The sequence below is a fragment of the Marmota marmota genome, unplaced genomic scaffold (assembly GCF_001458135.2).
Source record: "Marmota marmota marmota unplaced genomic scaffold, marMar, whole genome shotgun sequence".
NCBI classification, from domain to species: Eukaryota; Metazoa; Chordata; class Mammalia; order Rodentia; family Sciuridae; genus Marmota; species Marmota marmota.
In genome coordinates this window covers 6,890,214-6,956,099 of record NW_026000093.1, presented here as the reverse complement: position 1 = coordinate 6,956,099, position 65,886 = coordinate 6,890,214, and the positions used below count along the sequence as shown (strand labels likewise).

At 40.0% G+C, this 65,886-nt stretch overlaps 1 non-coding gene across 1 annotated transcript; it reads left to right on the top strand.

Moving 5' to 3' along the window:
* The first annotated feature begins 23,615 nt into the window (after positions 1 to 23,615).
* Positions 23,616 to 23,720, top strand: LOC125610602. The gene has a single exon (XR_007340607.1). It is a non-coding gene; the product is annotated as a U6 spliceosomal RNA (small nuclear RNA).
* The last annotated feature ends 42,166 nt before the right edge of the window (positions 23,721 to 65,886 follow it).

Sequence of the window (65,886 nt, the reverse complement as noted above, 5' to 3'; positions counted from 1 at the left end):
GTGTGTGTGTGTGTGTGTGTGTGTGTATATATATATATATATATATATATATATATATATATATACACATACACACACACACACACACACACACACACATACAATGGAGCTTTATTTGGCCATAAAGAAAAATGAAATTATGTCATTTGCAGGAAAATGGATGTAACTTGAGATCATTATAAAAAGTGAAATAAGTCAAATGCATAAGGTCAAGGATTACATGTTTTCTTTCATATGTGGAAGCTAGAGTGGAAAAAGAAAAAGAAAGGGGGAGGGGCCAAGGATCTCATGAAAATCAAAGGGACATCGGTATACTAAAGGAAAGGAACCAGAGAGAGAGAGAGAAGAGGAGAGAGTGGGAAGTGCTGTGGAAGGATATTGGCCAAATTGCATCGCTATATTGTGTGCATGAACTAATACGTAACAACAAATCCCATTATTACATACAACTATAATGCACCAATAAAGAAAACTGTGGAGGAAAAAGGAAGCTAAAAAAACAAACACACATTAGCCTCGGCCTTCACAAGCTCAAGGTCATCAGTATCTTCCACCTCATCTTGCCATATGATCTTCAGGGGCAATAAGGTACATGGAACTGTCATGTCCTGGTAACAATGGCTTCTTCTGGAATATTCCTTGAAGTACGTGCTTGAAGCTTTTTGTTACACTTTTATACAACTATCAGTGCAGTAGCTTTGTTCACACCAGCATCACCACAAACTTGCTTTATGATGACTAGAACGTCACTACAAATGATGGGAATGTCTTGGCTCCACATATTGTAAACCACTGTCATATAAGTGGTCCACCATTGACTGAAGCATTGTTATGTGACACATGACTGTATACATACGTATTATATATTATTGAATTTTATTTGCATTTGTTTCATAGATGGTGAGTGGATATCTGTATATTATGCTTCTCTGTGAATTTTGTGTGTGTTTCTCATCTATTCATGCTCTGTACCACTTTTACTGTTTTTGGCATTAAAATGTTTTTATACTTCAATCAAATAAATGCATGCTTCAGAATTTATTCTTAGGATATATTGTTACCTTTAAAATAAAAATGCAGTAAAAGGTAAATTCACTGAGTTCTACTTTGTAACCAGCATATTTAGCTTAACCATGTGTCTGCCCTCGACAAGAGTAAGTTGACCAGTTGATTCAGAGGAAATAATAGAAAATATCAGAAACAATGCAGAAATATCAAAAAAAAGATAAGTGTGGTGGTACACCTCTGTAATCCCAGAGGCTTAAGAGGCTTAGGCAGGAGGATTGCAATTTGGAGGCCAGCCTCAGCAACTTAGCAAGAACCTGTCTCAAAATAAAAAATAAAAAGGACTGGGGCTATATCTCAGAGGTAAAGTGTCCCTAGGTTCAATCCCCAGCACCAAAAAAAAAAAAAAACAGTATGAATTACATTTTTCAAAATAACCTCTTTCCTATGGTTGTGTTTTTTTTTTTAAGTAAAGGGACACAATACCTTTATTTTACTTATTTATTTTTTGTGTGGTGATGAGGATCGAACCCTCTACCTCATATGTTCTAGGCAAGTGCTTTACCACCCAGCCCCTGATTCTCTTACTTTTTAAGTAAAGCTTTTTCCTTTCCTGGTTGGTTGGTTTGTTTAAGTTCTGGAGATAGAATCCAGGGACTTTCACATGCTAAACAAGCTCTACTACTGAGGTACATTCCCAGCCCTGTAAACACAGCGTTAATAAAGCTTTCGCTTCAGATTTTTAACCCACACCCACCTGTGTGACCCACTCAGGTGTGAATAATCGAGTGCAGACCTTGTTGGTGTGAGCATATGGACAATCATAGATAAGCATACAAGGCTAGTATGGTTTTATACAAATGAGATCACAGCATATGCACTTCTCTCTCTTTTATCCTTTCTAGTCAACCAGGTTACCTCTAATTCATTCTTTTATTAGTGGTGCCTAATATACTGCAGTAGAGCATGATATAATTTAATCAGTCATTACCCTATTAGTCTTTTTAACACCAAAGAGTGCAACAATAACAATCCTTATACCTGGGTTTTTCATTTTTTAACATTCATTTTTTAGTTGTATGTGGACAAAATATCTTTATATTTTATTTTTATGTGGTGCTGAGAATCGAACCCAGTGCCTCATGCATGCTGAGCAAGTGCTCTACCTCTGAGCCACAACCCAGCCCCAGTTTCTCATATGTTAATGAGCTTTCTGGATTGAATGAATCATCTATTCTTCATTTTAATGAGTATGGCACATCATTTTCCACTGATGTGTGGAGGCACCTTCATCATCACCAGTTACAGGCCTTTTTGTTCATTTGAACTTGTCAGTTTGATTTGTGTGAAATGATATTTTGTAATTAATTCTGTTTCCTCTGGCTACTCATGAATTTGAGCATACTTCCATACATTTTTGACCATTGGGATTTTCTTTTCTATGAAATATTGACATTTTTCCTTTAGGTGATTTCCATCCTATAATCCAATCAATAGGATGTTTAAAATATTTATAAATCTCTTCTTTTCAAATTATAACACAAGTATCTAAAATATTAATGTGCAAGTGAACCATTTTTTTTTTTTTTTAGCATCAGGGCACTTAACCACTGAGCTACATTCCCAGCCCTTTTTATTTTTTATTTAGAAATAGAGTCTTGGGCCTTGCTAAGTTGCTGAAGCTGGCTTTGAACTCATGATCTTCCTGCTTCAGTCTCTGGAGCTGCTGGGATTACAGGCCTGCGCCACCGCGCCTGCTGTCAACCAATTTTTATAAAATAAAAACTCTCTGACTACCATGCAGGTCAGGAAACAGCACCTTATGCCCCAACCCATCAGTTTATTGTCTGCTTCTGTCTACTTACAAACCCTTTCTTCCCCTCCAAAATACCATTATTTTGACTTTAATGGTAATGACTTCTTAGCTTTTCTTTGTAGTTTTACTACCAACATACTCAACCTAACACTGTAGTTTAGTTACAACTGTTGTGAAACTTTTATATAAATGAAAGCTTATAATGCTTATTCTTTTGTATCTGATCTCTTTCACTCAACATGTTTGTGAGATTTATTCAGCTTGTTGCATATAACCCTATTCATTTTCATTACTAGATTGTATTCTGTTTTTTAAAAATAGCACAAATGATCCATCTATTGTGGTATTGAGGAAAAGTAGGGCTGTTTCCAAATTAAGGTTATTACAAAAGCAGAGCTATAATGAAAATACACATTCGGGCTGGGGATGTGTAACACTTGCCCAGTATGTGTGAGACCCTAGATCCCATACCCAGCACCACAAAGACAGAGAGAGAGAGAGAGAGATGCACATCATCTGGAGAACATGGCACTCAATCTTTTGCATATTCGCTTCACAGTAGAATTGCTGAGTCATGCAGGAGGCTCCTCCTTAATTTGAGCAATAACTACCTGCCAAAAAGCCTTCCAAAGTGGTGCTACTAGAGCCATTCTCAAATAGTGTCCTTTATTCTTACCAAAATTTGTTCTTAATCTCTTTTTTTTCTTTCCTCTGTCTAGAAATATCTCATCATTATGATTGTAAGTAATGAACACTCTTTCTTGTCCTTTTTTTCTTTCTTTTTCTTTCAGTGCTAGGAATTAAACCCAGGTCTTGGAGCGTTCTAAGCAAGCTGAGGATCATTTACTTGAACCCTGGGGTGGGTACTAGCCTGGGTAACATAGCAAGATCCCATCTCAAAAAAAAGAAGAAAAAAAGAAAGAAAGGAAGGAAGGAAGAAAGGAAAGAAGGAAGGAGAAAAGGAAAGAAAGGAAGGAAGAAAACAAAAATATAGGCATAGATTAATCTCTAAGCAAGAGCTCTACCACTGAGCTACCCCAAACCCTTCATATTCTTATCAGACACCAGATGTCCTCTTTCATCAAATGCCTTTTTAATTTCTCGTGCCCTTCCCTATTTTATTGATTTTTTTTCTATACTAAACAGTTCTTCATCTATTAAGTGGGAATTTCACTTTAAAATTAGCTTTGGGGGTAGGGAAGGCAAGATAGTATAATTTCAAGTAGAAATTAAATACCCAAAGGCCATAGACACCAAAACATACTCCAAATGGATAAGAAATAAGGATGTAAAAAATAAAACAGTGCAAACAAATACTAGGAGAAACAATGGTGAGTTCCTGTATAAATTGGATGTAGGGACAGCCTTTAAACCATGACTCAAAATGCAAAATTGATAACAGTAAAAACTCATAAACTTGATTTCATAAGGTTTTTTTAAACTTCTGTATTATAACAATGACAAAACTCATAAGGAAAATCAAAGAACAAATGACAACTTGGGAGAAAGCATTTGCAGTTTATATTACAAATAAAAGACCGGCTACACTGGGCGTGATAATGCACACCTGTGATCCCAGCAGCTCAGGAGGCTGAGGCAGGAGGATTGTAGTTCAAAGCAACTTAGCGAGGCCCTGAGCAAAGTAGAGAGATCCTGTCTCAAAATAAGCAAACAAAACTAGCTGGGGATGTGACCCAGTGGATAAGTGCCTTTGGGTTCAGTCCCTAGTGTCAAGAAAGAAGAAAGAAAGAAAGAAAGAAAGAAAGAAAGGAAGGAAGGAAGGAAGGAAGGAAGGAAGGAAGGAAGGAAGGAAGGAAGGAAGGAAGGAAGGAAGGAAGGGAAAATCCTGCTGCTTTGTAAATCAGAGAGATTTACTACTTAACAACATACTTTGATGGGGAAAGTTAACAAAAACTTTATAGGAAAAAGATAAGTGTAGCCCTTTACAGCCAAGATGAGCAAACAGCACCTGAACATAGTGAAAAATGCACAACCTAATTCATAAGTAAAATGCACCTCAAGATACTGTGTCTAACTTATCAAACTCCTAAAAACTTGACAATGCACTTTAATCTATGTAGAAGATGGGCCTGCTGTTAAATTGTGGGTGGGAGTACAAAAGTGGTACAAACCCCATACAGGGGGATTTTTGCACTTTTTGACCAGCCATCTCAATTCTATAAAAAGATTATTGACAAGGTCTTAAAGTACCACCCTACAGATTATGCATTAATGCAAGAAGGAAAGTTTACCTTCATCACAGGGAAACTGGCAATAACACCTTTAACCAAGTGAACAAGAGTGGGACAGCTTGATGTTATGTTCCACTTGGTTTGAGGCACCTATGAAAGATTCTTGCCAGAAATGTTTAACCCTGAAGTTACTCCCAAGCAAATGATCCAATAAATAAAAGATCTAGGATATGGGATATTCTACAGGACAACTGGTCTAAATCCAATGCAATGAAAAGTCAAGGGAGAAGGAACTATTCTAGATTTCAAAATGCTTGTCATGTGTGTGTCATATTACTTAAGAATTTTAGAATCTGGTAAAGATAAAGTACATAGGAAATAGAGAAACTAAGTGTAGTCACTACTGGGCAGTCTGTGGATAGCATGACTGAGGAACAGAATTTTGAATTTTATTAAATTTTAATTAATTTATATTTAAATAGTCACATATGGCTAATGTCTATCACATAGGACAACACAGCCTTAGAGCACTAAGAAAGCTCCACTGGGCTTTGTAGTTTAACAAGACAACCAATTTCAGTGGTTAAAAAACAAAACAAAACAAAAAAAAGACAGTAAGTGAGAAAAAATTTCCTAGAAGGTTTTCAGCATTGAGGGGAATATGATCCAAGAAAAGTGTTTTGGTTTTTAAAAAATATTTCTCAAGACATGTTATTTAAGTGCCTGGAATACTAACAGCTTGCTTGGCTCCTGTCTGTAAAGTCAGTTAAGTCAGTTATATAAGGTATTATTTGGTGAACAAACTGGAGATCATTTTAGAATATGTTGTCTACACTGGACAATCCTGATTATCTGTGTGCAGCAACACATCCAAATAATCTTTGATTTGCAACTAGTAAATATTTTGCAATTTGAAGATACAGGTTTGAGGCAAGTGCAAAGATACACACTTATACTCCCAGCCCTGGGAAAACTGAAGCTGAGGATCACTTACTTGAACCCTGGGGTGGGTACTAGCCTGGGTAACATAGCAAGATCCCATCTCAAAAAAAAGAAGAAAAAAAGAAAGAAAGGAAGGAAGGAAGAAAGGAAGGAAGGAAGGAGAAAAGGAAAGAAAGGAAGGAAGAAAACAAAAATATAGGCATAGATTAATATCGTCTAACTGACATTTGGAATAGCAAATGGAAATAGGAAATGACCACTTTCTCCCACACTGAACTCTATGTAGGTACAGCAGAGCTTCCCAAATAAACAATATTTTAGCCTACTTAATTTTCTCTTCATCTGTCTCTCTCACCGAGCCTCTAAGACCTTTAAGAGCCGTACTTTATCATATTGATAATTATTAACCCTGTTCACAAAGTACCTAGTAGGGGCACAATAAAAAGTCAACCAAGAAACTGACAACGTAACTTCCTGCATACCCTCCAGGAACAGAAATTGTGCTAGATTCTGGAACTGCAGATTGATTAAAATAACCCAGTCCCACCCTCCAGGAGCTCCTATGTGCATATTTATTTTCTTAAATCTGAATTAAAGAGTCATGTGAACTCAGTGGGAATCTGCTCTGGTAGAAGAAGAAAGAGCATTCCAAAATTGAAAGAGTTGTTAAAATTAATATGTCCCTAAACAAGAAAAGACTGATAAACCATCACAGCTAACAGAAGTCTAAGGAAACATGACAACCAAATGAAACAGGGTGTTCTGCCTGATTTTGTAACAGAACAAGGACATTGGGTGGAAAAAAATAAGAAAATCTGAATACAGATTTGAGTTAATGATAATATGTCATTAGTGGTGCATTCATTGTGACAAATGTACCATACTCACACAAGATGTTAACAATGGACAAAACAAGGTGGGTGGTGTGGGGGAACTCTCTGTACTATCTTCACCCCATTTCTATAAATCTAAAACTATTCTACAGTTAAAGGCTACTAAAAAAAATTAAAATGTTCCATACTACATAGTTACCATCCCGTCTTCACCAGGAAAAATTCTGATGTGGACTCCAAGAAATGCACGGTGCTGGCTGGAGGTTATCCAGGAACAAGTCTTTATGTCACCTGTTCATGCATGTCTAGATATCACCTGTGTACCTTGACCTTCCTGTGGCCATGAAGTTTCACTCTGCATGGAAATTGTTTTGTTTTTGACATTTTCACTTTTTCAACTATTCACAAGAGGCTATTATAAATTCAATGCATGCAAATACTGAGAACTTTAAAGTTAGGAGTGATTAGGCAAGACTTCAAGTAAAGTTAGTAGAATTGGGGAAATCTTGGCACCGTCTGGGCATGCTTATACTTGAAGATGCACTTGAAGTACCCAGAGAATCTTGGGGAGATGTCCATTGTAACCCAGGGGCTCTGGGTTGGAGCCTGAAGTTCCCAGGTGACTCTGATCTTGCTGGTCTCCAGACCACAATTTGATTAGCAAGGATCAAGATAATGAGGAATTTTAAAGCTAAGGAGCACCATTTTGCTCTGCCAGTTGCAAAGGACTGGCTTTACCTGCCCTCCTCCCACTCCTGTCTGTGGGAGACCATGGCAGTTTATGGATCCACTCATTCCTGGTAAATAAAAGTTGAGTTTGTCCCATCTCTGCCCCTTTCCCATTCCTTGCCCACAGCATACGCACAATCACGAATGTCCTTTGCTCTTCTTGCCTAGTGTTCAGTCTCCTGCTGCTCTCCATCTACAAAAGTTTGATTCAACATGATTAGCAATTGTCAGCAAGATCTGTCATGGGGAGCCACCTCTGGTAAGAGATCTGGTGTTTAGAGTGCTGACTGCAGTGCAGTATGCTGAGTAATGCAATGGACTAAACAGAAGAATTTGAAGAATCTATATAAAATACCCCTTACTTACATATCAGAGAATGGCAATCTTTCTTGGATGTTCATTTCCTGTCTTTTGCCATAAAAAATTCACCAATGACCCAGGACTCATTGTGGTCCCTCCAGCCACACTTCACAGCTGCCGTCACCCAAGGTGGGAATAGCTGGGCAACCCTGACACTGTTCATGGATTACTACAGTTGAGGAATCAGCATATGTGGAATTTTCTTGCATTGCCTAGATCCTGTGTCTATAGTGAATGCTACATAATCTATCTGCTAGGTATGTTTTAACTGAATACAGATACAAATGCATTGCTTGCTAGAATATATTAAATTGAAATAGGAACAGTGAACTTTTTACTCAGTCACCAGTAGTCCAAGAGGCCCTGCGAGATGTTGGCATTGAGGCTAAGAAGTGAAGGTTGTGTGGCCCCTAGTCATCAGCCACCGTAGGAAAGGGTTGGGGGAAGAGTGTTCCATTCCAAGGAGAAGGATTAGATGCTCTCAGACTTGGGGAAGACGGTGTGACCAGTATGAAGAACACGTGGACTACAGCACTTGCAGGGCATGAAATCTCAGGTCTTCAAAGAGAGCCAGCAGCCAGGTGACCAAATAGAAAAGCCAAACCCCACCTTGTAGCCCATCTCTCCCATATTTTTACTGGCTAGTTCAGTTTACAGTTTATTTTTCTTCTTCCACTGACTTCTATTAATATCACCTAACTCTTCACTGCTCATCATATGTTATCCGCATTCCAAGATTTTTATAAATGCCTCATTTAGATTTAAAAAAAAAAAAAAACTACAAGAAAAGGATAGTGCTTGATTTTTCTTTGCAACATTATAACATTGTCTTTCATACAGTTGGTGCTCAATAAGTATTTCTTGGATAAGTAAATGAGATAATTCAGGGGGCTCAGATTTTTATCAGCAAACCAGTTTGTATCTTCTATTCTTTAAAACATCCCTGATTCCTTTCAAATGCTGGAGACCGCCTAGACATGTGGCTGGATTTCCTCTAAATCCTTTTTCTGCCTTTTGAAGTCTCGCCCATACCACTCTGTGTTTCAAATGCACAGTTACTTCCTATTCCTGCAGACAGCCAGATTAGTTCTTCCAGGAAATTCTGAAAAGATCCCTTTTCTTCCAGGTTGCGGTGCTGTCTAAATTATGTATCCCAGCTGGGGCCTAAACCATCAGGGTGGGAGTCAGAAAAGGTTCCACACTCCAGTTCCACCTGCTCCTTGTCCTGCTCGCCTTCCTCTTGCTCCTCAACTAGATGATCTCTCTCCCTAGGTTGGCCAAGCCCCCAGCTCCTGGCAGAACCATCTTCTGGTGGGCCCATGTGAAAGATTCTCAGAACCCTGTATCAGAATCCTATGGCTCACAACTGTTTTAAGTACTTGGTAATAACTAATTGAATCTTCACAGATCTTCCCAATAACCAAACTTCCTTAGGTTACTTACTGAGTTTACCTACAAGCCCTTTCAAGGTCTACTCTCTTCTAACCACTCCAGTGTTTTCCTGCCTGCTCCACTTGCTGACCTTTGTTTATTTGGTGGAATCTAAGATGCCATTAATGTTAAGACACACCTTTATTTTATGGAACATTAAGAAAGAAAAAGAGACTCCCACTCAAACGGGGACCTGCTGACTTTGACCGGTTCCTTAGTGGAGGAGCTCTGAGTGGAGAGATGGGTTGGGGAGAACTTTCCAGAACAATACCTGTGAGGGAATGAGGAGGGAGGGGGGCAGAGGGAGAAGGTGCGCTGCCATGGAATAGAAACACAGGCTTCAGCAGACCCACACAGAGCTCTGCAACGAATGGGGCCTCAGAGTTGTCCCCTAACCTGGACCTTGTACTCTCAGACCCTCTAGCCACTGACCATGGAGTCAGGCAGCTCCCTCCAACAGCAGGCGAATCCAGAAAGCAATCATCAGCCGTGAGCTGACCTCTGTCAACAACCCAGGAAGACAGATGTTGAACGGGAAACTGGGAAGCCTTCACTTCATTCGCTTTATAAGGCCATCAATTGTGAGGTGGAGTCAGATACGCGACAGGCTAGGATGTGACAACGTATACATCTTACAATTCAGTTAAATACGGCTTATTTATAGTTGGTTCCTTTTTTGTTTGCATCATTAGAATTAGTTTTGGTAACCTACAATGAAGAATTCCTATGATGCAGGGGAGGACAGGCCACAGGAAGAAATGACCTACTCTGTGTTGGTTTGGTTTTTTCCATCTTAATCACTCTAAGTACATTCATTCACATTGTTGTGCAGCCATAACCACCATCCATTTCCAGAACTTTCTCATCTTGCAAAACTGAAACTCTGTGCCCTTTAAATGCTTACCCTATTCCCTGTTTCCCCAGCCCCTGGCAACCAACATTCTATTTTCTATCTGTATGAATTTGACTACTTTAGGTTTAGTTGGAATCATATAATAACTCTCTTTTGATGCCTGTCTGGTTTCACTCAGCATAATGTCTTTAAGTCTCATCCATCTTGTAGCATGTGATCAAATTTTCTTCCTTTTTTACACTAAGTAGTGTGCCATTATATGATCATACCACATTCTGTTCATTCACCTCTGGATCTTGGGTTGCTTCCACTCATCTCTTGGCTATTGTAAATAGTCTACTATGAATATCAATATCTCTTCAAGACACTGACTTGAATTATTTTGAGTCTGTAGTCCTGTCAGGTGGCTGGACCTTTTAATAGTTCTATATTTAATGTTTTGAAGAACCAACTGTACTCCATAACTGGTGCATCATTTTATAATCCTACCAACAGTGCACAAGGGCTCCCATATCTCCACATCATAACCAACACTTATTTTCCAGAGTTTATGTGATAGGGGCCACCCAAATGGTTTTGAGGAATTTATCTAATTATGATTTTGTTTTGCATTCTCTTATGATTCCATAACCAACACATCATACAAGAAAAAGTTAGACGAGGAAAAGTTTATTTGGGTTCAGTGAGTTTCAGCTCGGTTTCAAAAGTCTCAGTCATAGTTGGTCAGCTTCATTGCTCTGAGCCTGAAAAGAGGCAGAACATCATGGCAGAAGGGTAGGGCAGAGGAAGTTACTCAGTTTGCAGCAGCCAAAAAGCAGAGGGAGAGGGAAGGGACAAGATATAGTCCACGGACCCATGCCCAGAGACCCACTTCCTCCAGTCACACCCCACTTACCTACAATTACCACCTAGTAGTCCATTCATAGCAAGAATCCCTCAAATGGATTAATCCACTGATGAAGTTAAGCTTTCATAACCTAATCATTTCACCTCTGAATATTCCAGTGCCTAACACAAGAGCTTTTGGGGGAAAACCTCATATATTCAAACCATAACATTAATGATGTTGAATATCTTTTCATGTTTCTTGGTCACTTGTATAAAGTTCATGATCATTTTATAATTGATTTCGTTTTGTTGTTGTTATGGAGTTGTAGTTCTTTATTCTGGAAATTAATTTCTTATCGGTTATGATGTGCAAATATTTTATTCCATTCTGTAAGCTGCCTTTTCACTCTGTGGATACTGTCTTTTGATAAACAAAAGTTTTAAATTTTTTCATGGAGTCTGATTTGTCTGTTTTGCTTCTGTTGCCCATGATTTTTGGTGACCATATCCAAGAAATTGCCAGATTCAATGTTAAGATTTTTTTCTACGTTTCTTCTAGGAATTTAATAGTTTCAAGTCTTATTTTTAGGTCATCACTCCAATTTGTGTAAATCGAATATAGTGTATGGTAAAGGTCTAATCTCATTCTTTGCACGTGGATATCCAGTTTTCCTAGTGACATTCCCTGAAGAAACTCTGCCTCCATTGAGTGATCTTGGCATCCTTTTTGAAAATTACTTGTTCATATTCATTCGTGAGCATTTATTCCTGGGTTTTCTTTTCTGTTCCATGTCCTATATGTCTGTTCTTTTCTCAGTGCCACACTGTTCTGATTATTGTAGCTTTAAAAATATGTTTTGAGGGGGCTGGGCATGTGACTCAAGCGGTAGCGCGCTTGCCTGGAATGCGTGCGGCCCGAGTTCGAACAAACAAAGATGTTGTGTCCGCCGAAAACTAAAAAAATAAATATTAAAATTCTCTCTCTCTCTCTTTAAAAAAAAATGTTTTGAATCAGGAAGTGTGAGTTAGTCTAATTTGTTCTTATTTTTCAAAACCATAACAATGGGTACTTAGGGTCCCTTGAGGTTCTATGTGAATTTTAGGATGATTTTTTTTCTATTTCTGCAAAAAAAGAAAGTGGATTTTGAATTGGTATAACCATTTTGGAAAGCAGTATGGGGATTCCTCAGAAAACTTGGAATGGAACCACTATTTGACCCAAAGGACTTAAAATCAGCATACTATAGTGATGCAGCCACATCAATGTTTATAGCAGCTCAATTCACAGGAGTTAAGCTATGGAACCAACCTAGATGCCCTTCAAAAGATGAATGGATAAAGAAAATGTGATATATATACTCAGCCATAAAGAGTAATGAAATTATGGCATTTGCTGGTAAATGGATGGAATTGGAGTCTATTATGCTAAGTGAAATAAGCCAGTCCCAAAAAACCCAAAGGCTGAATGTTCTGTCTGATAAGCAGATGCTAACTCACAATAAGGTGGCAGGGCCAGCAGGGATTCATAAAGGATTTGCTTAAAATTTATAGTCCTGGGTCCCCTCCCTACCTACTAAGTTCTGAGAATTGACCCTGGAATCTGCATTGTAAACAAGCCCCACAGGAATTCTTATCTCGTTAACATTTTAGAAACACTGAATTAAATAAAGCAAATAAGAGTTATACCCAAATGAATTCAACTTAGAAAATAATGATCATAATCACAGAATAATGATTTTTACCTAGTTTCTAACAAATAGGTGGATATTCATTTATACACTAAAGTATTTTATAAATTTAGCACAGTTGATTCTCCATGAGATTCCTAGATCTTTATCTTTCTTTAGCACATATACATTCCCCACTAGACTCCTATGTCTTTATTTCTGTTTAAATCTTTCAAAACTTGAAGCTTAGTTTTTAAAGAAATACAATCATAAAATTGGCCTTCAGCTGCATTACTTTCTCTTTAAAATGGAATAAAATTGTCAGTTCTATTTTATGTCATGATTCTCATACTTGGGAAATCCTTTATACTCACTGCTAAAATCATTAAGCCAATGTCCTCGATTTAATCTTTAAGGTTTACCAGCCAGCATTGAGTCACACTAATCTTCTAGGTCAGACAGGAAAAGAATTGACGTCGTTACAAAATACCACTGCGTAAGGGTCTTTAAGAAAATGGCAGCCAAGTGTACACAGTTGGGCAATGAGATGTGATGAGCAAGAGACTGGCAGTAAGAGAGCTGGAAGACCTTGGCATCTTGTACTGTGCCCCTGAGGATGCCCTGGTGTTGAGCTGTCGAGGATCCCGTGACACACTTTCTCTGACATAACACCACTCGGTGAGTTATCAAGATGTTTCCTCTCTCCAGAAAATCAACCAGCCCAGGAGGAATGATAATTTGGCAAGTGCTATGCTCAGGGGACCAATGCAATAAGGGATGTTTCATACAAAGGGTCTTCCACTGTGAGCCAGCAATGTTGGTTTGCAGCTAAAAACAGAGGTGCACAAAAATAAACCTTCAACTTCTCACCCTGAACAATGAAGATGTTTTCCAGAAAAATACACATAATCTAAACAGCCTCCAACTTAGCCAGCTCCTTTCTCCCGCTTTTACTTTTTAAAAAAGGATAAATAAAAAAGCAGGGCAGCTTGCCTAGTTGGTTTATCTCTCTAACCTGCCCAAAAAAAGAAACACAATAAAAGCAGGCCCAAAAAAAAAAAAAAAAGGTCCCACTGGTATATTTTTAGATTTCAAAAACACAAAAGTTATAATTAGCCATTAATTAGATATTCTAAACTATCAATAGCTAGTTAATGTTTAAATATACTAAACTAATAGGTTTTCAAGTTAGAAATAATGTCTGTGGACAACTTGATTTTAATGATGTGTGCCAAGAAAACCCAGCTCCAATTGCACATTCTTTCTCTCTCTATCCCTCTCCTTCTCTTCCCCGCCCGCCCCCCCCCAGCATTCCTCCTTCAATTTAAGGCTAAAGGAGAAAAAACTTGGGTGATTACCTGAGGGTAGAGAAACAAACAACCATATTAGTTTAGATTGCCCAGGGCTTGTGATCAATCTGTACAAGAAAATCCAGGAACCAAAGGTAGCCAAAAACAAAGTCGAGCACTGAAGACAAGTGAATCTCAAGGTAATTCAGATGCAAATTAACTTTCTAAAATATCATAAAGTATCCTGTACTTTCATGTCCATTGCCTACTTTATTCTGGCCCCAGAATCCTGCACACAGGATTGTGTGCCTTGCCTCTGCAATGAGTAGAACTGCCAGAGAACCTGGGCTCTGTTCTAGTGGATCATTGCACAAGGAGGACTGCACAACCCCACATCTGCAAGACTGGGGAAACCAAGGACCATCTAGGTCAGCACAGAACAGTCCTGATTCATGTTTCTATAGACTGTTCTTTGTCTCTGCCATCTTCCTACCCTTGTCCTGTCCCCAAACCAACCGTATTATCATGAATTCCCCCAGTCCCTTCCAATTTCTCACATCCTTATTTACAAGCGTGAAGTAAAAGCTACATTCTACTTGGATCATCTTCTTCTCCTTCTTCTAATTTTAGCCCATCCAGGCAAATATATTCAACATTCTAGTTACAGGGAAGTGGAGACAAGGTTTGCTTGGTCTCTGCCTCTAGCAAGTGTGTGATTGACAGCTTCAGCAATCTGCATGCCACTCATAGCCCAGGCCCCACCATCTGCCCAGTGGTGATGGGGGAGGGGGAGGGGGGGCTGCAGATCTGACCCAGGGATCTGCATGGCAAGATCCTGCCAGGCAAGTGCTCTGCCACTGAGCTACACCCTCAGCCCCACCCTGATAATTTTTAAGGCTCCTTTCAGCTACTGAGTCCCTAGGATGGAAAACAAAATAATTCCTATTTTTTCTGTTCAAACATAAATCTACCTGTCCATCCACATGCCCATGCTCATTCCTCAATAAAAAAACACATACCAGTTCTCACTCTACCTTATCCCTGCTGCAGACCTCTGGTCAGAGTTGGAGATAAGGAAACAGAGGAGAGCAAGCATTCAGCCTCATACAAAGTTTCAACAGAGTGTAAATTCTGACAACTGCTCAAAGGCTTATTTGTGTAAAAAAATAAGGGAAATTTCCTTTAGTTGTTCATCCAAATGGAAATTTATCCACTCTGCACAACTCAACTCTTCAAAGCCTCTTTCCCTCTTCTGACTCTAGAAACTTCTACTCATTCTTGGAAATACAGCTTACTTTGATTAAGGTAAGTTGACATGCATAAAACACACAGATCCTGTCTGTACAGACAGATTGGTTTTGCCAATGCTGTGTGTATGTTGTGTAACCAGCTCCCACATCTGGATAGTAAACACTTCTCATCAAGGCAGAGAGTTCCCTTCCATCAAGCCTCCCTCCCCAGGCAGCCACTATCTGATTTTGGTCACTTTTGATTAGTCTTCATCTCTTCTTGACATTACATAAATGATAATTTTTATAACTGCCTTCTTCTATCTCAACATGCCATTTATGAGCTTGATCCAGGTTTGTTTATGATTTTAGCTATTCCTTTTCATTGTTGTCTAGTATTCCATTGTATGATCAAACTACGATTTTTTTTTTATCCCTTTTCTTGTTGAGAGCCAGCTGAGTCATTTCTAGTTTGGGGTCATTATGAATGAAGTTGCTTTGAATACCCTCATTCAAGTCTTTTAATGAACACAAGTGTTTTAGTTCTTGAAAATTGCTGAGTCTTAGGCTATATGTATATCTAATTTTACAGAAAGAGCTAACGCCTACACCTCAGATAAGGTGTTAAATTTTCAAGACACACAAAAAAACTCAAAAAGCTTAACACCAAATAATAATAATAACCCTATCAATAAATGGGAACAGGAATTAGATACTTCTCAAAAGAAACATGAATAGTCAACAAATATATGAATATTCAACAACTTCTAGCAATTAGAGAAGTGCAACTCAAAACTACACTGAGATTTCACCTCACTCCAACCAGAATGGCAATTATCAAGAATAAAAGTAATGATAAAGGTTGGCAAGGATGTGGGGAAAAGGGAACACTCATACATTGCTGGTGGGACTACACATTAGTGCAACCACTCTGGAAAGCAGTACAGAGATTTCTCAAGACACTTGGAATGAAACCACTATTTGACCCAGTTATCCCACTCCTCAGTATATATCCAAAGGAATTAAAATCAGCATACTACAGTGATGCAGCCACATCAATGTTTACAGAAGCACAATTCACAATAGCTAAGCTATGAAACCAACCTGGATGCCCATCAACAAATGAATGGATAAAGAAAATGTGTTATATTTACTCAGTGACTATTACTCAGCCATAAAGAAGAATGACTTTACAACATTTGCTGCTAAATGGATGGATGTGGAGACTATCGTGCTAAATGAAATAAACCAATGCAAAACAACCAAAGGCCCACTGTTCTCTCTGATATGTGGATGTTAACCCAAAATAAGGAAGAAGGAGGGGAAGAATAGAAACTCAATGGATTAGACAATGGGGAAGGAAGGGAATTGGGGGTTGGGAATTGAAAAGCTGCAAATTGGTGCAGCCAGTATGGAAAGCAGTATGGAGATTCCTTGGAAAACTTGGAATGGAACCACCATTTGACCCAGCTATCCCTCTCTTTGGTCTATACCCAAAGGACTTAAAAACAGCATACTACAGGGACCCAGCCACATCAATGTTTATAGCAGCATAATTCACAATAGCTAAACTGTGGAACCAACCTAGGTGCTCTTGAATAGATGAATGGATAAAAAAAAATGTGGCATATATACACAATGGAATATTACTCAGCAATAAAAGAGAATAAAATCATGGCATTTGCAAGTAAATGGGTAGAGTTAGAGAAGATACTGCCAAGTGAAGTTAGCCAATCCCCCAAAAAACAAATGCCGAATGTTTTCTCTGATATAAGGAGGCTGATTCATTGTAGGTAGGGAGGGAGAGCATGGGAGGCATAGATGAACTCTAGATAGGGCAGAGGGGTGGGAAGGGAAAGGAGGGGGCAGGGGGTTAGAAATGATGGTAGAATGTGATGGACATTATTATCTAAAGGACATATATGAAGACACAAATGGTGTGAATATGCTTTGTATACAGCCAGAGATGAAAAATTTGTGCTCTATATGTGTAATATGAGTTGTAATGCATTCTGCTATCATATACAAATAAAAAATAAGAAGAAGAAAAAGAAAAGACAGTGAAATGAATCTGACATGACTTTCCTATGTACATATATGAATACACCACAGTGAATCTCAACATCATGTACATCCACAAGACTGGGTTCCTAATAAGAATAAGATATATTTCTGCTTGTATAAATATATCAAAATAGATTCTACGGTCATGTATAACTAAAAAGAACATTTTTTTAAAAAAAGATCTAACTGCTGGACAGTTTTCCATATTGGCTGCACCATTTTACACTCCCATTGGCAATGTATGAGATCCAGATGCTTCATGTCCTTGTCAACATTTGGTATTTTCAGTATTAGACACAAGGCGTACCTCATTGTAATGTTCACTTGCATTTTCCTGATGACTAGTGCTATTTTGTACCCTTTCCTGTGCTTACTGGCCATATGTATATCCTCTTTTGTGACATGCCTACTCAAGTCCTTTGCCAGTTTTTTCAGATCTTGTTATTTGCAAAACTCTTTGGATATTCTCAACCAAGTCTTTTGTCTGATGTATATCCTGCAACATTTTTCTCAGACTGTGGTTTTCCTTTCCATTTTCTTAGCAGTGTTTTTGATGATGAACTTTTTATTCTGTTCAATCAATCTATTTTTCTCCATTTACACAACACCGTACTGTTAATTATTGTAGCTTTATGTTGAATTTTTTTTGTTCTCCTTTTTCAAGACTGACTATGCTAAGTCCTTTGCCTTTTCATATATATGTTAGAAACATCAATTTCTAAAAACCAAAAAAGTCTTGTGGATTTTGATTAGCATTGCAGTGACTTTATATTTGAGGAACACTAACATCTTAATAATATTAAGTCTTCTGGTCCAAAAATATATATCTCCTCACTCATTTGTGTCTTCTTTAATTTCTCCCTGCAATGTGTTTTAATTCTCAGTTTGTATAATAGAATATAGTTTGAGTTCATTGTTCTATTTCTTTTGTTGTTGTAGCATATGGGGAAACCCATTTTGTATTGGTTTCATATTCTACAACCCAATCAATTCATTTGTTAGTTCTAATAATTGTTTTAGATTCCTTGGGATTTTCTATGCAATTATGTCAAATATTAAGTTTTAATACTCTGTATTTATAAACATCTCTATAACTCTGTCCAACAGAGCTTATTACCCATCTATGAAATTCCACAGCTGTCTTAATCTCCATAACTCCATCACAACCTTCATTATATATGTCATGCACCACCTGTTTACCTACTGTGCTCTTAGTGAAAAAAACGTGTTCTTCATTCTGTGTTCTACCTCCCAGTGTGTTGCAGGTGCACAAAACATGTGTGTGGTGATTGTATTCTGAGTTTTCTGGGATGTGGCTTATTCTGAATATTCTGTTTCTTCCCCTGTGGTCTCATTTTAAAATCAAATACAGAGCTGTATATTCTTCCCAGAGGTGGTACAGAAGTCAAGGTGATTGATTCTGCCTGGAAGGTAGAAAGTAGTATTTTGTATTTTGCAGATGCCTTGATGCTCCATAGGAACATGCCTTCTACCCAAATTATACAGTTCTTCTTTCCTTCCTTTCTCAAAGATAGCTAGACCTGGAATTAGGATGTGGCTCAGTGGTAGAGCACTTGCTTAGCATGTACAAGGCCCTGGGTTTACCCCCAGCTCCACAAAAAAAAAGGAATGAAGGAAGAGAGAAAGAAGATAACTAGAATCATGAAAGGCTCTGTGGCTATTCCACAAGAAGACCTCAGGGAGGTTATACTCTGAACTTCGACTTCATATGAAGGTTGGAACCAAAACTTTAGAACTTCCAGCTCGAAAATTCTCCAGCACTCCCTTTTTTATGCTTATAATTTGGACAGAAACGTCTTGCATATTGCTAACCAGTACTATTTATAGTATTTTCACCGCATAATTAACAAATCAACTCATTATCTAACAAATACTTTACATATCTCTACAATGAAAGAACGCTTCCTTTGCAAACATGTTCTCTCTAATGATGAGGCAAATCAGAGACACCCATACGGTTGTAAAATGTATGAGCACTAACTGATACCATCCTAGGAGAATATTCCCATTCTCCTTCCTTGCAGAAGGCCAAAAAAGAGAGCATCCTAGCTCCTAAGAAATCTGGGCTTATGTTCTCACAAAGTGTCTTTTTTTCCCCATTTCCCTGAACACAGGATTTGAACCTTCCAATAGCTATGAATTCTACCAGGATATTTGCACCCTATACATAGAAAGCTCAAAGGCCAGTTGTTATTCATTGAGCGTTTGATGGTGAGAGAAAAGAACCATATACTCCACAATGGTTGTTGGCCAAGCCTGAATAGCTATCAATCCTGATTACAAATATGTTAAGCCATGGTAGAATACCTCCATATTTGAACTCATCTTAACCACCTAGATAAATAGCCAATAGATATCAAAGTGGAGAAAGATAGTTCTAGAGACACCAGTGTGAAGGCACAGTTCTAAAACTTGTCTGTAAGAACCCAAAGTTAAAGTTCCTTAATAGACTTTTTGCAATTAACTTAAAGATTTATAACTAGAATTTTCTTCATTAAAAAAAAAGTATTGAAGTAGAAAAGAATGAATTATCCACTTTGGATGACTTTGTTTTCAGCTGTGTGTACCTGTGTCTATACTGGGTTATAAATAGAATGTATTTTCACTGTGATCACAGGCAAAGGGCTTGAATGCCTGCACCTTACAGGTCCAGTTCTTTTCATTTAAAGGTAAAACAAAGCATTCTACGTTAAAGTAGTAAAATCTACCTGAGGGTGGAAATAGGGGAAATCATTTTTCCCAGGGAGGAGATGGGGGAGGGCCAAACTTGCACTTCTAGCCTGTCCCTGGGAGAGCTGGAGTAGCTAAGCTTAACTCACAAGGAAAGCCACAATTAGTTTATCTCCTGATAACCCTAGGCACTTCCTTGGAGGATCCACTTTTTAACACCTTCAGGGAACCAGAGCTAAAGAGACTAAGGAAGTCTTTTCATTTATTTACTTACTTACTAATTTATTTTATTTATTTATTATGTTTTTTTATATTTCTTCTTTATGCCTGTATCCTTTGATTTGCCTTAGATCCAAGAAATGCAGAAAATGTATCTTATAGGTACTTCTTAGCACCTATTGTATTCTGGGGCCAGATATTCATATCTTGACTCTGCCATTTACAAACTCTATAACCGAGCAAAAATTGCTAACTTGTCTGTGCTTGGTTTCCATGACAAAATGGGGATAACTAAATTGCAAAGAATAAATGGGACTTTACTACATGTAACCGTCACCCAAGTTGAGATGCCCTTCCTGCAGTTCAGAATCCTCTCTGATCTAATGAATTTACATTCCATTTGAGAAATAGAAAATGGGCTCTTAGGAAACACATTTTAGGCAGCATGGTGGTATAGCAGGAAGAATATGGCCTTCTACAGATAGGACTCAAAGTCCTGTCTATTTATGCACTGAGTGACCTTGGCATTTTAATTGTTATTTGAATTCCTTTCCCTAAAATGAATATGTAACAGTCATGGGTTAGAGATCATACTTGTAAGAACTTCAGTTTTGTTTTTCTTCTTTCCCCTTACAACGTCACAGACAGAAGAAAAGGTAATCCCAGACCCAGGGCCCCTCACTACACATTCCAGTCACATTCTTGGTGACTACCTCAAGCTCAGGGAGTAACCCCTAGTTCTGGCCACCACTGGGAATATCCCCAAAGCAAATATTATTTGCAATAGTGAGGAAAAGTATCTTCATGCACCAAACTATAACCTAGAACCACAGGACAAATTGTCATTCCTATAAAAATTGTCCTTTTATCATCAGAATGGTGGTTTTTTTTCTTTCCTTCACCTCCCTGTCCTGCACACTTCCCTCCCAACCCGGTCCTGGGGATTAGATACAGGGCATGGGAGGCTAGCACTCTACCACGGAGCTACTTCCATAGCCCCCCATTCTGTTTGGGTCCATTCATGGATGCTTGTTTGTTTTGAGACAAGGTCTCACTAAGTGGCCCATGCCGGCCTCAAACTTTTGATCCTCCTGCCTTAGTTTCCTGAGTGGCTGGATTACAGGTATTTACCACCATGCCCCCACTGGAATGTTTTTCTTGAGAAAATGACTTAAAATGTTAAAAGATTTTAAAGCAACATAATTTTCCTTATTATGTACAACTATTCTTATCTTTAGTTACTACCTTGAAGTCTTTGTCCACGTGCACACATGGTATCTCCTAGTTTCTGTCATGGAATAAACTATTTATATTCTACTTTTTTGTAACATTTATTTATTTGCCAATAGAGTTCTCATATTATCCTATAAAACAGCTCCAGAATATACCATCTTGCAATGACATTGGATATTATTATGTTCAGGTTGATGCTTCAGCAAGCCTTTCTGTGAGCACAGTTTTACTCCAGGGTCTTACCACATACTTGGAGAATAAACACTATTGGGCTATAAACACATTGAAACTGACCTGCCCTGGGGGTCCATTCATGGATGCACTCATCTCATTTAACATGGTCAGGAAAAGCTATGCTGGGAAATTTAACAGCAGAGGCCCATGATATATCTCCCAGCATTTCTAGAAGTCAAAACCACCCTGCACTTACTGGAAAAGAAGAGCGCACATAAACACATGGGGGGAGGGAGAACAGGAAGAGAGTTAGGCCAAATAATCTGTAATATACACACTGTGTGCAGTCAGCAAATTAAGAAGGAGCTCAGGGTACTTGAGGAGCTGAGATGTAAAGCTGTCTCTCTGAATGGGTATTATGTCCTATCGAAGTCCATTGTTTCATGGAACCAGACCTAACAATGTCCCATTGTGGCAGATGCAAAGACAGAGTTGGTCAAATCCTAGTTTCTCAGGTCTCTCTCCTCATTTTCAGTCTCCGGGACTGTTCCCTGAGGAGGGTCCTCCTGTCACTGACTGGGCTGCCACCCTGCTGGTCATGTAAGTAAGGATGGTTTTACAGTCTCCTTGATCTGGTTTGGGGACACTAAAAATCTCCTGTCCTTACTTTGATTTTTGTTAAGCATGAAAACCATAGATAGCACTCATTTCTGGAGAGATGACACAGAAAAGAACATTCTCTGAATCTGAGTATCTGCAAAGCCACCTTTGGAAATATGAGGATACTCCACACAGATAGAAGAGTCTCCTAAGGGTTTTGTGCAGATCAGTGGATGGTTGGATATTTTCATGTTAAAGGGAATTTAAAGATCAACTTCAATTGCAAGAGACTGATTTGTTTTCCCTAGCTTGGAGTGGGCATTTTTAAATCCCTGGACTAAAACAACCAAAACAATAACTGAGGGCCACCAGGTGTTCTTGGTGCACATGGATATCTGGGTCATAAGGCATCTCTGTGTTGCCACCATTTGTGCAAGGATTAGACAACCAGCCAACTGGAAATGTTGGATAAAGAGGCATATGGATGATGGAAATTTGCCTAGAAATCACCTACTTCACTCAGTACTCTTTCCCTAGATGGAGCAAGTGAGTTCTCTATGGAAGGTTTCAGGTTATTTGTTGATGGTTTCTACGGAGCAGCAGGGAAATGGAAAGCCAGATGTTTCCAAGAAAGGGGAATGTTGGGGTTACCCCTAGGTTCTGTGATCTTTACCTTTTCCTTCCTCTCTGGGTCATAGGATCTTGATACGGATTGACCTTGGTCCTAATGTCCCATGAAAAGAATGCCTGCCAGACGTGACGGTACTCGGAAAAAGAGACTTGGGTCTTGGGTCCCAGACTGGCTCCTTTGAGAAGGAAGAGTTGCAGAGTCTACAATACGCGGCTTTGCCTGGTTGGGGAGCCCATGAGGTGCAACTGGAAGAATAGCATTCCTGCCCTGACTCCTGTGTTTCCTGGGGGACCTCTGGAAGGCTACTCCAACTTCTTCTTCCATCTGCAAAAGAGGCCAAAGACTGTGCTATCTCCCTGGGATATTGTTAAGGAACCAGGAGAAGTGATGTAGGTGAAAAGTGCTTTATAAAAGTAAGTCATCTGGATTTTGTGTTTACAAATACTCAGGGAAGGATGGTACTTGAGCTTGTGTCCACGGCATAGGCCTTGCAGGACCAATGGTAACAGGTGTACTTCTTCTGAACACCCCTCACCATCTTTTTACACGGACTAGCTGGGATGGGCTTTCCATATTTGTAGCCTCTGCATTTCTTTCTTTCCTCACTGGGGGTGGAAGTGTCAGGTGAGAGAGCTTAGGCCCAGCAAGGAGCCCATTAAATCTAAGCTCTGGGGTAAAAGGTGGAAATAGGGTTAGGGGAGGTGAAGTATCTATTGGGCAAAATCCCACAATAAACACTTCTCCTGTTGAGACCATTCCATCAAACCTAATTTGGGAAGAACAAGGCTAAGGTGACATCTTCTAAATTGTGTTACATCTTCTTAAAGCCAGTGCTTTCTTTGGCACTCCCTATACTAAAATTGGAACAAAACAGAGATTAGCATGGTCCCTGCCCAGGGATGACACACAGATTCATGAAGCAGTCCATATTTTTATGATATCCAAATATTTCACTGGCTTAAGTAGAACTTAAAAAGTATAGCTAGTCTACACAACTAGCTTCAAATAAATGTGTTTATTTATCCATTAAAAATATCTTAAAGCCAAGTACCTGCTTTTTATGCATTCAGCTATGTGGTTGATTTTAAAGATTCATTAGAATTAAGATTCAGTAAATCTTTAGATCTATAACCAACCTCCTGATTCATTAAAGTTTTATTCTCATTTCTAACTGATGGTAAAAGAATAGAAATATGTATGCTATTTCTGACATTCATGACCAAATGTCACATGACAAATGTCACATTCCCCATGACATTTATATATATATAAAACAGAAAAATATAATTTTTCCATGTGAACCAATCCAAGCTCTGTTTTATCATTTGTGAAATAAAGAGTGTGGATAAGATAATCTCTTCCTGTTCAAACAGGGAGTAAACCATATCCTTCAACAATAGGGCTCCTCTCCACTGCATTTGCCCCCACTTTCATCTTCCTCCCCTCCAGGGTTTTAGTTAATAGTCAACCCATCTTCCTGGGATCTCAGGGATTCCTCTGATCTACCTCACCTAACTTTCCAATATTGACCAGCAGGAAAACTCAAGGTTTCTCTGAACAGGTTTATTAGCTCAGGTCAGCAAACATGAGAGAAGTGAGTCTTAAAAGGTAAACTCTGTGCTAGGCTCTGGGAATACAAAATAAATGACTGCCTGTCTTTCAGTCCAGCAGAGGAGAGAGTCAGAGAAAGAGAATTTTAATATCATGAATTCAGAATTTTAATATCATGAAGGCAGGTGCTATGGATAGAAGCAAATGGAGGGGCACTGGAGAACCTGTAGCCTATGAATCCCTAAATGAGCCCAGAACCCTGTTGGAAGGACTTCATGTTAAAGGGAGGCTAGTTTACACTGAATGGAATATATGGCAAAGTGCTGGAACTTTTTTTGAGCTGCTTTCTAAACATTCTAATATAATACAATCAGATTCATTCTGTGGGAAGTGAGAGACCAGCGGTGCCCAGGTCTCCAGCAATCTTCACACAATAGGACTAATTAAACCCTCTCTTCAAACAATGTCTTGGCAATCACTTTATCAGATGTAATTACATTTTCTAATCTTACAGTGACTTCCTGGCAGGTACTGAGGGAATCAGGTTAAGCATCTTCTCAAAGCTTATCTGGTTAGGTTCTATCCAGTTGAAGGCTGCAAGTCTCAGCTTTATTAAGCATTGTCCTGGCTCTACAGGTGGTGTTACAACAAAGCAATTCCCTAATCAGGGACAGATGAACTATGTCCATCTCAGCAATGTCATCACTCTTTGCTGAAATTCAGACTGTGTGTGCCTGATGAGTTCATTGTGATCACTGTTTCTTGTGATTGCTGTGAGCCCTGTTCGCCTGGCAGGTGGTTTGATTATATATGATGGTCAGACCCAAAGAGTTCCCATGCTAGGAAGCTGCAGTGTGATGATGTGCTTCAACAAAAATGAAGAGCATTACAACCTATCCTGGTCTGACAATGTGTTCAAAACCCAGAGATGAATCAGTGACCCAGTGTGGCAATGTGCCTGGTCATCATCCAACACTGCCTGCTGATGAGTTAAAAGAAGATAAAAAAAAAAAAAAAAACTTGAGAGCAAGGAACATACTGGTATATACAGTATTGATCTCAAATATCTTAAAGTTACTCAATTCTCTCTCTCGGTGAATTCCTTCCTTTTTATGAAGATGTTTTAGATGTTATCCATATCTGATCATGCTGTTTTCTTAGCATCAATTAAATTACAAGGGATTTTCCCCTCTCAATAAACAACAAAGGGATATCCACCATATCTTAAGCTTTATAACTCAACACTTCTCTTTTCAAGCAAGAAATTTGAATGCTGTTTTGGTAAAATTTTGTAAACTTGCAGGTCCATTCATTTGAAATAACTGTGCAATACTCTCATTTCTAATTAATGGGTTGTTATCCTTACACCATGTAGTCATTGTTATCATCTTTACCTGCAAGTTACACCCAAACCCTACAGTTAGATATTTGTTAAGATGAGAAATAGCAAATACTCTTAAGAAAAAGTTGAATTGAATTTTTGTTATAAAGTTTTTTATAAAATGATAAAATGTCTTTTAAAAAATGATAAAGCCAGGGGCAATGAGGCATGTCTGTAATCCCAGCAACTAAGGAAGCTGAAGTAGGAGGATCACAAGTTCAAAGTCAGCCTGAACAACTTAGCAAAGCCCTATACAATTTAGTGGGACCCTGTCTCAAAATTTAAAAAAAAAAAAATTAAAATGGGCTAGTGACATGGCTCAGTGGTTAAGCACCCCTGGGTTCAATCTCTGGTACCAAAGGGGAAAAAATGCCAGAGGTTTCTGATATCCATCTAATTCCAGGCACTATAGGATAATAAAGGGTGACCTGGTATAAATTAGAACCTACTTTGATGAAAACAGGGAAGTTGTGCTCAATGCATGACTCGTGGACGACAATGCATGACTTGACCTTGGGGAAACATGGTAGGCAAGAAGCTAATCACAGCTCTGCCACTAAACCAGCTCAGTGGCCTATAGCCACTGGCTTCTGTTGTCACTCCTAGACCTAAAACACATGTCATGAGCATCGTGTTGGTCAAGCACATTGAGATACAGAAACTTGGACTTGGGCAGGGGTCCTTTATTTCTCGTGCATCTTATTTATGGGAACCATTTAGTCTAATCTCTTTTAAGAAAACAGAAGTATTAGCATGAAGATGAAGACTCTGCCAGAAAAAAAAAATATATATCCTGAGCACTTTTTTTGTAAGTTAATATTTAATAAGTGTTTACTAAGCTCCAGGTAAGTGCTTCACTAGGAGTCACTCAGTTAAATCTCCCACCAACCTCTGAGAAGTGTACTATTATCACATCTATTTCTACGATGAGGAAACTAGAGTACAAAGAGGTTAGGAATGTGCTCAGGGTCACTCACTACTAAACAATGGAGTTGGGACTTCAATGATTCCAGACTTTGTGCTCTTTAAATTACTCATGGCATCTGCAAGTCACAGCAATTTGAATTGCAACCTGTATTGTAAGTACAAGGGATTGCACATAACGGTGTACAATACAGGGTTGGGACTAGGGCTGAGCTAAACTTCTCCTTTACTTGTATGAACTTAGGTTTTTGTGTATATGTCCTTTAGAGTCCTCTAAGGTAACATCTGTAAATTCTTTATGAATCAGAAGATGAAAATGTCAAATGCTAGCAGAAAAAGAAGAGTATCATATACAATCAGAGGGGCTGGGGCTGTAGCTCAGTAACACAGCGCTTGCCTAGTATGTGTGAGGCACTGGGTTCCATCCTCAGCACCACATAAAAACAAACAAATAAAATAAAGGCATGCTGTCCATCTACAACTACATGGTAAATTTAAAAATGTATATATACAATCAGAGAATTGAAGGAAATGATAAGTGTCATACTGATGCTTTTACTGATCATCTAACTGCTCTCCTTTAGCTCCATAAATAGAAAGAAGTGAGCAAAATCCATTTTTATTCCTATCTTTGGAGAGGGATCATCGTGATGGGTACAGTTTTTGAAAATGTCTTAATACCTCCTCCATTCCCCCCTGCCTCTGCCCAATAAAGCAATCAGACCTAGCAGTATGAGGACCCACCCCCTCTGTAATATGTAGATGTAGGTAAATGTTGAAGTAAGCAAGCAAGTCATGCCAAGAACTTATAAAGGACACAGAGGTTCACTAACGGAATGGCCTTCAGGCTCCTCAGAGCGCCTCATTTCCAATCTTCCTTTGTGTTAGAGAACATGGTCTAGAATCACAGCCAGCCAGAATTATAAGACAAAGCCCATTTTCCATGGGAGAGGGCCTTACTTTCCCTTCTCCAGGTAACACCCTTCCTCTCATATTCTTACAAATGATGATTTACTGGCCCTCTAAGTGTGGAATCTCCCTCAAACCTTCCTTTGGCCTGCCCTGCCTCATAGGGAACACTGACTCTTGAGTAGCCTCCTTTTATGAGTAAGTTGTGGACAGGTAGCCAAAAGCAGTAGGCAGGAAAGGACACCCAGGCAGAGGGAGCAGCCCCGGCGAAGGCAGAACTGAGAGAACACACAAGTTTGGGCCACAGCGAGGTAGTTCACAAACCTAAGCAGAGGTTCTCCGACCTGGCTGCACATTAAAATGATCTGGGGGCCTAGAGAAATTCTCATGCTCCCATTGCACCCCAGGTTAATGAAATCAGGAACCTCTGGGATTGGGATGCCACCATCCATGATCCCAAATGCAGGCACATTTGAGAACTAGTGACCTCATGTGCAGTGAGTGAGCATAAAACAAAGAAGCTGAGAGGTAAGCATCACCATGTCTGGTAAGGGGAAGGTAGGGCTTTAAGGAATTTTCTGTTTTTTTCATCATGGGAGGAACATGCCCAGATGCTGCAGGTGGATGGATAACGAATGGGGAGAAAACACAGGTGAAGCAGGAAAGGCAATGAAAATGCAGATGTGACAACCAGGCAGAAGACCGCAGTGTGTGGCCAGACCTAATCTAGACAGCAAGGCCCCAGAGCCCACAGAACGGGTAGTGGAAGTCAAGGATGGAATATGGGAGCAGTCAGTGAGAGAGGGGAAGGCTGCATGACCATAAGGCACGAAGAGAGAAGCATGGGCAGTGACTTTCAAAAGCATCCTGGGCTCTTCCTCTTCCCCTCCCAGGTATTTCCAGAGCTAGCAATTTGTGCAGACACAGCCAAGCCCAAGAAGCACACCACACACAATCAAAAGCAAAAATGGTGCAGAAATGGCATCAAGAAATGCCCTTCAGTAAGACACAGATCTCTGAAGGGGGAAAACCCAAGTTGCTGAGGAACACGTGTTTTGCCAAGAAGTGTAAGAAGAAAAGCCTAAAGAAAAGGTGTGAGCAAATAACGCTAGGCCCTGAGTGCACATACCAAGGCCATTAACTGACTTCATAAAGGCTATTAAAGGAGGTTAAGCCCAGGATCCCAAAGGGTGTCAACTGCAAGCACAATCCACTTGTGTACATCACCCACCCCAAGCCGGAGAAGCTGGCTGGTGTCCACGGTACCAATGTTCTCAGGCTCCACCAGCCAAAAACCATAGCCAAAGCTCAAAACAAGGCCCAGGCCCAGGCTGCAGCTCCAGCCTTGCTCCAGCTCTGGCTCAGACTCCCAAAGTTGCCAAGACCCCCATCAAGGCTACACAGTAAAGACTTCTGGGTGCCAAGGTAAAGACAGAAGGACCGGTGTGCTCCCTTGGCTTTCATCGGCATGGGGCTGGTGTCTGCTGGTGCTGTTTGTACAAATAAACCTGAGGCAGGATCTGTCCAACAAAACAGAAGCAGTCCAGCAGGCTTCCCCTGAGACTTACAAGATTTTCCTAGCTGGGCAAAGTCTATGAGACTAGCAAGTGGGATCCCGCACACAGTGCTGTCAACCTGGCCTCCACAGCCACTGTTCCCCAGGCAGAAGAGGACAGATCAAAGCAATAGGTGCCACTCCCCAACATCTTAGAGCCCCGAGGGACTGCCACCAGCATTATGAAATATCTGCAGACCCCTGGTCTTCTCCAAATCAAAAACTGAAGCACAAAGCCTTAAAGATGCATTTTATTTATTTATTTATTTATTTATTTATTTATTTATAATATTTATGTATAATATTTATTTTTTAGTTTTAGGTGGATACGATATCTTTATTTTTATGTGGTGCTGAGGATCGAACCCAGGGCCTCATGCATGCTAGGTGAGCGCTGTACCACTGAGCCACAACCCCAGCCCTAAAGATGCATTTTATAACATTTTTGGCCTCATCTGGGAGATGTCATTGGATTATAAAATATTGAAGTTCCTGGGACCTTTTATATAAATATAAAGACAGGATATTTAAAATTGAACTATTCCCAAAAAATCCTGGACACATGATATCCATAATCATTTACTGCATGTATTTTTTGAGAATTTCACCAAAATATGAGGACATCAAAGCCCAGAGATAAAGTAACTTTCTCATTCTTACAGATTACCATCAGAAGTGGCACTGCAAGTAGCCATGCAATTTAATTCAATTTTACTCTATGCTCTCTCTCTCTTATCTTCAGTCACTGGTTCAACTTTAACAAAGTGAACATGAGCATCAGTTTTTTCATGAATCAAGTCTACACAAAATTGTCTTGAGTGAGGAAGGAGGAGCCAAGAAATAAAAGTTTCCCAGAAATGGTAAAATAAAAGTAAATATTCTTTGATTATGTTCATAGAAGGAAAAGTTAATTGGAATTATCAGATAAAACTATGAGGAAGAAATCCAACCCACAATTGCAAATATGAACCAAGTTCTAAGGCATTCAGTCCTTTCTTAGATTTATTTCAGTTAAGAGTATCGATAAATCCCACTGTCAAATGAAGTTTGCTGAATTGGAACTCAGGGCATCAGTTCTGGCCTGTCCTCTCCTCTCACTTTCTGTGGGAGCCTGCAGCCTTCCCTTTCCATCTGTCACATGCCACTTTAAAAAAAAATACCCTTATTCTATTTATTCATTCATATGCAGTGCTGAGGATCGAACCCAGGGCCTCACAAGTGCTAGGCAAGCACTCTACCGCTGAGCTATAGCCCCAGCCCTCATGCCACTTTTGTCTGATGAAATATTAGAACAAGTGATTGTTTCTCATCTGTCGGCTATTAGAATCACCTCAGAAGGTTGCTAAACAAACCAGTGCCTCAATCCTCATTCCCCAAACCCTCCAGAACAATTACACTGGACTCTGATGCTGAGTTCTGGGCATCGATCTTTTTTAAAAGTTCCCCCAAGTTATTCTAATGTATTTCCAGTATGAGAATTACTGGAAGAGCTAGTCGATTTCTATATTCTCTTAAAAATCATAGGGGCTGGCCGGGCATGGTGGCGCATGCCTGTAATCCCAGCGGCTCAGGAGGATCACGAGTTCAAAGCCAGCCTCAGCAACTGCAAGGGGCTAAGCAACTCGGTGAGACCCTGTCTCTAAATAAAATACAAAACAGGGCTGGGGATGTGGCTCAGTGGTCGAGTGCCCCCGAATTCAATCCCCGGGAATTCCCCCACCCAAAAAATATTGTAGGGGCTGAGCATGGTATCACACCTAACTGGGAGGCTGAGTCAGGAGGATCTCTTGAGCCCAGGAGTTCAAGGTCATCCTGGGCCACATAGCAAGTCCTTGTCTCAACAAAAAGAAAAAAAAAAAAAAAATTGAACAGGGGAAAAAAAACTCTTAGGTTTCTATAGGGTGCATCCCCCTTACACTCTCATACCAAGAAAAAATAAAAAATGTTCAGGATAGCATAAGCCTCCTTTAGTTTTTAGCTGTGAAATATACATACGCAAAAAAAAAAAAAAAGACCACATCGGAGATCAAAACCAATATTTTTAGAAAGTAAAATGCTTTCAGACCTGCAGTATGACCTTCAATGGGGGAATCATGTTTATTTTGCTCATTTTAAGGAGAAATTCTAAATTCTAAATTGCTGGTGCTTTCAGGTATGCCCAGAGGTCCTCAAGAAGAGAACTCCGATGGCCCAGAGCCCCTTGGCAGGAGTAAGTGCTCTGCTGTGAAGCTGGCCCTGAGCACTCACATGGGAAACTGGCTCAGTGCAGCCCTGCAGTCCCTGCGGCTAACCTTTACGCCAGTGGAGTGAGCAGTTTCTCTGAATACAATGGAACCTCTGCCACTTTGAAGATAAGCTCTCACAGGCTGCTTAAAACAATAATTCTGTACTTTCTTTCCTGTTTCTAGATTTATTTTAAGTATTAGTATAAAATGTCAGAGCAGCTGATAGTGGCCAGATCAGTTTGTATAAAGCTTGACTGCCTGTTTGTAGTATATTACTGCTATATTTGACACAGGAAAGCACTTAATCATGCCTGCTATCAGCACACCACACCCACCTTTGTGAGGACCCTTAGAGGCTGTGAGATTTATCACTGTGAACTTGAACTGGATGGACAGGCCCTAATGGACAATGCAGGCTGCTTCTGAGAACTTTGGGCTAAAAGTGTCCCATCTACAACCCAACTGCCAGGAGAACGTCAGGAATGCAGAGCCACCACCCAGGGTCCCCTATGCCCTTGCCTTTTATTTCAAGTTGCTGAACTCTGATGCATGGATATCCTATGACATGCGAAGAAACTCCCAAGACCCCATTTGGCCTGCAAACTGGTCTCTTCTGGGGGCCCATTAGTCACATTTTCCTCTTCACACTAACTGATAAATGATTTGCTCAGACAGAAAAGGAGAGCAGCCTTGCTGTGGAATTTTTGCAGGGAATCAACCTCTTTACCAGAGTCTCATTTCATCCACACCTAACAGTGTCCTGGGAGACTGGCCTAGCACACAGAGTCATGTCATCCATTTCACACAGTGGACATCTGAGGCCCAGAAGGGTAAGAGAGCTGACTGAAGGGAGATAGCCCACAGGGAACCCCAATCCAGAAGCCCATCCCTAAATCCTCCACTTTCAATGTGATACATCTTGGCCCTGGGATCTGGTTTGCCTTTGATGAAAAGTCAAAAAACCCAACCTGAGTTGTCTTTCTGGGTTTAGCATTCTATAATGAATATCTGACCTCTCTAAACCCCTGTTTCCAGGACTGAAATGGGAGTGACTATAGCCTCTATGCCATATTTCACCTAATAATTATTGTCACCAGCTGCGTGTGGTGGCTCATGCCTGTAGTCCTAGCGACTCCCAAGGCTGAGGCAGTAGGATCACAAGTTCAAATCCAGGCTCAGCAATTTACCCAGGCCCTAAGCAACTCAACGAGACCTTGCCTCAAAATTTAAAAAATAAATAAATAAAAATAAAAAGTGTTGGGTATATGCCTCGGTGGTTAAGTGCCCCTGGGTTCAATTTCTGGTACTTATAAATAAATAAATAGGTAGATAGATACATAGATAGATAGATGAATAAATAAATAATCATGGTCACTGCATAATCATCACACCCTGTTTTTCAGTCCAAAAATTTGTTTAAAACCTTTTTATCACATAATCGTCGCACGGTATAATTCTGTTTGTCACACTACTGAAAAGTTAAACAGGGCAGCAATGTACCCATAAGTGGCATGGGGATATGTACTTACCTTCCTGCACCGTGAACCTCAAGACCAGAGTTCTCAGCCCGTGGGCCAGTCAGTATAATTCTGAAGCCTACTTGCATGGTTTGTTCTGAGTGCTGCAATACTAAGCATAATTATGTGAATGGTGCCAAGGACCACGCATTAGATAATGAAACCAATGATAGCATCGCAGACTCTTCAGACAAAAAGATTAAATTATTGAAATCCATACCTCACAACACTGCAGGAAATTTTCTCAAGTGTGATAGTTAGATTACAATGCATAAATCAATAACAACTAACGTGTTAACTTTTTTCAGACAGGAAAAATGTTTGCTAAACTGTCATGAAGAGAAGATGTGTGTCAATTTGGATTACTCAAATTTTAATATACATTCACAAGTATTCTATGCATCCTAATCTTACACCAAACACAGTTTAGTAATCAATTTTTAAGTAATACAAGCACAATTTAAAAAAAAAAAAAACTTCATATAATGGTTGCCCCCACATTTTTTGCAAAAGAAAAATTAGCATGAAATCTGCAACAATTTTGCAATGAGATACAGTATTTCGGAGCATTGATTTAGAATGGATAAGAGGGCATCTTCATCTTGCCACTGAATATTTACATTTTAAAATATCTACTTGGAATAACTGAAACAAAACTGACTCATTATACTTCAGCTCTTCCCAATTCTCTCTAGGTTATAGTTTTGTGTGTGTATATGTTTTTTTTTTTTTAAAGAGAGAGAGAGAGAGAGAGAGAGAGAGAGAGAGAATTTTTTAATATTTATTTTTTAGTTCTTGGCGGACACAACATCTTTGTTTGTATGTGGTGCTGAGGATCGAACCCCGGGCCGCACGCATGCCAGGCGAGCGCGCTACCGCTTGAGCCACATCCCCAGCCCTGTGTATGTGTTTTTAATCTTTATTTTATTTATTTGTATGTGGTGCTGAGGATCGAAACCAGGGCCTCACACCTGGTAGGCAAGCGCTCTACCTCTGAGCCACAACCTCAGCCCAGTTATAGCTTCTTCACTTAGAAAACAGCTATAATAATTCCACAGATTTTTTCTTTTTATTATGAACATTTCCAAACATTGAGTGATATGCTATTTTAGTTTTTATAAGATTTTAATTGTATATATTGTATATTCCAGGTATTCAATTGGCTAATTTTGTATATGTCCACATTATGTAATGACTGCCACAAACTAGTTAAGTGTCCCCCAAAGGCCCTTGTGTTGAAGGCAGGCTTAGTGCCAGCCTGTGGCTATTAGGAGGTGGGGCCTGGTGGGAGGAAGTGAGGTCATTGGGGCCATTGTAAGGTACATTGGAATCCCAGCCTCTCTGTCTTTGCTTCCTAGCCACCATGAGGTGAACAGTTTTGGGGTAACCTGTACTCCCTGACATGATGTTCTGCCTCAAACAAGCCTAAAAGCAATGAATCCAGTGAGCCATGGACTGAAACCTCTGAAACCCTGAACAAAATAAACCTTTGTTCCTTTTAAGTTGATTACCTCAAGTATTTGGTCACAGTGATTGAAAGCAGACTAATACATATTCATCACCACCCCTGCTATACTTCATACCCCATTATGGTTTGGATATGAGGTGTCTCTCAAAAGCTCCTGTGTTAATGCAGGAATATTCAGAAGTGAAAGGAATGAATTATGAGAGCTGCAACCTAATCAGTAATTTGAATGGACTAACTGGGTGGTAACTGTAGGTAGGTGGGATGTGACTGGAAAAGGTAGGTCTGGGGCCTTAGCCTTCAAAGGGTTCTTCCCTACAGCCCCTTCCCCTTTCTCTCCCTGCTTCTGGCTGCCATGAGTTGAGCAGCTTTCCTCCACCACACTATTGGACCATGATGATCCACCTCACTTCCAGCCATGGACTAAACCTCTGAAGCCCAAATGAATTTTCCTCCTCTAAGTTATTCCTGTGGAGTATTTTGGTCACGTCAGTAAAGCTGACTAACAGATCTGACATACACCCCGAGATTATTCATCTTATAACTGAAAGTTTGTATCCTTTAACCAACATCTCCCCATTTTCCCCACCTCCTAGCCTTTAGAAACCACTCTTCTACTCTCAGCTTGTGTAAAACCCAGTTTTCAAACACACTGTTAAAAGTAAAAGAATAGTAGTGTGAACCATGATTTATGTGTCCTCTGGTCCCAAACAATTTCTTCTGGATTTCTTAAGCCAGATCCTCAGCATTGTGGCATTTCACCCTCACTGACAAATTAGAATATGCATTTTAACATGAACACCAGGATGATATTGTAACACCTGGCAAAATTCCTTAACATCATTTCATATCTAGTACACAGCCAATATTTCCAGTTGTCTCAAAGATATATTTTTAGCCGGGTGCAGTGGCAGGTGCCTGTAATCCCAGCAACTCAGGAAGGTGAAGCAGGAGGATTGTAAGTTCAAAGCCAACCTCAGCAACTTATCGAGACTGTCTCAAATTTTTTTTTAAAAAAATGTATTTTTACAATTGATGTGTCATATCAGTATGCAAACAAGGCCCAAATGTTGAATGTGATTATTGTCTCCTAAACAACTTGAATTCTACTTTCTTTAAAAAAATTATACCATTATTGGGGGGGGGGGAAGTATTATCATTTACCTTGTGGAATGTTTCAGATCCTGGATTATGTTGATTGCTTTGCTCTAATGGTATTTAAACTCCCCTCCCGCATTTTCCATGCCTCATGGGCTTGATTATATGAATTCAATGAATTAATATTTATAAAATACTTAACAGATATTTTTATTTGCTAAGGCTGCCACAACAAAATATCAGAGATTGAGAGGGCTAAACAAGAGAAATTTATTGTCTCACTATTCTGGAGGCTAGAAGTCTGAGGTCAAGGTCTTCTGAGGACCATGACATGGGAAGGGTCTGTGCCAGGTTTGGAGATGCCCATTTTCTCCCTGGCTTCACACCAGGTTCCTTCCACGCTTATCCATCTCCATGTTGAATTTCCTCTTTTCATCAGTGTCAAGAGCCATCGTGTGTGACCAAAAATCAGCATCACAGCCAGTGAATAGGAGAATCTGGTGTCTGGGAACTTCCAGTGGAAATTTCCTGTGGCCAAGATCACCCAGACACGTTGTGAGCCCTGTTCAGCTCTGCCTGGTCCCAAACAGCACTGGAGATGGGTGACCTGCTGTAGTCACACAGCCTCTCAGAGATGGGTGTAACCTGCCAAGATGCCCATCAACCTTCTGACTGCAAGATATCATGAAGCAAGACTCCATTCCTGAAACCTTATACCAGCCTTTGATGTACCCCCTTAAAGCAACCACTGGAGCCATTTTCCAATTGTCCAGCTCCAGCTCCTGTGTGGGCTGGATCTATCAGACATTCTGCTTCAAAACTATCTTTCTGAGTCTTTTGTTCTTCACAAATTATTTCTGACTTATTTTCTCTGATGACTTATGCCCTCCTGAGAAGGAAAAAGGCCCCCCTGGTGAGGCGCTGGCAGCCTCCCCACACATAAGGACACCAGTCACCTTGCGTTAGAACTCTCTTAACTATTTACAAACTTATTTGCTAAGGTTATATTCTGAGGTACTAGGGATGAGGAATTTGACATGTAAATTGACGAGTGGGACACATTCCAAGCCACAATGACACAATATCTACACATAGTAAATTCTCTATAAATATTATCTAAGTTATTCATTCAATCATTAACAAGTCATACCCTTACATAAAAATGCAATCAATATATGTCAAACACTGGGTAGAGTTCCTGCCACAGAGTAAAGTTTATGTAAATATTAGTATCAAGTTGTAACATGCTACAATGTTGCTTAATAATATTTTTAACACTAGTTTATATCCATGATAGAATGTTCTTTAGTATTTTCAAACAACAACTTAAATTCATAAGACTCAGCAAGAATGAGCCACAAAAGCGATGTCTTGATAGGTAGGGGAGCAGAAGTAAGTGAAATAATTGGAAGACCTTGAGGAACAGGGCAGGCCTCGGTAAGCACCAGCACCCTCAGAGACCCACGCTGGGACAGTCAAGAGCTCAGTGCAGACTCCCCATGATTGAGACCTGTGTGGGTCACAAGTACTTTGCTTCTACTAACAGAAAGTCATGGTCCTCTTCTTGAACAATTATCCCCAGGACAACTGTCTCATGCCTGCAGGAAGGATGGCCTTCCTGTCTCTGAACAATTTTATTTGATTGGACAGTATAAAACAGCTTTTCCCCAGAAACTACTTATTCTGGATAAGCTGAAAAGCCAAAGTAATATGACAAGAACTTGGAAACTCTTTGGATGTATGGGGGGAAACAATGAGGAAAGAATCAAAGACAGTATCAAACTTCTAAGTCATAGTTTTCAGAAGGAATGCTGTATCCCATTCCACAAAGAAAATAGGAAAAGGTTGGGGCTGGGGTTGTGGCTCAGAGGTAGTGCGCTCGCCTAGCATGCGTGAGGCACTGGGTTCGATCCTCAGCACCACATAAAAATAAAATAAAGATATTGTGTCCACCTACAATTAAAAAATAAATTTTAAAAAAAAGAAAACATGAAAAGGTAGAATCTATCAAAATATGAATAAGCTTCATGTCTCCCCTCATCACCAGCCTTTATCTTAATACCTCATGGTGGAGGCCCTGTTGGAAGTAGCCTGCAAGTTCAGGGGTCATATTCACTTCCACATTCATTTACAAATTATGCATTTGTGTTTTCTATGTGCAAGATGCTGAAGTGGGTATTAGTAAATTGAGCAAGGATGAAAAATATCCAAGAAGAACACAGAGTTCAGTAGGGAATATGAGACATACATATAATAAAAGGCAAGCATGTTGATGATTGGTTTTTTATATTAGCAAGAATGCCGTTAGCTGTAAACAATAGGAATTTTCAACTTTTCATTTTAAAGACTAAAATAAATTTGTTATCTCACTAAGAAGTCTAGAAATAGGGTAATTCTAGGGTTGATTAATATAATAATTTGGGGATATCATCGCAGATCCAAGTTCTTCTCATCTTTGCCCTTTTCCATCTGGATATGTTAGCCTTGGTCCTCAAGCTTGTCCCATCATAGACACAAGGTTGGTCACAGGTCCACTCTTTCCACAGGGACATAATTCTGGGTGAAAGAACAGGATCCAATGTTTCCATGTTTTTTTCTCTCATTTTTCTGAGCAGAAATCTTCCTTCATACTACCAACTCCCTTCACTTATCAAAGTATATCTCTCTTCACGGAGACGAACCCACATGAATACAGTTATCTCATACAAGACAAAGGTGCCAAAAACATACACTGGAGAAAAGACAGCCTCTTCAACAATTGGTGCTGAAAAAACTGGAAATCCATATGTAGCAAAATGAAATTAAATCCCTCTCTCTTACCCTGCACAAAAATCAACTCAAAGTGGATCAAAGACTTAGGCACTAGAACAGATACCCTGTGCCTATTAGAAGAAAAAGTAGGCCCAACTCTCCACCATGTTGCCTTAGGAACTGACTTCCTTACAAGATTTCTAAAGCACAAGAAGTAAAATCAAGAATTAATAAATGGGATGGAATCAAACTAAAAATCTTTTTCACAGCAAAAGAAATAATCAATAACATTAAGAGAGAGCCTACAGAATGGGAGAAAATCTTTACCACACGCACCTCAGACTAATCTCCAGGATATATAAAGAACTTAAAAAACTTAACACACACACACAAAAAAAAAAAAAAAAACCCACAAATAACCCAATCAATAAATGGGCAAAGTAACTGAACAGACACTTCACAGAAGAAGAAATACAATTGATCAACAAATATATGAAAATATGTTCAACATCTCTAGCAATTAGAGAAGTAAAACTCAAAACTGCACTGATTTTCCATCTCACTCCAGTCAGAATGGCAATCATCAAGAATATAAGCCCCAATAAACATTGGCGAGGATGTGAGGGAAAAGGCACACGCATACATTGCTTTTGGGACTGCAAATTGGTTCAATCACTCTGGAAAGCAGTATGAAGTTTCCTTAGAAAACTTGGAATGGAACCACCATTTGACCCAGTAATCCCACTCCTCAGTTTACACCCAAAGAACTTGAAATTAGCATACTAGGCACGCAGCCGCATCAATGTTTATAGCAGCTCAATTCACAATAGCTAAACTATGGAAACAACTTATGGACTCTTCAAGAGATGAATGGATAGAGAAACTGTGTTATATATACACAATGGAATACTACTGCGTCTTAAATTATGTCATTTGTAGGTAAATGGATGGAACTGGGGAATATTATGCTAAGTGAAATAAGCCAATCCCAAAGAACAAAAGGCCAAATGTTTTCTCTGATATGTTGATAATTCACAATAAGGAGGTGGGTATTTTGGACAAAACAGAAGGGAGTGAAGAGAGGTGAGGGAGTATGGAGGTAGGAATGATAGTAGAGTGAATCAGATATTATTACCCTATGTGCCTATATGATTACATGACCTGTGTAACTCTACATCATGTATAATGAGATGAATGAGAAGTTATACTCCATTTATGCATGAGGTGCCAAAATGCATTCTACTGTCATGTATAACTAATTAGAAGAAAATTTTTAAAGTATGTCTCTCATCAAAAATATGTCACATTACCATTCTTATAAGAGCACTGGCATTGCAAATATTAACCAGATGGTTTGGAGCAATGAAGACTCAACACTTTGGAACCCCCAATGCCAAATACTTAAAACCAAATCTGGACCCTATTATCAAAAAACAATTAAAAAGAGATGTCTTTATGTGGATAATCCATCCAACAGATGTTTAGAAAATGATGTACCTGAAATACTTCCACTGCTTTTGCAAGAAAAAGGGGGGAAAAAACTGACAATTCCTCCTAGAACTGAGGCTAGCTCTTGGGTACATTTGACTACTGTTTATCACGACACTTGCTACCTGCCAAGTACTGTGTGCCCTGCACTACACTCTTCTAAGTATGTGAGGCCCATTCACTCATATGGTTCTTAAAACAATTCTGCAAAGCAAAGACAATAACTTCTATTTACACAGATTAAAGAAACAAAAACAAACACTTACATCAAGAAAGTTAAGCAACTTACTACAGTCACTAGGAAGTGACAGAGAGCCAGTCCAGACATATCTCAGACCAAAGCCCATTCTTCTGGATGCATCTCACCAGTCTGATTCCCAAGGCAGGCTTGTGGGGAAAAGTGTTTCTAGGGCCTGTGCATGATGGGGGTTTTGGGGGGACATGCCCTTCCACAGGTGTATGCTACTTCAGAACAGGAAGCTGAGTGTGTAAATAAAAGCCCCAAAGAACTTACTCTAGGAGGAGCTGCTCTTGGATCAAGGGCAGGAATTCAGGAGTTAGAGCAGACAGGCCTTCCACTCTCTTTCTGCCCAGGACAGGTTGATTCTCAGCACTGCTGATTATATGGGGGAAATAGGGCTGCATGGGAAAACCATAATAAATAAATGCCCAAAGAATCCTAATATTTTGCTGGGCACAGTGTCACACATCTGTAATCCGGGCAGCTCAGGAGGCTAAGGCAGGAGAATCACAAGTATAACGGCAGCCTCAGCAACTTAGCGAGGCTCTTGTCTCAAAATAAAAATAAGTAAATAAATGAAAAAGAGCTGGGGATGTGGCTCAGTAGTTAAGCAGCCCTGGGTTCAATTCCTGGTACTCCAAAAAAAGAAAACATTTTACTATTTTACAAAACCTTCCTTTAGAAACCCAAGGATCCACTCTGTACTTGCAAACAAGCCAAGGCTAATGACATGGTTTGTGTCACACTTCACAACATATAAAGTGTTTCTACTTGCACCATCTCATCTGGCATCTGAGTCCCTCTCAGATGATGAAACAGGCAATGATAGAAATGTCCTATCTCTGCCTGCCCAATATTATGGCCACACCCACGTGTAGCTATTGAGCACTTGATATGCGACTGGTGTAACTGAGGAACTGATTTTTCTAATTTTAACTAAGCCTAAATTTCAAAAGCCACAAGTGGCAGGTGACTACTGGACCAGATGGTGCCCTTCTGGATGTTGAGTGACGCACTCAAGTGTATTGCTGTAGTAAACGGCAGTGCCCTGATGCCTCTATTCATAGTAACCGATTGCAAAAAAGAATTCTTCCTAGGTTCCTTGAGTTAATCATCAACCTGATTTAAATGCTGGAACCTTAAATTCTGTTGTGAAAACTTATCCAGTATGAATGTGATAACTAACCAAAAATAATTGAGATAAACTTTCCTTTATGTCAGTTAGGTCTGAATTTGTTGGGCAATGGGAGCATGATATATACCCAGATACGGATGCAGATATAGATAGATAGATAGATAGATAGATAGATAGATAGATAGATAGATAGATAGATAGGCATATTGTCACCTGATTGAAGTTTTCCAATTGGGATGTGGGTGAAATAATGAACTCCTGAGCCCAATAAGCCTAAAACAAGCCATTGCCTAAAACAGCCTATTCGTTGAGGGGCATGGTCATATTAGTCCTTCACCTCTGGCAGGAAAAAAAACAGACTGAAAATCTCTCTTGTGATTCCTGGTAACCACACATTCCAGAAAATTCTAGGCATGAAACAAGTCATCGTTGGACAATAATCCTGCTCATGAATGCTCGTTAAGCTGATGATTGAGGGGACATATGTGAGGGAGGTGGAGTGGCACAGGAGAAGGGGTGCGGGAAGGGATGAATATTTATAATAAATCTCATACTTCAGTGAAAAAGAGGGCAAAAGAGCCAATCCCCAGGGAAAACATTCCATCCGTTTGACATGGTAAGAATGGTCCTGTTAATCTAAATCAATATTTCATCCTGGACTATGAAGAGGACTGTCACAATACTCTTTGTAAGGCCTTCCAGTCCTGATTCTTTATCTTGACTCTTTGCCTACTAAGGAATTTGGGAATTGGTTGGGGAAATCTGTCAATGACAACATCAACACCTCCCGCCCAACCCCGACCTCCAGAGACCTGGGTCGCCCTGTTGCGTGAAACTGAGAAATTCTCTGCATGTTGTCCATTACTATCTCCTTAGCCTGACTCCAGATAGGTCCCTTCCTTCCTAGATAGATAGAAGCGTAGGTTAGACAGGCAGGTGACCCTCACCTCCACCCCGGATTTAGCCAGAAACTTCATGTCATCATCATTATTAATAGCTGGGTGTGCTAATGTTTCCTGAAGAACATGATAAGAACCACACAGTATCAGAGGGAAACAAATCCATGACTCAGCACTTTTGCCTCCTACCCGACAGCTATGGAAAGTTCCTGGTTGACCTGAGGGTATCTGTGGGGCCTGGGACTCTTGCCCAATGTCTGCTTGAAGATCTCACACAGTATGGGATAAGGGTGTGTAACTGCTGAATTTCAGAAAAACAGTAGATCATCTCTGTATAATGCCACTCCCTAGCCCTCTATCCACGCAAAGTCCATGAGCAGTGCTGCCTGGTTAACTATAGTGCCAGGATTTGTGTGTGTGTGTGTGTGTGTGTGTGTGTTTATTAACTTTTTTTTTTTAATTTTTTATTGTTGGCTGTTCAAAACATTACATAGTTCTTGATATATCATATTTCACACTTTGATTCAAGTGGGTTATGAGCTCCCATTTTTACCCCATATACAGATTGCAGAATCACATCAGTTACACATCCTGTTTATTAACTTTTAATGATTTTTTTTTTTTTTTGGTGGTGGTGGTGGTGGGATGGAACCCCCAGGGCCTCGTGCCTGCTAGCCACATGCTCTGCCACTGAGCTACTGTACCAGCCCCTACAGGGAGAGTACCTAACATCTACTGAGAATCCTATTCAAGGGGCCCTTCTTCTCCTTGTGAGGAGTATTAACTGATTCCAGAGAGGGAGAAGCCTAGGGTCAGGGAGGATACATGATTAGTCCAAGAGCACACAGTTAATTAAAGGGAGAGTCAAAGCCAAATCCTGATCCACTGGTCATTCAGTACCAAGCTGCCACCCAGGTAACATGCTCTGAGAACTTGCTGCTGTAGACTGAATTGTGGGCCCCCTTCCCCATTCAAATGTTGAAACACTAACCCCCAATGTGACTGTATTGGGAGAGAAGGCCTTTAGGGAGGATATGAAGGAGAAATGAAATGGTATAAAAGGGGGTCAGGAACAGACACCAGCTCTGGTTCTCTGGGTGAGCACACAAAGAGGCCATGTGAGGACCCAATAAGAAGAGCCATCTTCAAGCCAGAAAGAGAGACTTTACCGGAAACCAACCATGCAGGCACTTTGACCTTGGATTTCTAGCCTCCCGAACTGTGAGAAAATAAATGCCCCAGCCTTATGCCTTTGGTAAGTCAGTCCAAAGAGACTAACACACTTCCCTCAGGGCCTTTAAGACTTTCTCATCAAAACCATTCATGTAACACTCAGGAAAATGTCATGCCCTAAACCTACATCCCACAACACCTTCCTTATCACCTACCTGCCCCTGCAGCAGGGCCAAGCCTAAGGTCAGGGGGCGAGGCACTTTCCCAGGACACCAAAATTATGGAGACCTCAAAACAACTCAGTAATTAAGCCAAATAGTATTTTAATGAAATATTTTTAAAAATCAAAATTAGGGCTGGGGTTGTGGCTCAGCGGTAGAGCACTTGTCTTGCACGTGCGAGGCCCTGGGTTCGATCCTCAGCCCCACATTAAAATAAATAAAATAAAGGTATTGTGTCCTTTAAAAATTTTTTTAATCAAAATTGGTGCAAAAACTTCATGAGACTTTGGTTACTTCACAATTTGGCCCACAACCAGACATGGTGGATAACTATTTCTCTCTGGCTTTTCAATATACACAGGGTCCATATAAGTGAACTTCTAAGCTCTATGCTTGAGATAGAGGCGCTACATTTTTTTTCCCTCATGGTGGCTGATTAAGATGTTAATAAGAATCAATAAGTGAGGCTGAAAACTAGTCGAGTCGCAGGCTTTGTCCTGGAAGCAAAGTGTTCAGTAGTGAACAAAGAAAGCAAACAAGGAAAGAGCTATGAGAATGCACTGTTCTAGAGCTATAGCTTGATTGAGAATCATATTCAAGGGCTCTTCTATAGCTATAGCAGCGGTTGCAAATAACAGTGGACAATGGATCAGAGGGAGGACGTCTAAGCCTGACCAAGCACATCCGTTTAACCAATGACAGGGATGGGGAGACACGGCTCCAGGCAGAACAGCCACGAGTGCAAATCTTCCAGAAGCTTATGTTTACTGATCACTGACTAATCACAGGCATCGTGGCACGGAAAGCTCATGACATCCTCTAAGATAAGAGAAGCTTCTTTCTCACACACTCATCATCTGATCCACTGACAAATTCCGTTGGTTCCACTTTCAAAATAGATAGGAGAGTCCAACTACTTCTTGTCAAGTTCATTCCTGTCACTCCAGTCTGAGCCTCCTAAGTGCTCTCCAGACTTCCACCTGCTCTCTGCTGTCATTTCCCAGTGCTGAGGCCAGAGTTGTCCTGCTACAGGGTAAAGCTGATCATGCCACTTCTCTGACCAAAGCTTCCCACTGTCACTCATCTGTACCCAGAACAGAGTCAAATTAAGTCAAATACTCTCCCCTGCAAAGCCACCTCCCTCTGAAGTCTTGTCATACATGGTTCTATAATTTATCCCTCCATTTGTTGTTGCTATTCTCCCACTGACAGCCTACATCACCACCAGAAATACCTTTTAAGCAAAGCTAAGATTATTCAATTTTCCTACAGTAAGAAAGCTAGACACCTCAACAAAATCTTATTACTGTTTCTAAGTGTGAAGTTAGAGCAATCTTCATAGGCATTAGGCTTAGGGTAGATGATGTTAAGGATGATCTTGCAAGAAGAACTGGCCAGAATCGGACAATTATGACAAACTAACTAGCTTGGGATTGACAGGAACATTGATAGGAGGGTCTTGTAGGCCCTGGGGAATGCTGCTCTACTGTTCATCTTGATTTTAAAAAAAGCACTATTCCTTATTATTGTTTAACACATGGGTTGAGGATTATTTCTCCTTCAGTTTTCACATCACTAGACTGTAAACTCCATGAGGGCACAGATTTCTTTTATTATTTTGTTCACTTATATCACATCCTACAATATAGAACAGATATAAGAAGTAGATATCTGTAAATATTTGTAAAATTAAAGAATAAATGTGTTGTTAATTCTTATTTATTTATTTAGGTACCCAGGTTTGAACTCATGAGCATTGTTGAATAAGCCACATACCCAGCCCTATTGTGTATTATATTTAGAGACAGGGTCTCACTGAGTTGCTTAGGGTGTTGCTGTTTCTGAGGCTGGCTTTGAACTCACAATCCTCCTGCCTCAGCCTCCTGAGCCGCTGGGATTATAGGTGTGTGCCACTGCATCCAGCTAAAATTTTTTTTTAAAGTACCTCAAGTAACCTCTCTGAGTCACATAACTAGACACAAAGCTATTTATTTCCAAAGCCAAACTCTTCTGCACCACTGTGCAGATGGCAACTACTGTTTATTGAGGCACTGCATTAAATGCTTCAGGTGATGTTTATCATTTAATTCAAAAACTCTCAAGTGTGGGTACCGCCATTATTCCCCCTTTTAGGATGAGAAAACTGTGGTTTGCAAAAATTAAGATACTCAAAGTCAAAAAAGCTCCAAAGTGCAAAGATGGTTTTCAAAGTCACAGTTTTGAACTCAAAACATTGTGCTATAGACAAAAGGTAGAATCTGCCCTACTGTCCCTTGATGGATGAATGGATAAAGAAAATGTGGTTTGTACATACTATAGAATATTATTCAGTCTTCAAAAAAGAAGAAAATTCTGACACACACTATGACATTAATGAACTTTGAGGGCATTGTGCTAGGTTAAATAAGCCAGTCACAAAAGGACAAATACTAAATGATTCCACTTACATGAGGTTCCTAAAGTAGTCAGACTCTAAGAGACAGGAAATGGAATGGTGGTTGCCAAACAGTTGGGGAAGAAGGGAATGGGAAATTATTGTTTAATGGGTACAGAGTTTCAGTTTTGCAAGATGAAAGAACTTGGGTGGTGGTGATGATTCATAATAGTATGAGTGCACTTAATGCCACTGAACTATATACACTTAGGCGTGGTTACGGTGGTGCATTTGATGTTATATGTAATTTACCATACACAGTCTTAAAAAAAACTGTCCTAAACAATTATAAAATTGGATAATGTAAACAAAATGGACAAATTCTTAAAAGCACATAATCTACCAAAACTGGACTGATAAGGAAGTCAGAAAATCTGAATAAACCTGTTAAGACTGTAACCAGAAAGAATATTGAATCAGTCATCAAAAGCCTCCCCACAACAAGCCTGAGGACCATGTGGCTTTATTGGTGAATTATAATGAATACTTAAAGAAAAATTAAGACCAATCCTTCTGAAACTCTTCAAAAAATTTAAAGAGGGAACACTTGTGAAGTCATTCTGTGAAACCAGCACTACCCTGCTACTGAAATCAGAAAGACAAACTATCACAAGGATGAAAACTATAAACTAATATCCCTTAAAAGGATTAATCCAAAAATTCTCAACAAAATACTATCCAACTGAATTCATCACCACATTAAAAGGATTATACATCATGACCAAGTGAAATCTACTACCAAAATGCAATACTGGTTCAATATACATAAATCAATCAATGTAATATATTAAACAGTAGAACAGTTGGGAGAGGAAATCATGTGATCAACTTAATAGATGAAGAAAAAACATTTGATAAACACACTCAATACACTAGAAAAAAAAAATGAAACTTCCTCACATGATAAAGGCCATATGTGAAAAAATCCACAGCTAACATCATACTCCAAAAAGTCCCTTGTATACTTGACCAACTGATTTTCATCAAGTGTAGCAAGACCATTCATAGGCGAAAAGACAGTACAAAAGCTTTTCCCCTGAGATCATGAACAAGACAAGGATACCTACTTTCACTGCTCCTATTCAAAATAGCAGGGCTGGAGTTGTGGCTCAGTGGTAGAGCTCTTGCCTAGCACATGTGAGACACTGGGTTTGATTCTCAGCACCACATAAAAATAAATAAAATAAAGGTATTGTATCCATCTACAACTGAAAATATTTTTTTAAAAAATAGGATTAAAAGTTCTAGACCCAGTGATCAGGCAAGAAAAAGAAAAAAAGAAAGTATCCAAATTGGAAAGGAAGAAGTCAAATTATTGTTCACAGACAAGAGCTTTTATGTTAAAAAAAAAAAAAGGAAAAAACACTCTGAAGATCCCATACACATACCACTTCACCTCCATCATAATGGCTATTTTTAAAAAGAAAAGAAAAATAAGCATTGGTGATGATGTAAAGAAACTGGAACTCTCATTCACTATTGGTGGGAGTATAAAGTGGTACAGCCACTATGAAGAACAGTTGGGCTCAAAAATTCATCAAAAAATTAACCACAGAGGTCATCTCTCTTCTTCTAGATGATCAGCTCTCTCTCTCTCCCTCTTAAGAGTGTTTTCTTTCCTAACAAATTTTGAAAAAAAAAAATAAGCATAGAATTCCCATATGATCCAACAATTTCACTTCTAGTTATATATCCCAAAGAATTGAAAGCAGAGACTCAGATAGATACTTGTATTCCAATGTCCATATCAATATGATTCATAATAGACTAAAGGTAGACACAATTGAAGTGTTCATCAACTGAAGATTGGATTTTTTTAAACATGATTAATACACACAATGAAATACTATTCGGCTTTAAAAAGGAACAAGATTCTGATATATTTTATAACATGATGACCTTGAAAACATGCTAAGTAAAATAAGCCAGACACAAAAAGACACAGCTACAGGAATGCAGAAGAGGGAAGACCTCCGTAGTGTTAAGGTGACCTATGAGGGCCTGTTCTGCTGTTTCCAATAGATTTCTCAGCCAGGTTAAGGCAAATGATAATCAAATCATGGTGAAAACCATCTGAAGGAGGATGACAGGCCCAGAAATCTTAAATTCAGGTTCTCACAAGAGTGTAACTGAGCTGTGTCAGAGCATTTCCATTTTTTTTCTTTTTATTTATTTACTTATTTATTTTTATGTGGTGCTGAGAATCGAACCCAGGGCCTTGCACATGCGAGGTGAGCACTCTACCTCTGAGCCATAACCCCAGCCTCTCATTTCCCTTTTTAACAAAGGCTCCAGGGAAAGCTCATAAGCACCACTCACTCCCTCCTACCTCCTGTGGTCTGAGTATTCTCTGTCCAGGTGGCAGGGTGGTCACTCTCCCTCTACCACATCGAAATCAGTGTGGCTCATTCTAGTAGCCATAACTTCACATTCTCTCCGATTATTCCCATTTACCAAGACCTTCTCTTGGAAGAGTCAAGTATAAGAGGGATAGGTTGGTTTTACAAAATGTACATATTACACTTTTATTAGTATGCTTGTGCTTCCATTAAAAATAAAAGACTACAGTCTGAGTCAGTGACATAAACAACAAAATTTATTTCCTCAAGTCTTCAAAGCTACAAGTTCCAAGATCAAGTTGCCAATATTGGTTTCTGGTGAGACCTATCTTCCTAGCTTTATAAGCAGGATGGCACCTTCCTGCCATGGCCACACATGATTTTTCCCCGTGCTTGAGTAGAGAGAGAGAGAGAGAGATCTCTGGTGTCTCCTTCTCTTCTTATAAGAACACCAATTCTGGGGCTGGGGTTGTGGCTCTGTGGTAGAGTGTTTGCCTAGCACATGGGAGGCACTGGGTTCAAACCTCAGCACCTCATAAAAATGAAATAAAGATATTGTGTCCACCTACAACTAAAAAAAGAAAAGAAAAGAACACCAATTCTATCAGATTAGGGTCTTACCCTTACGATCTCATTTAGAGGTGCCTTAAGGCCCTGTCTCCAAAAATAGTCATAGTAGGGGTTAAGGCTTCAACTTACAATTAGAGGGGCAAGCCTTTACAGACTCCCATAAGGAGACCTAGAAAGCAGTGTACTTAACCATATGCTCATTATCTTCATGACATAGAGCCAGTTAAAATCCAAGAGAATTCAGGTGATTGAACCAGAATGGTGAATCCCTAGATCACTCTTTTTTACTGTGTTGTCACCCTGAGGGGACACCACCAAACCAGCCTAAAGATGTCATGAGGGGAAAGAAAGGAGCTGAATCCCAAAGAGGCCTATTTGGGCTTCTCTCAGCACATCTTGTGAACTATGACACTGACTCCCTGTGCTCTAGGTTCTTTTTCCCCCCAAAATGTTTGTCTAGAAAACAGCCTTAGAGCAGTTCATTTTTCCAAAGCCAAGGCCAAGTTTTATTTAACCTTCCAGTATAATGTTTTACTTTATGGCAAAGATCAGATAGGCTCATTTCTCATGACTGGAGATTTAGGTTCCTTAAAGTTTGTGTACCTTTCCTGTATATAACCCCTATGACATGCTCTGATTTCATTTGTCCCCCATCCCTGCATCACATTACCTTGTGTGAGCATGACTACTTCTACTGCCATGAGTAGTAAAGTCATTTTTCTTGGACCCAGGGGTCTCATGTCCTGTGCATTCATGAAATTATGGCAGGATCACTTGCTAGCTTGCAATTAGAGATGAAATCTCACGCCTTTATGATCAGTTATACCTCTTTCATCTTTATCATTAGTCACAAAGCATCCAAGAGAGGATAGCCCTTTCTGAGGGCAGCCAAATTCAATGACCAAATGGCTTCAAGAGAGTGTGTGGAAATCTTTTCAGTCCATTTTTAGAAGGTGGTTTCAATATTAAAAACACAGGATGCCTATGAATGGTAAAATTGAAACTCCATCAAATGCTTGAACTATCAGGTCACCCTTAAGTGCCTTTTGAAGAAAAAAAAAAAAATCCCCATTGTCAGAATGCGAATGGTCCAGAAAACCAAACATATGACATGAATCAATTTCACAGGACACAGTGATCTGGCAGAGGCTGGGCGACCAGATGGGAACAACAGCATTATAACCTGAAAAAGTGTCAGCGGTGATACAATGAGAAAGGTCAAGGGGCCAGTGCAGTCAACCTGCCAGCAGTTGTTCAAAGGCAATGCCCCATGTAGTGGGGACTCCCGCTCTGTGAGGAGAGGAAGGTTGGACAGTTGGAGAATAGAGACCTCAGTGTGGTTCCAGAAAAGCTTCAGCAAGACTGAGGAAGAGTCTTAGAGCCCAAAGTGCTCTGTCGCGGGTGTCCCAGGAACCAGCCTTGGAATCCTTGCTGTGTTCGGCCATTTGCTGGGTTCAACTCTGGGCAGAGCATCCTCTTAGTGAACTTAGTGGCACATTTCAGAGCCCACCAACTAGAACCCTGTCTTGCCGTACTATCTACAAGCAGAAAATCTGAAAGATGTCTTTTCACAACTGCCACAACCAGCTATAGCGAACAAAAAAGATTACAATAAAAAAATCATATTAAAAGATACAAAGCAAATCACACTCTGGAACAGCTAAATGAAACAGCAAAAATGCGTATATATATATATATATATATATATATATATATATATACACACACACACACATATATATACACACACACACACACACACATATATATGTGTGTGTATATGTATATTTTGAATGTAGAAGGAAAATAGAGTGACATATATAGGACCAATTTATAACACATAAATATTCATATTTAAAAAGATTCTTTGAGGAATTAAAAAATATTTTTAAAGCTTGGAGAGAAAGGTGCAGTTGTAAGTATAAGTTTTCAATGCCTTAAATTATCTTTTTTCTTTTCTCTGTAACCAAAACCAGCCTGAAGGATTTCTTTTGGCCCCTTTTCTGTATATAGGACTCAGACAAGTAGAAGGAAAGGGTAGAGGATGGTCCCCTCCCCATCTCACAGCCCAGCAGGATAAGGCCGCCCTTTAACTGTCTAGGGCCAGGATTTGATGAGGGGGATAAAGAGGAGTCTGGCATAGCCGACCCAGGAAGTGCCTCATTAATATCCTATCACCTATCTACTGCATGTCAATTATTTTCAAAGATTTATTGAGATCTGACTCACATCTTCTATAACTCACTCATTTGAAGCATACAGCTTAGTTTTAGTTTTATTCACAGGGTTGTACCATCATCACCATCTGAATTTATAATATTCTCACAACCCCAAACAGAAACCCATCAACAGTCACTTCCCTAACATGTACACACACAACGTACACACCAGCCCTAGAAAGACATCCATCTACCTTCTGTCCCTGTAGATTTTCCTATTCAGGTCATTCATATAAAGAGAATTCTGCAACACTCTTGTGCCTGGTTTCATTCACTAGCATGATATTTCAAAGTTCGTTTCCATTATATCCTGCATCAGTACTTCATTCCTTTTTATTACTGAACAGTACTCTGCTGTGCTGGTGAATATATTACCTTTCATGTATTTATTCATTGTTTGATGTGCATTTGGAGTGTTTCTACTGTTTGTTTCCTATAAATAATGCTACTAAAAGCATTCCTGTAAGCTTTATGGGACATGTTTTCAATTTTCTTGTGCATATATGTAAGAGTGTAACTGTTGGCTTATATGGTAACTCGGACATTTAACATTTTGAGGGAGTACTAAGCTATTTTATGTACCAGGGTGCACCAATTTAATTTCCCACCAGCAATGTACAAGGGCTCTGACTTCTATAGATCCTAGCCAACACTTATTATTGTTGTCTTTTTTCCTTTTTCATTGACACATAAAATTGTACATGGGTTACAATGTGATGTTTTAATACATGGTATAATGTGTTTTTTCTTTCCACATTTTTATGGGTGCATTATAGTTGTACATAATGGTGGAATTTGTTGTTACATATTCATACATGCACACAATTTAACTATTATTTGACCAATATCCCTCCCCAGCACTTCTCTCCTTCTTCCCCTACTACCACTGGTTGGTCCCTGTCCTCTATTCTATTGATCTCCCTTCAATTTTCTTTTAATCTTCCTCTACCTTTCTTTTCCTTTTTTCTTCTTTAGCTTCCACATGAGAGAAGACATATGGTCATTTACCTTCTGAGTTTGGCTTATTTCGATTAACACAATGGTCTCAAGTTACATCCATTTTCTTGTCATTGACAAAATTTCATTTTTCCTTATGGCTGAATTAAACCCTCATTGTGTGTACACACCACATTTTCTTTATCCATTCATGCATTGATGAACACATAGGCTGGTTCCATAGTTTGGCCAGTGTGAGCTGTGCTGCTATAAACAGGAATATGCATGTATCTCTGTAGTAAGATGACTTTAATTCTTTAGAATAAATACTGAGGAGTGGTATAGCAGGGTCATAGGGTGGTTCCACGCCTTGTCTCTTGGGGAACCTCCACACTGGTTTCCATAGTGGTTGTACTAAGTTAGAGCCCAACAGTTTCAAAGTGTTCCTTTTCCTCCGTATCCTCTACAGCATTGATTATTATTTGTATTCCTGATGGCTGCCATTTTGACTTGTGTGAGATGAACTCTCAGTGTAGTTTTGATTTGTGTTTCTCTAACTGCCAATGATTGTTGAACATTTTTTTCATATATTTGTTGGCCATCTGTATTTCTTCTTTCGAGTTTAGTTCTTTTGCCCATTTATTAACTGGGTTATGTTTTTTTGGTGTTAAGTTTTTTGAATTCTTCATATATTCTAGATATTAATCCTCTGTTAGAAGAGTAGCTAGCAAAGATTTTCTCCCATTCTGTGGGTTCTCTCTTGAAATTCTTCATTGTTTCCTTCGCTGTGGAGAAACTTTCTCATTTAATGCCATCCATCCATCCCATTTATTAATTCTTGGCATTATTTCCTAAAATTTAGGGGTCCAATTGAGAAGGTCATTACCTGTGTCTATATGCTTGAATGTTGACCCTACATTTTCTTTGAGAAGTTGCATAGTTTCTGGTCTAATTCTTAAGTCTGGGATCCATTTTCAGTTGATCTTCATGCAGGGTGAGAGATAAGGGTCTAGTTTCATTCTTCTCCATATGGATAACCAGCAACAGTTGTTAAAAAGGCTGTCTTTTCTCCAATGTATGTTTTTGGCACCTTTGTCATGGATCAGATGACTGTATCTTTATGGCTTTGTCTCTGTGTCTTCTAGTCTGTACCATTGGACTATGTGTCTGTTTGTATGTCAGTACCATGCAGTTTTTGTTACTATAACTCTGCAGTATAATTTGAAGTCAGATATGGTGATGTCTCAAGCATTGCTTTTTTGGTCAATTCACGACATAATGTTGAAATAAGGTAAGCATATTTATTTCCTCAATATTTATCACTTCTCTGTGGTGAAAAATTCAAAATACTTTCTTCTAGCTTTGTGAGAAATACTCAGTACTCTACACTATTATCTATACTCACTATACTGTTCAATAACACAACAGAAATTATTTTTCTTATCTAACTATAATTTAGTATCCATTGACCAACTTTTCCCCATCCCTCCCTTTCCCCAACTCTCAACCTTCTGGCTAAGATCAAGTGTATTGTCATTTCTTATCAGTCGTTGGTTTGATTATCATCATCTTAGTGGGTCTGAAGTGGTATCTCATTGTGGTTTGTGGTTATTGGCCATTTGTAGATCTTCTTTGGAGATGTGTCTATCCAAATATTTTGCCTATTTTTTCACTGGTTTGTCTTTTTGTTGTTGAATTGCTTTTTATATATTCTGGATATTAATTTCTTTTAAGATATGTGATTTATAAGTATTTTCTCCCATCCTGATTTGTCTTTTCACTTTCCTGACATATAATTTGCAGTGCAAAAGATCTAAGTGTTTGCATAATCCTACTTATCTGGGTTTTTTTTGATTCCTCATGATTTTGGTGTCTTAACTAAGCAACCATTTACTCATATATTTTCTTCCAAATGTGTAGTGGTCTTTGCTCTTGCATTTAGGTCTTCAATCCACTTTGAGTTAATGGTGTGTATGATGGAGGAGGAGGTTTGATCTTGTTCTTCTGCATGTGGATTTCTACTTCCTCCAGACTGTTTTTTCCCACGTTGAACTGCATGTGACCTTTAAGCAAAAATGATTCTGCTTCTCTATGACGTGGTCTGAGAAGAGGACAACCAGGCTCCTCAATTCAGTCTCCTCATATTCCAGAATTTCTAGTGCTTTTTATTTTGTGAGACAAACCTCCTCCAAACACATTCGTTTGCTAAACAAACACAAGAACTGTACTTAACCTTGCTGAACCACCTAAGAACTTGAACCACTTCTGTTGGCTATAAATACTCAATAGCTCTGAAGAAAAGCTGCTGGTTTCTATTGAAACTCGATCCTAGAGTATTCGTCTGGGAAGCTGGGGGGTTGATTTTCCTGTCTTACCCATGACCTCTCCCAATAAATGCATTTATTAATTTCCATGAATTGTTGTGGCTGGTGGGAGGTGTGTAGCAGCCTCCAGTTGTGTAGTTAGAAAATGCATGCTGCCAACAGAAAGCCACAAAGACTACTGAATCACTCCCTCCCAAATTCATTGCTGTGGCCCCTGTGAATTAATGCCACTCCTGGCCCCTCCATTTTACTGTACAGAGAATAATGGAGACACGTAAGTGCCCTTCAGGCCAGTACTATTGCAGCAATTCAAAAACATCAAATGAAACTTTTGCCTTCAAGGTAATTGAGAGCAAAGCAGAGCTGGACAGGAGGTAAAGTCGTAAAAACAGATTTTCTTCAGGACCACTGCAATATGGAGAAATGGACCTCAGTATAGAACTAGGCTCTATTTGAAAAGTAAAATTTATAGCTAAGAAGCAGGGCAGAAGTCAGTGAGTGGAAAATTACTGAGAGGAAGCATCAAGGGCCAGGGGGATTCTGACTAAAATGACATGACCAGATTCTTGCTGAAAGAAGTTCAGCATGACTAGACATGATCTGGAGCTGGAGAAAATGAGGCAGGGGATCAGACACCGAAGATGGGAGAATCCAGCTGCACCAATGTTTCTGGATCCTTTCTAAAGCTGTGTAATACAAAGATGGACACGGAAGTCCAAAATTCAAGACCAAGTTCAGAAGAGGATGCAGAGAAGCCTGACCAAAGTCTGGTCAAGGAGAGAAACTTTGTCAGTGGACCAACTCAAGGGAGCTCCTTAGCCCATTTAAGTCACACACAAAGAAAACATAAAAACGTGATGAAAGAAAACATTCAAGATTTAATACAAAGGCTAGTTTTCTGGGACTCCAGAAGAAAATAGATATTGAAATGGTTTCAAAAAGCCTGAAAGGAATTTCAAATGAAGGATCATCATGATGTTGGAGAAGTCAATCTCTGATTCAACCTGTACTGATCCTGCAGATGGCTATTGCTCATCCTAATTTTTCTACTACAATGTCAGACCAGGGAAAGGACACTTGACACATGACATCCAGGAGTCCTGGTGACACATCATTCAGGCCCGATACCTAGTGACAGATGATGCCTGCTCCTCTCCAAGCAGAGACTTGGACAGACTTGGAATCACAAGATCTTAACTGAAATAGTAAAAAATGCAGGAAAATCCCTTCTTTATAGATGAGACAACTGAGGCACAGAGAATTAGGGATTTGGCCTGGGCCACACAGTGAATTGTGCTTGATGCAGAAATATTTGTCAAGTATTTGGTTCGTGTTCATGTTTTCAATGTCAATCAGAGATGTAAGACAGATTTTTAATGAAATCTGATATTTTGGGCTGGGGGTGTAGCTCAGGGGTGAGGCTTTAGTGTGCATGAGGCCCCAGCACTACGAAGAAAGAAAGACAGAAAAATAGAAAGAAAGAAAGAAAATCTTATACTTCAAATATGCCACTGTCTTATCCAATTTTTGAAGCTAAAGTTTTGATAATCAATATCAAATGCTAACTAAGATGGTGGTGCTAATGTGTGTGTGGGGGTCAGTTATTATAGCTTCAAAGAAGCCACATCTAAATACAATTCCCTACTACCTTGTTGGGACACAAAAGACATCCTCTAGCACCTTTTTCTCTACATTTAATACATTACAATGAGAAGTCACTTGACCTTTGTCCCTTGGATTATTTTGACATTGTTCAAAGGGTCTCTCAGTTTGCATCCAAAGGGTCCAGGTGCGGAGTCACCCCTCAACACTACTCCCCAGACCTCACCATCTCATTCAGCAATTATTTTTCTCTCTCTCCGCAGCTGCACTCAGAAGACTGCTTTTGTGGACCACCAGGAATTTCCTGTGATAGAATATCAGAAAGCCACTGGTGACTCGGAGGAGGTGACTTCACAGGGCAAAAGTTCCCTTTCTACAATAAACATTCTCAGTGTGGCCATGTAGGAGACTTCCTACACAGACCCCACACCTATAAGCCACTTGTCATCTTGACACCAAGTAGCCAGAGAAAGAAACAGAACCGTTTGTGTGAAATTATCTTTTTCTAAAGTGATAATTTGGGTCCTGGGTGTGTCAATATCATCATGAAAACCAAGAAGACAAAGCTTACCTCACAAGAGCTTTAAGAGCAGATAAGGGTTTTATAAGACACACAGGTGAGCCAACTCACATTTCTTCTTCTTTCTGTCTTTTGCAGCGAGGGGGATCAAACCAAGGGCCTTTGTGCAGACTAGGCAAGCACTCTGCCACTGAGCCTCACCTCCACCCTGCCAATTTAACTAGGTGAGAGATGGAGGGTGTCAAAGGACTGTAAAGCCCCTAAGCATCCAGAGGCACCCTCCCAACTGTTCTGGAGGGCAGCAGGGCTCGGTTCACTCCCTGCGACAGTAACTTCTCAGCCACAGGCACCGTGACACATGCAATCCCTTACTTCTTCAACAGCTAAGCCACTGTTCAGAAGAGAGTGGCTAAAGAGAGAAGCAAAACTGCTAGGTGGTCAACAGTCAGAGCTGGAGTACGCTGAAGACACTTAGGTTCCCTCAATATCAGGAGAGAGCATGGTCAAGGGAAGGAAGGGTAAATCAGCACAGAGCGGCACACTCGGATTGATGCTTCCTAAACGGGCACAGAGATCTACCATCAATATAAAGCACCCAACAGCCAAAACCTCCTTCCTTAGTCTTTCAAATATCACACTCTACTCCTTAACTCTGTGTCTTCCTGGTGTCATGGACTCTCACCCACAAAATCTTGGTAGGGGGAGGGGGGACCAGGGATTGAACTCAGGGCACTTAACCATTGAGCCACATCTCCAGTCAATTTTCATTTTTTATTAGAAACAGGGTCTTGCTAAATTGCTCGGAGCCTCACTAAGTTGCTGAAGCTGGCTTTGGACTTGCTATCCTCCTGTCTCAGCCTCCCAAGTTGCTGGGATTACAGGCCTGTGCCACTACACTTGGCAAAATCTTATTCTTAGACACTGATAGAATTAGCACTTATCAATAAGAAAATGTATGAAGGGTTAACTGGCTGGAGAGAGGTGCACCCATCCAGAGCTGAAGGTGAGCTTCCTCCCTTGGAGGAGCTTGGGGATAATCCACACCCTTACCAGCACACTTTCCTATGCACTTTGCTGGCCCTCTCACCTAGTCTGTGGGTTTGACCTAGTGACTTTCACTTCCCTCTGTTGGCCAGTGTTTCCAGTTCATGTGATTACTCTCCCAAAGCAGCTAATGAGTTGCTCTTCTTTTCATAAAATAGGGTCTAATGGCTTCATTTGGCTTTTGCTTTCCCAGGGGTGTGTGTGTGTGTGTGTGTGTGTGTGTGTGTAAAAGGCTCTTCTTGCCAGGTCTTCAGTAAAAAGTTAATAGTGGCAAGCCAAGCACAGGTGGCACAAGCCAGTAGCCTCAGGCAACTGGGGAGGCTGAGGTAGGAGGATTGCAAGGTCAAGGCCAGCCTCAGCAAAAACATGTCTCAAAATAAAAATTAAAAAGGACCGGGAACGTTGATCAGTGGTAGAGAGCCCCTGGATTCAAGCCCTAGTGGGAGGTGTTATAATGGTGGCTGGGTGGACATGCAGGCAGAATACCCAGCTGTCCTCACAGGGCCATTCCTGCCTATGTGCCTTGCCAGGTCTATCTCACCCATGGGTCAAGTAAGAGGTCAGTGTGACAAGCAGCAAGCAGAGAGCTATAGGTATCCTTGTATGGCTGCTCTGTCTTCACCAGGTCAGGATTAATCTCAATTTCCCTAAAGACTCCCAAGTGTGAGGGATGAGCTTCAACACCTCTATCCTGATTTGGACCTGTTTCTGTGTGAACTGGGATCACAGACTTGTAGTTGGCACCTTTCCTGGACAAAATACCATTTGTCGCTGATGTCACTTCCAACACCTCCCTCCAAGGGTTTGCAGTGGCTCCTTTTAGACCGCAAAGATGGGCAACCCAGCCCGTGCTGCACCTGCCCAGTGGTGATGAAAGGAAAACGGCAGGCATCTTACAGGACCATTACCCAAATTGCAGCTGAGTCTCCAGAGATGTCTTAGTGTTGGATCCCTCATTCAGTAACCCAGCCCAGGCAGAGCTCCCGCTGGTGAAGATTTGAGAACAGCACTGAAGAGTTACAAGTGGTACTTGCTCCTCAGCAGCACTGGCTGCTCTCTGCTTGACAGCTCGCTCCTGGTACACGTGCTTACGCCTGCCAACCTGTCACAGGTGCCACGCTTCAGTCCCATTTTCTTTTCTTTGCTTTCTCCTTTCCCAGAATATGTACGTTCAACCTTGCTGCTTACCCATGGCTTAGTTTTCTCCCAGTAAGTCTCCAACCCTGGCTGAACCACTGCAAATTGACACTTACAAATGTATGTGTCTCGGTATAATAAACTAGCAATGACTTCTTCTCTACAGAATATTCCAGAAGGCATCAGGTATGGCGGCTCATGCCTGTGAGCACAGTGGCTTAAGAGGCTGAAGCAGTGCAATTGCAAGTTCAAGGCCAGCCTCAGCAACTTAGCCAAGAACCTCAGCAACTTGGCAAAACACTGACTCAAAATACAAAAAGAGTTTGTTTTTTAAAGCACCAGTAGTAAAGCACCCCGGGTTCAATCCTCAATCTATGGAGAGAGAATATTCAGGAAAACATATATAATGGTATCCAGATGAGGACCCAGGCCTGGAAGATAGAATTAGGAACTGGAATTGAAATAATCAAGCTTGCAAAATGGATAGCCCCTCCTCACTGTAATGGAGAACAAGGCACATAGTCTCCCCAGACCCTAGCCTGCAAAATATCACTTGTAAAATAACAATGTATTATCAGAGGATCTCTGAGTCCTCAGACTGGACATTTTCAGATCAACACCATGGCTTCTGAGCACTGGGTGCCAGGCATAAACAGCCCAGATCGCTGCCCCACTGGACGTGACATAATGGGGACAGTAGATATTAAATAAGCTTACAAGTGTAAGTTTTCCTCTGATTACTACGGGGAAAAACTCCAAGAGTCCCAAGGCCCTTAACAGCATCTGGGTATTACGATGGCACAAACGTTCCCAACTACCCAGTAGCACCTGCTCAGTGGGGAAATGGCATCAATGCGCATGTGTAGGAAGTAGGAACATGGAAGTCCCAAGGTATTACCAAGACAAGGGCTGGCAGGGAAAAAAGCCCAGAGCAAAGGAGCCCAGGTAGACACCCCAGTTCTCAACCCCCACGTCCACAGAGCTCATTCCTCCTCACCACATTAAAGCCCCATTATGGGCACAGTTGGTTCGTGGTGAAATCTAGATGCCCTTCTTCCTGCCATCATTTAACAGTACTGACATCTTCATCAGCAACAGAAACTGACCCTGGCCAGTTGAAGCAGGAAGTATGCACTGAGTTTCTCAGACCATCTGAGAAGGCTGGGGAGTCAAGCTCACAAAAGGCAGGCATGGATGCAGACGGTCAACACACATCGCAGAACCACATGGGGGGCCCTGGGGTCAGCCTGTGTGGTTCACATCTGAGTTCTATCACCTATTGGCTGTACAACCTTGAATAAGTTGCTGAAGTTCTGTGCCTTGGTTTCTTCATCTGTAAAATTAACCTTAAAAATGTCATTTTTCTCCAGGTGAGGTGGGGCATGCCTGTCATGCAGTGGTGTGTGACTATAATCCCAGGGATTCCAGAGGCTGAGGGGGAGGATCACAGGCCAGCCTCAGCAAACCTAGCAAGGCCCTAAGCATCTTAGTGAGACCCTGTCTCAAAACAAAAGATAAAAAGCACCGAGGATGTAACTCAGTGGGTAAGTGCCCCTGGGTTCAAGCCCCAGTACGCCCAGAGATGCCATATTTCAACAAGTGTACAACATTGTTAATTGTAAGATATGCTGAGCTTTATGATACACTAAGAAAGAAAAAAATGACACTGCCAATTAAAGCCATGACAATTAGTGACACAGGGCTTTCTTATCACTTCAAATTTTTGTTTTTCATATCATCAAAAATTCTTACTAGACTTTATTTAGATAGGGTTTTTTATCATGTCACCCCTATATGTCTATAAAAAGGAAAATACAGGTTGAATATCCCTTATCTGAAATGTTTGACACCAAAGTGTTTTGGTCTTTAGAATCTTTACAAACACTTAATGAAAAATCTTGGAGATGTGACCCAAGTTTAAGCACTCCTTAACACATATAACCTGAAAGTAATTTTAAACATTTTTAATAATATTGGATATGAAACAAAGTTTCAAACAGTGAGTCCTGTCAAGAAGAAGAAGAAGAAGAAGAAGAGTAAATAAGAATACTTGTAAATCCTTTTCTTTTTCTTTTCTTTCTTTTTTTTTTTTGGTACTAGAGATTAAACCCAGGGACACTCAACCCCTGAGCCACATCCCCAGCCCTTTTATATATATATATATGTATGTATGTATATATATATATATATATATATATATATATATATGCAGATATATTTAGAGACAGGGTATCACTGAGTTGCTTCTTGGTGCCTTGCTAATGTGCGGAGGCTGGCTTTGAACTCATGATCCTCCTGCCACAGCCTCCCAAGTCACTGAGATTATAGGCGTGTCCCACCACACCCAATTTGTAAATCAACGCAGAGTCCAGCTCTCCCCAACTGCTGGTCCCCTGGTTGCTGTTGGCCATGTATTTCATCCACACGCTATGTGTATTGCTCCCTGGGCCACCTACACCAGTGGGCAGCCTTTCCTTCAAGATGGCGCCACCATTTTCTCCTGGCCTTTTCTCAAGTCTTGGTCACTCTTCTCCACGTTTGGTGTTTCTGCTTTCTTGACCTCACCTAAATGTCAGGAAGCTTGCAGAAAACAGCCACAACCCTTTCCAAATGATCCTTGTGTGCTTTGTTACCTGAAGCAGCAAGGAGATCCTCTCCTGCCAACAGGAAGACAAGTAAACGTGTGTGTTGCTAACGACGATAGAGGTGGGGGACACGTGCCCAGCTGGTCACTCTGCCCCATTCCAAGATGCTCCATGGGAAAGAACCCAGAAGACTGCTGTAAGGGATAATTTGGATCATTAACATGAAGAACCTAGGCCTTACCCCATTGTTAGCACTCACAAAATGTCAGTTATTTGCTTTTGTTTGTAGTAAATTCTCCGCATCTTATAAAATTGAACATTTGGTCTTTAGTTTTGTAAACTAAATGGAACTTGCATATCTGAAGATGAGCTAAAATGAATTCAAACACATCCCATTCATATGCTCTCAAAAGGAATTTGTAGCCAGGCACATCTGTAATCCTAGCTACTCAGGAAGCTGATGCAGGAGGATCCCACGTTTGAGTCCAGCCACAACAATTTAGCAATGCCCTGCTTCAAAATAAAATAGAAAGGGCTGGGGTTATAGCACAACAGTAGAACACTCCTGGGTTTAATGCCCAATACTTATAAAAGTAATTTATAATTTGGGAAGGCAAGAAGAGGGAGGGGTCGATAAGCACAACGGTCTTTTGGGGTTCTGCCAGGTAGCTGTGAGATTTGCTCTCCTCTTGATGTCAATGAAATGTCCATGATCCTGGAGGTAACACTTAGACCAAGGGCAAACAAGTTGTCACCCATGGGAGATGTTCCTTATGGTTCAGTGTAAATGTCTAAATGACCTTTTTTTTTTTTTCTTTTTTTCCACCTCTCATGATTTAAAACTAGTTCAGTTATTATGTTGTGTACTTAGCAAGCAAAAACAGCCTCCCTGGCCTTCTTTTGTTATTGTAACAGGCTTTGGAACACTGCGTTCTATTTCAGAACTTAACACCTACTACAACTTTCTCGCCCCAGTGAGAGCTCAATGGGAGATGGAAAAGGTTATCCCCCAAATAAAGAGTGAGAACAAAGACCAGGACACTCTCTCCCAGGTACCCCCTGCGTGAGTCATCAGAAAGCAGTAGAAGGCAGCCTGGCTTGACCGGCTGCTAGTGTTACTCTGTTCGACTTGAAAAGCCTTATTGCACAACCTTCATTCAATACCACAGGACATTTTAACCCCTATGCACCATCAGTCCAGGTTTCCTTGCGCTTCTTTTTGGTACAACTCAGTATTTCTAAGCAAAATACCCGAGAACTGTTTTGAAATCGAATATGGTGACTCATTGGCTACAGAGACCAAAATTCTGCTCCCTTTGGTTTCATCTATAAAATGAAAATATGTAGGGTAGGCACAGATGGAGGTGCCCAAGAGAGAAAAATAGTTGGAGGTACTTGCCTTCTCCCCACATTTGCAGGCTACTTTGTAAGCACTCCATTGTTAGAGCACAGAATCTAGCTTAGAGTATGGCTTTGAGCCAAAAGATATGAAGATTTTAAAATCTGATAAATAACGTCAAGCTGTGCTTATAGGCTGTGTCCCCTCAATAGTATAGGAGAGCACCCCAAGCCACACTGAATCTGTGGTTGTGATGTCATTCTTGGTAAAGTTGCACCCATTTCCTAGGCTTATCAACCATTCTCTGGACTTATCGTTCTTCTATTGGAGTGTTTCATCCATCTACAGTCCTTGGCATGTTACCGCAGGAGCCTGAGATGAATGTCCCTGTGGCCTGAAAGAAGGGCACAGCTGTTCAGCTGGGGTGGTAGTAAATAAGCACTTTTGGCCCAACACAATCTGGGAAACTCCCTCCAAGAAGCCTGCTCCTAACACCCAGAGGTGGAGAGGACAGAAGTGCCTCAGGGAATTGCTACCATGAACCTCTGTAACAAGAGTGAGTAGTCTGTTGCTGGATGGAGAGATGCCAGAGGGGCCAACCCTGTGGCTATTTGCTGTGTGGCCCAGAGACTCAGGCAAGCAGCTGTGGACGGTTCTCTCTTCTCATTAGTGTTGGCTTCCTTGAAGCTCCCTGTACTGTAAGCCTGAAGCCTCAACTTATAGGTTTCTTTGTTTATTCTAAAGGAAAGAAGCAGGAAGTTCATTTTTGCCAGTGACCTTGACTGGATGTCTTTGATGATGATGTTTGATAGGTTAAAGGTTCAACATAGTTTATTTATGTCATTATAAAATGACGCCATCCTTGTTGTTATATTTTTTCATCTTTCTTTAATGAGCGTACTTCCTGAAATAAATTACACACACACACACACACACACACACGTCCACAGTTCAAAGCAGAAGTTTTTCATTTTAATTTACTTATTTTTTTAATATTTAAAAAAATATTAAAAATATTTATTTTTTTAATTTTAGGTGGACACAATGTCTTTATTTTACACTTACGTGGTGTTGAGTATTAAACCCAGTGTCTCATGCAGGCTAGGCGAGCACTCTACCACTGAGCCACAATCCCAGCCCCTTAACTTACTTATTTTTATTATATTTCCTCCAAACTTATGATACAAATAATTAATTTTATTTTTAAATATTTCCCTGGATTTTTAGAACAATAAGCATTTTAGTCTTTCTAAACTGTTTTAGACTTTAATAAATTTTAAAACATTTTTCAACATAGTTTATTTATGTCATTATAAAATAACATAGTCATTAATAAGTAGAACTTGCATATTATACATAACATTTGTATATTATCTTTATTTTTTATTCCTTTAAAGAACAAAATGTCAATGAAAACAAAATTGGAAAAACAAAGAGAGTCGGGGGTTTCTAAACATTCTTAACAAGCATATGAATTTTGAGGAAATAGCTCTACCTAGTGTTCGAAATGTGGTACTGCAGTAAGGCTAGCACCATAATTTGTATCTGAGTTTTCTAACCTTTAACTTGTGCAGAAATCATCCAGCGACCTTGTGGCAAGGTAGATTTCTTATTTAGAATGAAGAGTGAGGACTGAAATTCTGGCTCTCTAAGAAGCTGTCAGGGGATGCCAATGTTGCTGGTTCATGGAGCACATAGAGTAGTATAAGCTTAGCTTATACGGTTGCCTATAGAATTAGGAAGTTTTAGCGATGTATAAAGATGATTTTAGAAGTTAAAAACCTATAAATCAATATCATGTTCTCTCTTTCTTCAAGGGATTAGTCAAAATGAATTGGTAATGTTGAATTAACTGTTACAAAAAATACAATTGCCCTGGCTGGGCATAGCGACACATACTTACAATCCCAGGTACTGGGGCTAGTCTGTGCAAATTAGGAAAAACTGTCTCAAAATAAAATTAAAATGGATGGGGATGTAGCTCAGTTGTAGCATGTTTGCCTAGCATCCATGAGACTTTGAGTCCAAACCCAGCATAGGGGTTGCAAGAGACAAGGGTCCTAAATCAATTTCCTTGAATGCTCAACTCTTAACTTTCAACCACAACATCTAAGAAATTGCCAACTTATTCCTTTACCCACTGCCATCCTTTTAAAAACAGTTCTAAGAGCAACATTTCCATGTTCTATTTTGTCTCACTAGTGGCTGGAAAAGGCTAAATTATAGCAGGTCTGGAAAATTAATTGAGTTTTCAGGGGGGGAGGGGAGAAAAACAGGTAGGTACTAAATAACTCACCTCTGGCTGTAACAGTTGCAGGGAGACTAAGCCCTCTTGGTATTTACTTTGAGACCTGCTACATGAGGAAAAGAGTCTTTACCATCAGCACCATTCTTCTCTGAAGCTGTCTACATAATTTCTTCCTCAAAATGAGTTCCCAGTCAGGTGGAGTGGCACACACCCATAATCCCGTAACTCAGGAGCCTGAGGCAGAAGGATCAAGACTAGCCTTAGTAATTGAGCAAAGCCATAACAACTTAGTGTGACCCTGTTTCAAAGTAAAAAATAAAAAATAGTTCTGGGATGTAGCTCAGTGTTAAAGTGCTCCTGGGTTAAATTCTCAATACAAAAAAAAAAAGAAAAAAGAATTAATGGCTATGCCATAGCTTTAGGCCATTCGTTCTGCCCATACATACTCAATGATTTAACTGCCTTCTCTCTATTGCTTAGCACAGCAGCCATGAGAGAGAGGTACTGTGGCTCTTGCTCTTGCCATTTTTCAGGCAAGTCTGTGGAAGCTTAGTGTTTGAATAGCCCTCCTAGGTAAGCCACCAAGTTGGGACATGGGCCCAGGACCAGATCATTCCAAAACTCTTGCTTTAAGCCACTTGTAAGTGTACACTTTGAGACTTCTCTCTCTTAAATGGTTGGAAGTTTTCAAATGTGTGTGTATGATACATATCCTCAAGAAAGAAGAGTTTGTACCATATTCTTAAGATGCTAGGAAGTAAAATAAACGTTAGTTTAGGAAACTTGGAAACATTGACATCTTAAAAAAGAGATAATGGGATCTGACTTCATCTTTCCGAGAGGGTCAGATGAAAATCAATGTAAAAAGCATTGTTGTTATTTCTTTGAGGTTGGCTGCCTTTTATCTTCTTTTGCACTCACCAGCTAACACCAAAGAAGAACTTGGATTTGTCACCACCAGACTCAGGTTGTCATCCCTTCAGGAGTAAAGGCAAACCAGAGTATGTATGACTTAAAGTATTCACCACACTGATTTGTTGTTTTTTGCTACTGGGGACTACTCCCGGGTATGCTTTTAACACTGAGCTATATCCACAATCCTTGTTGTGTTGATTTTGAGACAGGGTCTCCCTGAGTTGTCAAGGCTGGCTCTGAATTTGCTGTCCCCGTGCTGTAGCCTCCTGGGTTGTTGCTAGGATTACAGGCTCACACCACCATACCCGCTCACTCCACTGTATTTTAATGGTATGTTCACCCTGAGTTTTCTGTT